Raw genomic sequence first — 72,089 nt, forward strand, 5'->3', positions numbered from 1 at the left:
ATCATCTATGCAATTCAAACCACCGTCAAGCAGTCTGGGGGGGGGGGGGGGGTTATAAAATTTCTAAAAACTCATCTGCATACTTTTAATGTGGCTTTGTTGAGTGTACGTTAGTCTTGTTTTCATTTCGTCCTCATCCTGCGTTAAAAATGTATGAAAATTGTTATGAAAATACTCCCTGTCTGTGTAAATGAGACACAACGTGATTAAACTGTTGTGTAGGAGAACTTTTACAGGGGAGGGGAAAAGAGCAACAAAGAACTCCCGTGTGAGTTGCTCGCAGAACGTTTAGTTGATTTGGAGCTTTTATGGAACCCATTAAAAGAACAACGGGTCAATCATTTATCATAAATGGGCTTTGAAAGTTGTGGGGTATTTTTTCAAGTGTACACACATTTTTAGATGTGTTTTCGTTAAATTGATGTGCAACAGGGACTGAACTGCGCTGGAATATTTCATCATTGAAATTAAAAATACTCCTGTTTATAAATCAGGCTTCCATGTAATCCTGGATGGTTCTCGCTGTGACCTCATATTTTCAGGAGCAAGCTGTGACAGGGTAGACTTGTATCATCCCCTTCATGTTAATTTGTACTGACTGGGTGTGACAATATACAGTTTTGACCCTCATCTGCACCCTCTCCACCACCACTGCCACCGTCTCCCATCAACCCTGACGTGTAATTCCAACACAGGCCATTTCTAATAAACTGTGGGTGGTTTGCCTTTCAGTGACATAGATGGAGTCTAACAACCTTTTCCCAATCCATCAACTGTATCTGGACAACACATTTCCTCTATGTCCCAAAATAAAGCCTGTATAACCCCGATATAGTCGCAGGCATTGTGTGTTAGTGGTCATTAGGAACCAGAGTCTGTGTAAAGGGAGAATGGAGCAGTGCAACTCAATCCTGCAGGACAACTTGTTTGAATCCCAGTTATCAAATGAGGTCTAATCAAATTTTATGGATATAGACTGAAAATCACCCTAAAAGGACTCTACATTCGTTACAAGGTACGACTGAAGTCTTCTTTCCTTCAACTCTCGGTTTAAGAAAAATGATCCAAAAACCTTTTGAACAGGGAAAAAGAAGAGATTCTGGGGTCCCTCTCCCAGGACAGACAGACAGACGTGCAATAGATGCTGCTTACTGGGCAGCATGACATAGTTATTATCTATACATTTATTGAAGCGTAAATTATACATAGTGTGCAGTGGAGCCAGATGTTAATCTTCAGATGCCACTGAGGTCCCCCGAACATTCCACCAACGAGACAAAGCTTATAGGCAAAGAAACGTACCAGGGGGTTGAAATGGATTCTGTGTTTTTCTTTAAAAAAAAAAAATCTCAAGATAAGCATGCAGTCTTTCATACAACATGAGAGATTGTTAGAGTGAAAAACACGAGTTACATCCCGTCTCTGCTTTCCAGAGGTCCATTAATGCCCTTGAGACTTCACCCACTCAGAGCAGCTGTCAATTCCCTTTTCACTGAATCAAATGACTGACAAATCATGTGCCTAAAGCATCTTTAGGACATATTTAGTAGGCGTGCGCTTTAATGTGTTGATTAGCGAGGGCTAAGACAGCTAACAAAGAGGGAGCAGGATTTTTAACCTCTGCTGCTCCCAGCCACTTGGGGGGCAATTAGGATATTTTGGCATCTCATTTAGCGAGCTCCTGGTATCCAACTTTATACATGCTTTTGTGCCAAAGCCATTACTTTAGCACCATTGTAGCTGTGGTCATTTGCTCGACATAATTAAAAACTGTCATTTTGAAGAAGCGCGCTTTCAGTCGTATTCCTTTATTTACGTCCTTTAATGTCCTCGTCTCCTTTTTTAAGCTCCTGCTTTTGCATCTGTATTGACTGTGATATACCCTTGCAAGTCAATTGTTGTTCCTGACACCATTTAAAGATCAAGCATAGATCTTTGAACGGACGGCAAACACTGCAGGCGCTTGATTCTCTCTCTGTGTTTAATCCGTGCTAATATGCGGCATGCATGTAAGATTCATGTGACTACCTGAATATTGAAAGGACTCCCACTCTTCTGTGATTCTCTGTATGCAAAGCCTGGTAGGAATGTAAGATTCATGTGAATATTTGAATATTGAAAGAACTCTTATTCTCTTAACGAATGTTGCGCTTCCTGAAGACTGAAGTGCGTTGTCAGCCTTGTCCATCGTGATGGCTGAAAGGGGTCCGACATCAAGTGATGGTAAAAGCTGTCAAAAGTCAGTGGGTTTACATGCACGGTTGCAGTAGCGCTATAGCTACAGTCAAGCTAATCCAGGACATCAGCTTGGAGATCCCTTTTTTTTGTTACCGATAGATTTAGTTGGGAAACCGAAGGACCACTAGAACATATAATGTGGTTATTGTTTGTAGGACTAACAAACATGAAATCTGATCTGGGCTCCGTGTTGCTCAGAAGCTGGTTTGCGTTGTATTCATTTTGTTACTCTGATTCAGCTCAGATTTGAAGCTATTCAGCACCTTTTTATCCCTCAACCTGACGACCTGCCTCCTTCTGCTGCACAACCAAACCTTAAAATGCATTTTCGCGCTTGGTTAAAGCCAAGTCCATTCTGTACGCTTGTTGTGGAATCAGCAAATACACTTTGCCTTCATCATTACTCCCTCCCTGATTTTACCTTTTTTTCTTAATATCCTAGCTGTTCACAACCCTTGCCCCTGATGAGGTTGTGAGCTGCTTATCTGACATATTTTTGTAAAGGCTGCAGCAAAAATGACCTTGTAGTTTACATCAAACCTTCAAGTCGTAGAACGATGAGATAAACCTTGACATCTTCAGAATACAACCTCACTCCGCACAACAAGGGTCGACAGAACGACGCTCATGCATGTTTCAAATAAATGTTTTAATGGAATCTGCTCTAGCTCCATATATTAAACATGAATTCTCAGCTTGTTTGGGGAAACATTTGGCTGTGTCGAACCAGAGAGGAGAAAGAACAAAAGTCATTTTTGAAACTATCAGCATTTCTTATTCATTTGGAATAATGCACAAAAAGTACAAGCATAAACAGGTACCACAAGGTGCCCAAGCTTACACAGGAGAAACTGGTCTTGGTCCCAAATTGGCTTAATTGTGATTCCCAGCTGTGATTCAAATAAGTATCACAGCTTACACGTGAATTTGTGAGATGTTTGTGTTCGTGTTGTGTGGGCAGTTTCATTTATTCTTCAGTAAATCTCATTCATTGTCTCCCTGGAGTTGAGTACTTCATTGCTTATGTATGAGGGAAGATATTTGCAGTATTATTACATGTTTTATCACAAAATTGAACTTTAATTTCAATTTCCTCTGCTGTGTTGTTGTCAGGTTTTGTTCCATAAGGCCACATAATATGTAACTGTAGACCCCTACCCCACCCCGGCCCCCCCGCCTCCCAGAATGGCCAATGTCATTTTGTTGATTTGTACCTGTGTTGTTAGCTAAGCTAAATTCTTCCAAACAAACACAAAATATTCAAGGAGCCTTTGAAATCCTTTATATATCTTGTTAGCTGCAATGTGTGTTGAGTTAACAAATATGTCTCGGTGTGTGTGTGTGTGTGTGTGTGTGTGTGTGTGTGTGTGTGTGTGTACGCTGTGTAAACATAGGGAGCATATACTGTAAACTGCACTGAATATGCATGTTTTCCTTGATGCGTGGACAGAGTGCAGCCTAAGTGACTGAGCTTGTGTGTAGGTGGAAAGAAGCTTGTCAGATTGCATACATGCTTGTTAATCAAAGTGTGAGCCAGTTGTGGACAGCCCTCCATTTCACATTGGGAACAGTTGCATAATTTATATCCTGTATCCTGTCTTTCTTGCCCACTGTAACTATTTCTTTTCTCATATGAGTCAAAGTACTGCATTTTCTTCAGCTCATCTTATTTAGTGGTTTGCATAATTGGATTTTTGTTTGTCAGGTTAATGAGCCATAGCGCTCAGCTAACAAAGTCCCCTTTAGCCTTGCTGTGGTAACTCAAGAGTCTACGGTGCATGGCCCTAAGTGTTTTAATTATCTAAATCTTAGGTAACAATGAAATGCAAATCAGATTATTGCTAGACAAGCATCTAATACATTGCAATGCTGGCTTGTAAGTGGCAATACAAAGAATTAGCAAACAGGTTTTAATTTTTGTAAATAACTAGATTCTTGCAGAAAATCTGACGTGAATTCAAACCTGCAAAACCCTAAATTCAAGTGAAATATGTAGACAGAAGAATCGATACTTCAAAAAGTAAAACAGGAAGAGGGAGCTCAGTTTAAGATGAAGTCTATGGGACTTTGGGTGAATGTACTTTGCAATCTGAAGCTGTTTAATCATAAAGTCATGTCACAATGAAGTGTCCAACAATAAAGGTTTAATTAATTTATTCATTCATTCACAAATGTGTGAAAATGATTGAAAAAATAGTGAAGAATCAAAACCTGCAAGCCAAAGGGAGATAGGAGGTGAGGAGATGAAGAGTAGAACATTCTCTTTGTAGGATGAAGGAATGTAAGGAGAGGGTAACAAAAAAAATGTCAGAGGGAGGATTAAAGGAAAGAAGGAGGGGCAAAAAGGATGGAGGGAAGGAAGGAAGGCAGCAGAGGGAGGATATGTGGAAGGGAGGATTGAAGGAAGGAAAGACGAGGAACATAAAAAGGTTTCATTAAAAAGCTGTCGCTAGCCTGCAGTGCTAATTTTAATATATGAGGTATGTTTAAAACCTCCGTTTTTGTATACTGTCTAAATAAGTATGTAAATGAGAAAGAATGAGTCTCCAAGCACATTTGAAATGGCGTAAACCATTAAAAACCAAAACTTTAAAAAATGTTTTTAAAAAGTGAGGAAGAGTCTAGTTAGTATAAACAGGACTCTGATTTATTGTGATGATATATAAAATAGGCTCATACTCCTGTCACAGGGGACATTTAGTTCAAAATTGTAATTGAGTGAGGTGACAGTGACCTTGACCTTTGACCTTGGCCATTCAAATCTTTTCAGTTCATCCTTGAGCTCCAGTATAGTTCAAATCTGAATACATTCCCTCAAGGTATTTCTCAAATATCATGAAAGATGCCCTTGACCTTTGACCTCCAAAATCTTTTCAGCTCATCCCAAAGTTTCGGTGGATGTGAAAAAACTTCAAGGTCATGTTCAAAATGTTTCCATGCTCCGGACAACACAGGGAGAAAGTGGACTGGGTGCTAGCCGACCATTGCTGCGGTTTGTTGAACGTCTGTTTTCATTAGACATCATGATAGGACTTTGAGTTAGTGAACGAAATGTTACAAAAACGGACAAAACACTGCAATAAAAACTGCGGTATGATATTTTAAAGTCTGAAGCAGTCAGCCGCCAACATGTTCACTGAGGTTGGTAAAAATGCTGCTGAAATGGATTGATGGCTTTCTACAGCTGGCTGAGTAATGATGTACGTATGTTGAGCAGACAGGTCCGTCGCTCTCTTGTGCCATTAATTTTGTGTCATCAGACAAGCTTTTCCTGCGCTGACTGAAAAATTCGAGAAGTGACAGTCCCCGTCTCATGAGGTTAAGTGGATCCTGACCTTTTGGTTTCGCTGCTCAAGACAACCTAACATTATCTGAAGTCATCCCTTCTCTCCGCGCTAATCCAGACTGACAGAACCACTTCTAGCTCCCTCTCAAGTCGTAAGCATATCATTTCTGGCCTTTTAGCTTTTATTTGGTGGCTCACAATTCCAGAGTTAATGTTCGTCACGCACAACCTGACTGGAACCCAAAATGTGTGAACTTTAGTCAAACAATCTCAGCTGGTTATACTTCACAACCTTGGGATTTTTCATGGCTATTTTATTTATTTTTCATTTGCTACAATTTTCACTGGAGCTAAAATTGAATTAGAATTCATTCACTTAAGTGATTCCCAAAGGCATAAATCAATCGCTGGTGAGCCAATCATGGTAATTCTTTATCCTGGATAATTAGGTTCTATTTGTCCATCACTGTGACCTCTTTATAAATTCTGAGAAGCCATGTCAAGAGAGTAATGTGGCCTATTTAACCAGAATTTGCCATATTCAGAGACTAATTAATTTGAAACTGTGAAGGTCACATTCGTTGTTCCCTTCTTTTAAATTAGATTATTTACTTAATGATGTAGGAGGAATATTAAGAGGTAATTGGTGAATTGTGTCATGTTTTTCTCATTTATATTTTCTATATGGAGAAGATATGACTGGACAAAAGAACTACACTAATTCAACTTACATTTGACATGAATGCAATTTAGGGAGGGATTTTTTAATCTCGATGTACATTGTGCAATGCCAAAGAAGCATTGCTTGATTGAGTGATTGGTTGATTGATTGACATCTATAATGATACTCTGCTGGATTGTTGGCCAGCAACTCTATAGGAATGCAAACATAACAATTACACATAATCATTAAGTGGCATTCAGCCTGATCCAGCCCGTGTCTTGTCTGAACCATAGCGTTTGTAGGTTCAAGTGATTAGATAAGATAAACCTTTATTCGTCCCTCAGTGGGGAAATTGGCACTGTTACAGCAGCAGAAACAGAGAAGTAGCAGCAGGAAAGTACAGGGGCAATAAATAGCAGAAACTATAATAAACTACAATAAAACTATAATACACTATAATACACAATTAAAATAAATGAATAAAATCAGTTTTTTGAAATGAAATATTTTCTCGTGTGCACCAGGCGTTAGGGATGAAACGTGTCAGCACAGTTGAAATAAATTAATCTATATCTTTACAATGCAGCCTCTTGTGTTGCCCAGCCCAACCCGACCTCTTCAGTTTGGAATCAATTTCTCGAGAACCATGTTTCCCAAACTGAAGTGTGCACAGTTACTCCTTGGGGCTGTATCCACTCAAAATCCTCCATTGAAAATAAATCAGTTTTATGTATTTACCACCTGCATTCTGCAGAGACCTGACCTGAAAAGCACCACATAGGCAGAGTAGGCGCCAAGCGAAGGTCTTCTGGGGGTGCCCAAGCAGGATGTCCATTTCCTCCCTCAAGGCCTTTTAGCGTCAAACATGTTGCCCGACTTGCTGAAATATGGGTTGAATTGAAACACCCAGGGAACAACAGAAACCGTCAGTGGACAAAGTACATCAGCCAAAGCCTGAACTTTTCAAAGTATCTGCTCTGGGGGTTCCAGTACCATGTCTGACGGTGCTAGAATGAATGTTAGCGGTACTAGCATAGCCACTGGTGATGCTAGCTTGCACCGTCCCTGGAGTAGTGTGATATGGCATTGCTTTTAAGTTAAGAAATATACATTCTTTTATGATTTTTTGTATTTCATCTTTTTACAAAACATTATCAGGCTTACTTCTTTATCTGCTGTACCCTTTTACCTTTTGTTATTTCTAATCAGATATATTGCAAGGTTTGATGGGATTTTCCCAAACCTTTCACACACAATTTCTTACCTTGTCTACGTCTAAGAAGTTGCTGAAGGGATTGTCTGAATTAAAATAATTTGACATTTTGGATGCTTTTCATTCCTGATATCAAATTTCAGTAAACATAAATATGCACTAATCCTGCTGAAGTATCTGAATGTTTGGAACTCTGATATCATACAAACAGGCTTCCGTGTTTTTAGCATTCAAAAGTGTGCAAGAAGCAGTGTCTTGATCACCAACATAGAACACGGTATCCATCAGTTTTACAAGACAGATGATAAAGCGTAATATTACAAATTTATGTATTTATTTAACTGTATCTTATCAAATTACATTACACCAAATAAGCTTAATTATTCCTTACTTTGAATATTTTTTTAAATTTTATGATCAAATATAGCCTTCCGGTGTGTTAGAGGTGTCCATTTCAACCACTGCCACTGATTCAATGCATTGTTCAATGATACATTTTATATAGGCAATGATTTGGTGTTTTATGAGAATACAAAGCAATGCAAGACTGTTAACACTTTATTCTGGCATTAAGAGGATATGGTATTCATTCATATGCGTACTCTAGTCATGGTTATGGTGTTAGAATTTTGCTGTGGTGAATTTGATGGATATGGAGGAAAACTTCGATGCTGCCCTTTATGCTTAAGCTGCAGGTTGTTGACCCCGCAAATTTGTTTTGGATTTGAAATGCGCATTCATACGCAGTGAATTTTATGCATTTCACTTGCAGCTTTTTACTAACAAAAGCTGTCTCAAACGTTCATATCTTCCACATTAAGCCAAGCAAGTTTCAACGCATCATTGAACATTACGCCTTAACCAGCGATTACAAATGAATTATCGTCATCCCAATTAGCGATGACGATCCTTCAGCTTGTAATTTCAACCTGCGAATCAGGAAAAAAAAAAAGTCAACAGCAGATTGACTAAATGTTAAAAAATTTGAGCGTTAATGAGTGGGGGGGGGGGGGGGGGCGTTGGCATGGCTCAGAGGTAGAGTGGCTGTCTAGCAACCGAAGGGTTTCTGGTTCAATCCTCACTTCCCCCGTGACCATGTCAATGTATCCTTGAGCAAGATACTGAGCCCCTAATTGCTCCTGATGGACCTGCAATGGACTGCCGACCCGTCCAAGGTGAACTCCTCCTCTCACCTGAAGGTAGCTGGGATAGACTCCACCCCCCCCCGCAACCCTTAACAGATAAGCAGTATAGAAAATGGATGGATGAAAAAGGTGGATGCATCTCTTTCCTGCAAATACAAACCAATAATCAATCAAAAATTGATTTCTCTCTGGCAACAATATCAGTCCATGTTACTTAAGTATATTAGAATTTTTTTGGGGGGGATAGGATTTGTTTGTTGCTATGGCAGTGGGTGTTACTTATTATTCAGAGTTGGAGGAGAAACACTGTTTCCATTTCAGTCTGTGTAATGATGAGACGAGCCACACTGGGGAATAGCTTGAATAAATGTCAAACACTTGACAATCCTCCCTACCTTAAACAGGCATATATTATAACAAAGTCACTGCCTTCACACACGCACGCACACACACACACACACACACGCACACACGCTCACACACGCTCACACACACACCACTATTAAGTATAATTGCATATATGGAGACACGTTTACTGAATCTCTAGAGTTTGTTGTCTAAGTACTTTACTGTACCACAAAAAACATATGGGAGCAGCAGCATTAGCAGCATACAGTATGACACAGAGACGGACATAATACATTTCATGGCTTTTCATTTCCACTGGGTAACATCCAGTCTCTCTGAGTTGGCTCTTTCCTTTCACCAGTCCTTGTTTGTCGTAAATCTTTACAGGAAATAACATTAATGTCCCTGTTACATGATTTCAGACCCCCTTTCTTTATCTTTTTTTAGTTGAATTCTATAGTTCTAAAGGGGTATGTTTGGGTTGTTTTTTTTAGCATGCATGTATAAAGTCTTCATGATGGATACTGATGATGTCTGATTAGTGGCACAGAGCTGTCTGATGTAAAAAAAAAAACAACATTTAACATATTACATTTATTATGTGTTCACGAGATGGAACATCTAAGAATACAGTATTTTCATCATTATTATTATCTTTTTATTTGTCTTTTGCTGTTTTTTTTTTCCCCAGAGAGTTCCGTTTTAATCCACTGTGAGGTTTTCAGGAGAACCGTCTGAATTTGATGAGTTTTTGGAACGCCTGTTTGAACTCATCATTGAATGCGGTGTAGATAACAGGGTTGATGAGAGAGTTCAGGTATCCCAGCCAGGTGAAGACGTCAAAAAGAACTGGATCAAACCAACAATCTTTACAAATGGCCATGACAAGCGTGCCGACAAAGAACGGGAGCCAGCAGATTATAAATGCCCCCAGGATGATGCCCAGTGTCTTGGTGGCTTTCCTTTCCCTTGCAGCACACAGGCGTTTCCTCTCCAGCACGCTGTCTGCCAGCTTCACTTTAACACTATTCATGAATAGAGGTGAACCTCCCCCTCCTCCTCCACCTCCCGCATTCCCTGTGCCAGAGTGTAGGTGTGCTTCCTGGTTGGAGGCAGAATTAAGAGAACAGAGAGAGGAGCCTGCAGAGGTCTGGATGAGCTGCGCTGTGGTGAAACGTTTCCCAGACGACGACGGCATCTTAAAGATGCGGGAGCGAGCAGCAACATAGATCCGTCCGTAGAGGATGATGAGAAGCACTGTGGGAACATAGAAGGCGCCGAAGGTGGAGTAGAGAGTATAAGAGATCTGATCGGTATTCACCATGCACTCTGTCAGCTCCTCGTGGGCTTTGGCCTGCCGCCAGAAAAGTGGAGGCATGGAAATCGATATAGAGATCACCCACACCACTCCGATCATGATCCCTGCCCGCCGCATGGTGCGACGTTTTGAGTACTCCAGCGCGTCAGTGATGGCCCAGTAGCGGTCTAAAGCAATCACACATAGGTGCAAGATGGAAGCTGTGCAGAAAGTGATATCAGACGACAGCCAGATGTCACAAACAATCTGCCCTAGGGACCAGGTCTTGCTTACTGTGTACACTATACTAATGGGCATGACTAAAATTGACACCAGGAGGTCTGTGACTGCAAGTGAGCCAATCAGGAAGTTGGCAGGAGTATGCAGCTTTCTGGTTAGAAAGATGGTGGCGATGACAAACGCGTTTGATAGCACAGTAGCCAGGGTAACGATGCCTAGCAGTACAGATAGAGAAACCTGGAAGCCCAGTAGGGTGGCTTCGCTCCATAGAGGAGTTGTAGTGGTGTCAGGAATCTCTGTGATGTTGCCTGTGAAGTAGTCCAGGGTGCTATTATCCAGTTCCATCTTGCTTCTGCTCCTTTTAAGCCTCCTTTGTACAAATTTAGACTCGTCTAATCACTTGTACACAGATCATCAGTTCACACATGGCACTGAGGAAAGCTGCACTATGGTATGGCACTGTTGGTTTTGGATGTAGAAAATCCAGAATGTTGTCTTTCAGACCTCTTTCAGCAGCTCGGATAAGATTTTGCATCATTTCCGTCTCTTGAATTTTGCTGTGGGTTCATATCAACCGTTAACAAACATCTACTTCCATTATTTCAGTTCACAGCTAACCGTCTTGTAATTGAAGCCCAGTAATTAGTCAATTCCAGTTTTCTAATATTGATTCACCTCACAGGTTTAGCTGCAGGAGAGAGGAATTTCATTCGTATTCAACTGTTGTCAGACAGGCACTTTGTTTGTCTCTTCCCACCGCCCTTATCTCATCTCCAACCAGCAGCCACCCCGGCAACAACTCCTCCAGACCGAGCCTTCCTATCTATCAAATGCTTTAATGGGCCCCTCCTTTTCAATAAAGTCGAGCTTGGAGCTGCATGTAGGGAGATGATGACGACAGATACGCAGGTTCTCTTCTTGTTGGTCTGATATTTATTCTGAGGTCTGCATGACACCTTCAAAATTGAGGTTATAACTTGGTCTTTTGTCTTTGATGATAATGGAAAGCCAGATCATTACAGTTACATGATCCACATCAAAGCCAAAGACCCAGAAAACTTTTGCTCTTGATAAATTGTCAGTTTCCATCTACTTTTTGGTTGTTTCAGATGATACTTTGTCAGTCAGTGAAATGAGCAGGCAAAGCAGTCATGGATCCCCGTGTTAAATGCTTGTTTTCTGCTTCACAGCTCCATCACTCAGATAAACATTCAGTTGTCCAGTCCAAATGTCGATATCCACTTCAAGCCCAGGGAATCAGATCTTCTTGTAGCCCCCTCTGCAAGTAAGACAAACAAGGGAAAGAAAGAAAAGGTCAGGAAAATTAGTCTGAATCAACGTAACCATGATCCTCAAGCCCATTACATGTGCAGGCAAACAAACCACTTGAGCTCACTTACTGGAAGAGCGTGTATAATATTTCTGACAGAACTAGAAAAAAAAAAGGACCACAATGTAAAAGCCCCCGATTGAAAAAACAAAACTTTACCACAAGCTATAATTCATTCCTATGCTCCATGGTATAGAACAAGATAGGTGTCAACGTTACACAGCTATAAACGTACTTTGCACTCAAACACATGAACATTTTACTTATCTGCTGTTTGCATAAATGTAAAACATTTCATTCTGGTGACTGGGTTGACCACCTACATGCAGTGAATTTGCATGAGGAACCTTAAATTCAACTTTGACTGTTGCATGACGCATTACGAATTGAACTCAACTCCCTCACACCATCTGCCGTTGTGCTGTCGTTTATTGTAAGATTGTCAAAATGAAGATATTCACTTCACCTGGATATTGTTACCAGTGTGCTGAGCCAGTCACACTAAATGAAACTAATTTCATAAGAGTTCTGTTATGAGGTATAATCTTGAAATAAGAGCAAACGCTGACATTCTTTCAGATGAACGTGGTTAAAATTTCTATTTCTGGGTAATTTCTCACTGTCATTTCATTTAAAAAAAAAAAGTTCTAAGGACTAGGATTGATTTTTGGAATTGTGACAGACAAATCAATGAAGCTGTACTTGCTATCGACTTACTGTTCATAACCTCAAGGTAGGAGTTACAGAATATTACCAGAGAACATCAAGTTGACTTTTCAAGTATGATAAAAGAGACCAGAGCTTTTTGTGGATGAAGATTTCCAATGAGTGTTAAATCACCACAGAAAGCCTTCCCTCATCCACCTTTCATTTTTATATTAGGTTTGCTTTGATTCACAGTATTTACATAGAAATTAAGTTATGTGATCTGTTAAAGGTACTATTTGTAATAAATAAAAAAAAAAAACATATTTCACACTCCAAACCAACACCAAGCAGCGTATAACCAGGAAGTCAAGAACAACGGTGGTGCCACAGTGGAGATGTTAACAGATAGAATTGATGTCTCTATTGAAGCTGTTTTGAAGAGACAAAGAATAATGTATTTCTTCAAGGGGAGAGATGTCTTTGGAGTTCTCCCTCCCAGATTTGTGGAAAGATTAATACAAGATCAATAAAACTCCTCTGAGAGATTTGTATTCTCACTGTGCTTTCACCCCCGCTGAAGAAGAACTTTAAATACAAACCATGTGACTGTTCTATGGTTACAAATCTGCACCTAGCCTTATGTGTGTGTGGATCATTTTGAGGTTCGCTGCGGGCTTGAATGTCTGTGATGGTCAAAGATGAGATGTAAAGTCCTGCGAGTGGAATATAGTTCATGACATAATAGCACAGTGACGGCAAATGCTTTGATTGGTTACTGAAGTTCCTGTCTCATAAAACAGCTCCAATGGGAGCCTGGTCAGACTGAATTACGAAGTGAAACGAAGTGAGTGTCAAGCAAGGAAATCCAATTTAATCCAACAAATGTCAACATCAAATTCATTGACTATACATGAGAGTTTCCTGGGTGAGAGATATAAACTGAATGCTTACAGCCAGGTTACTCAGGTGTGCCGGTGCAGCTCCATACTCAAGCAATCACTGGTCGAAAATGGAAGTCGTACTCTTTCATCTGGAGTTGTTTTAAAGAGAGGAACTCCACACAGCTAAAAACAGGCTCTAAATTTTGATGAACATAAACTGCAGGGGTTTGTTACAAATCCAGCTGCTTATCTCTCTCTAATGCTTTTCACTAGTTGCATGAACACAACTCGCCCTCAACTTTCTTTTTTGTAAATGAGACCCATTCTAGAGCATGAAACACACATCAGCTGTCAAACTCAGCAGGGCTGATCAGATCCGCATCATCCACCACGTGATTTATTAGTGGTATGTAGTTGCACGTTCAACATTCAGTGTTACCAATTTTTTCCAGACAATTATAAAAATACTGTAATATTCTAAACAGATTTAATGAATCATGCTCCCATCTGTAATCAATGAACTGGACACACCAGATCGACACAAGCTTGTACAGTAAGTGGTGCACAGCAAATACAAAGAGGATATCTGCTCTCCAAACCTAAAAATAGGCCTGTCTATTTTAACAAGGTGTGCAAGGCTCTACCTGAGAAATGAGAAACAGGTCATTGTTTAGTACCTATGAAATGGCATTTTAAAATGAAAATTTCCTTTGATAATAGCATACACTTGACTCTTGACAATACAATTGAGACTTAATGACTGGAAATCCAAAAAGTGAATTCAAAAAGAGAAGTATGATCAGACCTTATTGAGTTAAAATAACACTGCGATGTAAAACAGCCTAATGAGCAGAGAGCTTACTTTTCACAGCTCCCAATTAATTTTAAGGCTCAACCATCCAATTTTATTACAGGAACTAAGGTCCATAGAGCCTGAATACAACTGGATCCCAACAAATCTGCAGACCTGACAAGCTTAATCCTCAGTTTGGCAAGATAGCAGCAGACTATAGGAGAGTCAGGCTCACATTTTTAACCTTAACTCCCAACAGAGTCCAACAACTTAATCTTACTGATTTAAAAGGACCACAGAGTTCCTTTATATCTAAATTAAATGTTCTTTTTTTTTTTAAACGTAGCTTTCTTGTAAATGAGCACACCACATGTGTTCAGTGCATATGCTCATATATGTGGGTGTGTTTATTTATGTTTTTGTACCCTTGGTTGTTTCTGAGCTGTTTTGTTAATGTTTATTTGTGTTTTGATGTTTTTAATACGAAGCACTGGACTGCTTTTAAATATGCTAATTACTATGCTACTATGCAAATAATATGCAAAATGGTTTGATTTGTAGGGAAAAAAATCCCTCAGTTGTAACTAATAACAACAAGCCTGAATCAAAATGATGTGTTGGTGAACAATTTTAACAATATGCAGTCAATTCCAACACAAGAATCAAAAACAATGAATTGACCATTGATTTAAAGAGGCAAATGACATTATTGAGGGACTGCTAAGAATGTCGCATGGCTCTTTTTGTCCATTTGTCTCTACAGATACAATATTGATTTGTCTGAGTATGTTTGAAGATTATTGCAGTTTAAACACAACGAGTCCAATTTGCTGGATGCTCCTCCTCCAAAAAGGTGTACCCAAGGGCTCCATACTAGCACCACTGCTGTTCTCCATGTGTGTTGCAAATCACTGATAATTAGTCAAATGCTGTCATGTATTGCCTTTAGCTGTACAAACTGTTTTGTCTTTGATGTTCCTCAGTTCTATTTAACTCAAAGTCAGACAAATTGAGAAAATTATTTTCAAAATATCATCCTAATATCTCAGCAGCTCAGTTGGTATCAACTGAATTCATGTCATATAAGTATTTGGGTCTTGAGAGAAAATGTCACACTTGCGTGGGTGACAACGGTAATGGGAATGGTAATGGTTTGTATTGCTTGTGTTCGTTGTAACAATCTTCATCTTGCTTCTTGACAAGGTCACTCTTGAACCTGAGACATACAGCACAATGGGTCTGTCGGGTATAACAAAGAAGGTTCTGTTGCAGCAAAAAAATAAGTGTAGTATTGTTCATGAATTCAGCTTTTTAATTGGATAGGGGTAGAATGCACTGTTGTTCTCTGAAAGAAGTTGCAGCTGTCTTATTTGGAAAGAAATGTCATTGTGAATATTTTGGTCTTGAATGCACAGTAGATTCCAAGAACAAAACATCACAAACAGTGGATGGGCGAAGGAGCGTTATACAGCATGACTACCTTACAGTCAAACTCCATCGCATTGGTGGAGAAGAGAGTGATCAGCATGCTGAGTGTCTGGTAATATTGCTCCGTCTGAGTATTGTAATATCACATCCGCCCCATGGTGAAATAAGGGAGATTGTGTTGGACAGCTTCTCATTATTCATTCACTTGCCTCTGTTCTGAACAGCTCCACTGTCATATACATGGAATTTTCCAATTCCACTTACAGTTGCATGGTTGATAAATGGCAGAACAGCTTATCTGTTTACACATCAAACAAGTCAAGGACAAGGCTTATCTCCTCAGGGTCTGGTTTGCAGTACAATGAGATAATGAGGTCCATAATGAAGGGATGAGAGGAAAAGCTTTTCAATCAAGAACACGGCCCTGCTTAAATTGTACCGTATGTCGTTTGTATGAGACATAGACGTTCCTCCATCTTTGAAAATGAAGATCTAGTGAAATGAGGCAGGGCTTAACCTGATGAAGTAAAATCTGCCATCAGCTTAAACAAGAGGAAAATATGAAAAGAAGAGGAGGAAATGAAGGAAAGTAAGCTCTCTGTATTAATCAATTTTTGCTGTGGGTCTAATGATGTAAAGAGCTGGAGCAGTGCCACGTTGGACCAAGTTGCAATATGTCCCATTCACTTCAAATCCAGTTCATTCCTTACAGGTTTGGACAAAGTCCAACCAGATGCTGCAGCATGTGCAGTAATCTGTTGTTCTGGGTGAAACAGATTTACCCTCTGAACCCAGCAGGCCTGCAAACACTGCATGGCCCCGCTGGAGATAGGCTAATTGATTTAGCTCAGAGGAGGTAGAGCCATCGCTGCCTCCCCTGTCAGTGAACGTCTGGTGTTTACTCAAGCATGCTCTAAATGGGTATGTGTGTGTGTTGGTGGAGAATATACATCAATGGAGATAGAGGTTGGGGACTGAAAATGGGGTAAATGGATGAGTGTTCGGATAAAGGAATAGTCAGGGGATCTATTAAACTACTGCAGCATTACAGAGTAGATTCTTTAACCGTTATGTAATTGCAGTTTCAAATTACAAAGTCTTCTGGATAAAAGAAGATGATTTCTAGAAGCAAAAACATTCAAGTTTCAACGACCGTATTGTTCTGAATATGAGACAACCCTGACTGAATGATGACCCCCCTTTTTTCACATGTATTTCCAAGAAAAAAAACATTGTCTTATGTCTGGAACAACAGCATATTTCGCATGAACTCTCACAAGGAATTAGATATTTATAAATGACGTGTCCAGCAATTTATTGCTAACAGCTATATCCTGTAGAGCCAGGATCTACTATTTGATCCAGATTCCAAAGAGAAGTTGATCACTTAAAAAAAAAAAAACATTTCTCATTTTCCCACTAAATTTTGATCAAAATCAGTCCACTAGTTTCTGAGCCGCCCTGCAAGCAAACGGACACTAATCACACCTACGAGGTATTCAAGAGTGTACAGTAACATCATAACAACAATAATCATTCTCATGGTCCAAGAAGGTGTAGCTCTGACTCATTAAGTATGAGGGGTATTATGGGTAAGAATCACAGAGTAACTAACAATTATACCATGCCTATGCACATGTTGCTGTTATGATGCATCATTTCTGCCACGATCAATATACAGTATCTTGTAAGACAATTCATGCTACGTTAGGATATTTGTATATCCGTGAAAGAAAAAAAGCGTAAACGTAATAACAACTCTTTCGTGAAAATATTGATATTTTCGAACAGCAAGTCGAGTCTTAAATGGAACTGCCACTGTATGCTTCATCGTGGTATCATTTGCCCCATCTATCGAACATGCGCTGCTACTATTCCAATACTAAACAATGTCAATGTTTGAATCATTAACTTCACAACTTGTCTGTCAAACTACAGCTAAAAGAGCACAATCAAATCAGACGAAAGGGACTGAACTCTACACTCGCAATGATTTCATTCACCAATGTCTGTATGGCAATGCACAATGATGGAAACGTATTTCATGAATAGCTGGCATGTGTGAATTGCATAGTGACACGCCAGCTTCCAGGTAAAAGCCGGTGGTATGACATTGTTGGTGAAAGACTCCAGGGTTTATCATATCCCTGCTGTTTGCAGGTGCCTGGGAGCGTGGAGAGTAGGTGTTCCTCTCTGGATGTGTGGGCTTGAGCGCACGTGCATGAGCATGCACATTTAAAAGTACACATGCATACACCATCTGCACCACCCTCCAACCATCCACCTACACACACACACACACACACACACACACACACACACACACACACGCAGCATGGAAAAAGGGGCTTCACAAGTTCATTTTGAATTATGGGGACTGACTCTGTAGAATAAAGTGATAGGGTTCCGTTTAAACCTCTGGGTACAAACCTCAGGACTCATTACAGAGGCTGAGAAGGATAATCTCTTCTTCTCTGTAAGCCGATTGGAAAGGGAACAGATTGTTTTGACGAGGGGACTATTTAGTCTCTTAGCAGGAAAAAAAAAAAAATCGCATTTTTCTGTTAATGACAGGAACCAAAATTCAGACCTCCAAAACATCATGAGAATTAACAAAGGGTTGAAATTCAGTCTATTTTCCTATATCGCTCTCTGCTTAAAATAATCTTCAACAACACATGAAAGCCTCATGCTGCAGAGACAACCTTAGCACTGATGTTTTACACCACTCCACAGTACTACACTCCCTACTACATGAACATGACCCTTGGAAAGTGGAACAGGTCCAGTGCAGATCTAGGACACCTGAGAGGTCCTTCAGAAAGAGCGGGCCCTGTGGATGAGCTGATGCAGCGATTATCTGTCACAGTCAGTTGCGTGCAGATATATGTGTAAAGGTGAGAGGAGACAAAACAGACAGCGCACACGGGGATCTGGTTTAAATCTGGTCCACTCATATTTCTTGGGATTAGATGATGAACAATGTGTCAAAAGAACATACAAAGGATAAATATTTAGGTAGCACCTCCAGAGAATTGTTACTCTGCGCGGGGTCACAGAAGCTAACACAACTCCACTTTGAAATAGAATTTTTTTTATATCTATATATCTATATACGTATATCTGTGAAAGTGTCACTTTCTGCATGACGTAATCAAACCACCGCCTATGAAAACGATTCAAATGCAAATCCTGAATGCTTGACAAAAATTCTTCCAGTTATTGCTTCAGAGACTATATATCATTTAACCAAGTCCAATCTTGGCTGTCTGTTTTTTGGAAACCCATTGGAACGGAGGCAGCACTCGATAGCTGCTGCTCTCTTGCCAACTGAGATTTTTCTTACAAAGAGTGAAGATTCATGAGTTCTGTTGGATAGCGATCGCTGATACTGCTCTAAAGGCTCAGCTGCTACTCAAAGCACACCATGACAAGCCAGACTCCAAGAATGGAAAATACAGATACAGAGAGGCAAAAATGAGTTTGATATGAGGAAAATCTTCAGGATATATATTTAGTCGGAGTGGGCCTCCCCTGAGATCAAACTGGCACCCCGACCTCTTCCTCCAGACTCTTGTATAGGATGATCAGATTAAATTATTGGCTCCCATACACAGTCATTTATTTGTTCAATGATCTGATAGATTTTGACTTTTTAAAAGTTGGAAAAACAGTTTAATTCCCCCAAACATTCCTGCATCATGTCCTTTGTTAACTGACAATCTTTAATCTCCATTCACTGAAACTCCCCTGAAACCGTCTGGCATGTTCAGTTAGAGGTTTTAAAGAAAACAACTTCAATATCACCAAAATGGCAAACACAATTCTGTGTAAATGCCCGAATTGTGTCGAGTACACACGCTCACAAATGCAGTCTGTTTCTGATCGAATTCCACCTGGTACTGAAACACAATAACCAGAAATATTACCTGGATAAAGAAACATATACGTGCGAGGGGAAATGTGTTGCGATCGGTCTGCGATCTGATCTGCCTGACTACATCTGCACCCATTGTGTTTGGATCACTGATGTAAACACAATCACGCTGGCAACCACACTAACACAATGTCATCATTCCCCTCATCTTTGCCAAATCTCATCTCCCCTCCCTAATTTGAAGCAAATTCACTGTTGTTTAAAAAAAATTAAGCTGCCTTTTTATTAGCTCTCAAAAGGGAAATAGCAAATATGACCCCTCCCAATGGTGAAAAACCAGAACCGGGTATTTATTTTTCAAGCTTGCACCTGCTGTTTTGACACTTACCCTACAGCTGATTTGCTGCCATATCAGACTAAGGTTACACTCTGCAGTACAGAGATCCAGTTTTATTGAGGAATAACGCAAAACAAAATACCAGGCATAAACAAAAAAGAAAGATTTGATCATTTATCTGAGTGTATTTGGATAAAGATTGCATTTTACTAGCAGGTATAAATGGAAGTTCTATTTTTCTCCACACTAGTCTGATCTCCATCCCCAAGGATGAATATTATATAACTTTATATAACATGAATAGATAATCCTTACAAAAATAAAATTCCAGAAAAAGCAGTCATATTGACAGTTACGTGCATAAGTAACTCTGGATGAGGACAGTGGGGGGCGAAGGGGGTTGATGAACCGAATTTGAAGCGTGTGGGTGAGGAAACATTTCTGCTCAACGTCATATCAACATATGATGACAATCAAGAGGGCTTTAATCTGTATATTCTAGGCTTGAGTGTGTGGTTGAGTGATAAAAGTGAAGGGGCTGTGATTCAGTAGAGGTTGAGGAACAATGACACATCCAGGAAACAACAGTGGATGTTTGACAAGAGAGGACAACATGAAAGCCTGGTAGATGAGAAGTTTCCCCCTGTTGACAGAAGCGGATGATACAAAGATGGTTAAATAAAGATAGCGCACGACTAAAAATATCAAGCTGCAGGCATTGAGTCCAAAAGGACAGAATTAAGAAGACGAAATCAACGCAGCAGAAGAAATATTATCAATATAGTAATGATAAGGTCAAACGAGGGTTCGACGTTCTTGCATCCTCTCTCTGGTACGATACTGACCTCCCAGTTTCATGACTCTTTCAGAGTTAAAGATGATGCAATCAACTGTATATTCAGTTAAAGGTGCCCGGCAGCTCTCATCACACTTATTCACCTCCTCCAAGTCCAAGGCCACTATTATTTTTCCCCTCCAGCTTATTACAGCTGTACCACTTTGTAGCTCTGAAACGATAGTGAGTCACTGTAGCTTCCAGTTTGCCCTCAGTTCAACATGAAAGGAACCAAATGCCACAGCCACTTGGAGAGAGGTCACGTTTTTTTAGGTGAGAATGTAACCATTTAGTTTCGCAGAGTGTGATCTTGTTGGAAAGTTGACGATGTTTGACAACTGATCCACTCTGGCTCGAATGTCACTGTAGAAATTTGCTATCTCGATGATGCCGTAGTGGTTTGATCATGTTGATCTGGTTTTCTCGTTTGTAATATTGATATAGAAAATACCTTTCTCTGCTGTTGTTGTTTTGTATAGGGGCTGCAGCAGATGCAGCTTTGCCCCGGTAAATGCAGCTGCAGACATCAGACATGGAGATGGTGACGCTGAAACTTGGTGGACAAGATTTTCAAATTATATATTTTTTTTCTTTTTTTTTTTTAATGTGCAAGACAAAACTCACAACTTCTTTTTTGTTCTTGTCCTTGGAAAGCACACACCAGATGAGTCATGATGCAGGACCGCACACTTGGCATTATTCTTAAGCAATTTGCTGGTGATTCCAGAGACTTGATGTCCTGGGATTTCAGACATAAACAAACGCAGAGGCAGACTGTCATCATCAGCGGCATGTGCGTTGCTGTTTTGCACCAAAGAAAACAATCCACAGAGAAAACACATGATAAAATAGAGTAAACATGGCTTACTTAGGGGTGGCATGGCTCGGAGGCAGAGTGGCTGTCTAGCAACTGAGGGGTCGCTGGTTCGATCCTCACTTCCTCTGGCGACCATGTCCAAGTATCCTTGAGCAAGATACTGAACCCCTAATTGCACCTGATGGCCCTGCAACGGACTGGGAACCCGTCCAGGGTGAACCCACCTCTCACCCAATGTCAGCTAGGATAGGCTACATGCACTAAACCCCAAAGCTCTGCATCTCCACTGGCTCCACATCAAGTTTCAGCAGACATTTGAATTCTTCACCGACTCTACAAATGTCTTCACAATCAGGCTCCCCTCTTTCAGTGAGTGACCGATGATGATGTTTATAGTGTTGAGGAGCCACATCTGTCGTAACTGGTTTAACATACTTTGGACAAGTAACAGGATTTAATTGAAGTTTTACATCACAAGAAAAAACTTCATCAGTGGTTAAAGTCAGGCCTTTTTTTTCAAATGATGAAAAAAGCAAAAACTGTGTTTGAGTGAAATATCCTTTTTCTGTGTAACTTTGATATTCAAGTTGCTCTGAGTCCCTGGAGGTCAACGACTTGATGGTGCTCCTGGTAGTTTCTGACGTGTATCTTATATTTGGTCATAGGTCTTGTGAGGCTTACAACTCTGTTTCTCCAAACCAATGCAGTGCCGTGGTCAGTAAGCATATTCCACACCAGCGTGGGGTGACTACTGCCTTCATATGCTGTCAGAATCCGGATGGGTTGATGTCAGGTCACAGGATGCGTGCCCAGTGTGTGAACTGAATGATTGCCCCCCCCCCAGTAAGGTTGGACCCTGTGTGAAGGATCTTAAAAATGGACTGTTATGTTGAGTGTACACAGAGTGAGGCTTCCTGATTATATCTCTCATACAAATGTAACTATTTAACTATGAGTCATAGAGCAGGAAAACACGGGAGTAATTATGCATTCATTTCACACCACACACACGCACGCACGCACACACACAGTGAAGAGCATGCAATAAGCAATAGGGGCATAGAGAAACCAGACAGTATTTAAAAGTATAGGCTTTGAAGCAGCTCTTTTTTTTTTGTCTGGCTGCTCTGTTTTATTAACTGAACTTCACATTTGAACCAACTGTGATTTGCCAGGGTCTCTCTGTTTCTTTGTTTTGTTTGTCTTTTTCAAGTTAAACCTCTGACACTTCTTGCTTATTCAAAAAAGTAACTTCTCTTGAAACTGTTTTCTTATACATCTGGGTGGGAAAAGAAAAGGACCCCAAAGAGCTGGTTGGTGAGCACTACATGGAGATGTGTATTGATTTTGTTGTCAATTAAGCAGGGTGGACCCATATAGCATTGCAGAGGTTCTGGGAAAAATTGTTTGTGAGACCATTTGTGAGTAAAAAAAAGAAAAGCATCTCGAGTCTGATTTAAAAAAAACAACATACAAACCATATTATCTGTCAATTAACACTGTGATATTTGTAGGAGAGGAGGGCTTAATGTTTGAGTCTTTCTCCAGAAACGATACCGGAGCCTTTCTAATCTCAGCAATGTGTTCTTCCCAAACGACAAGAGCCAGACTCCATGCTGCTCTGTCACAAATATCTAAATCAGGTGTAAAATCTTTCCTAATCAGGGAAAAACACAGGTGCACACATTTTAACTTTGCTTCATCCAAACAGTTCTGCATCCTCACTATATCTTCATTTGACATCCAGCATTTTCTTTTCTTGCTACTAAGCTGAAAACAAAAACAAAAATCCCATTTCTGTACATTTGCAATTGTTTCACTAACTGGCTCCCTAATTGCCATGTGATTTAAACATTATCCCTTGTTTACATCTGTTTGACTTTTTGGGGGGGATAGAAATAGAACTATTGCGCTTAGAAATGCCATCTTTTGTAATAACATTCATTAATTCATAATCCACTTATCTTATAAAGGGGGTCACTGGAGCCCATACCAACTGACAATGCCATTTTTCATTGACTACAAAGTTTATATTGCAAAAAATGAAACCCGCTGGCTGATACATCACAGCATCAAGTATTGTTTCTGGCGACCTGTTTCTCCGTCTGGGTCTCAAAACGTGTGTTCATTCTCTCATATATATTTCATACCTCATACATGGACCAAAAATAAATAAAGCCTGCTTCTGCTTTTACTGATATATAAACACATTAAGAATAAAACATGACACATATCGGTGAAAGGCAAATCAGAAAATCATCTCCATTAGATGATGATTTGTGTTTCAAATAATTCCTCTAGTCCTGACTTCCTGAAGCTCTGACTGCAGATAGACTAGGACGAGCAGAATTTGTGTTCGTTGGTTGTATTCCAGTAATATCCGAGCAGTAACCAGACCAGAGTGGACAAAGAGTACTGGAACTAGGAGAGCAAACTGCAGATGAGCCTACATTTGCATCTTAGTGATACAGCGATAGAAGGTTGTGACCTGTTCTTGCTCTTCACCGACGCTGAGCGTTTTCCAGCTCTGCTGCATTTCCCCCCCTCCACTCAGCGAGACTGCTAACTCCCTCAGCTGGCTTCAAGTAATGGAAAGAGGCATTTTTCAACAAGTAGCCAATCTTGAAACATTGACCGCTAATGGCTTGAGTGGCAGAGCAACTGCTGTGAGAGTAGAGAGCAGGGTTTGTATGAAGTCTGATACGACCCTCTATGTCATTTTCACTGTAAGAGCCAAATTGTAAGGGTCTGTAAGTGCGACTTTTTATCTGGAGGGCCCGATCGGAGGATTTGGCTCTTAATATATGGGAAGCCTGACCGTAGATTAGTGAGATAGAGGGAAATGACAATAGGAGATTTGAGAGTGTGAGATAAGAAGAGGGAGGGGAATAAAAAGAGTGATGAAAGAAAAAGAGGAAAAAAAAAACAAAGACCAGAAAGAAGCCCAAAAGAGTCAGGAAAATAACTGACCGAAATTAAAGGAAGAGACAAAAAGCTCAAAGTCCCCAAAAGGTGAACAACAACCTGAATAAAAACACAATATTTCCCACAGTGCAACGGGGCTACTCTCAGATGAAACGGCGGGTTAGAAAATGGTGGCAAGAGGAGAGGAACCCTGCAGAGGCACATTATTATGTGAGACAAGAGCTGATTTCTCACACTGAGTCCAATCCCTTGTGTGTTAATCCTGACAGTAAATCCAATGGGATTATCTGCAATACAGTCTCAATTCTGGATTGCTTTAATTCCAGTGTAAAGGGTGACAAGAGGATTTAGAATAACATGAAAAAGTGCCTTGGATGGTTGAATCAGCATGAGTTCTTATATATACTGGATAATAAGGACCGTGTGTTTACAGGAATTTACAACCTTCTGCACTTAAAAACCTTATAAACCCACATTTGTGTGTTTTCCAACGAATGCTTCAAATTAAATTTAAGGGAGTTAAAGTGACAATTTTTAAAAAAAAAATTTTTGTCGGAAGTGGTCAAGTGTTGGGAGTTTCCTGTTGGCTGCAGCAAGACAAATCTCTCCTCCCAGGCAGCAGCGCAGGTCCAGAACGACAGCGAAGCACCACTGGGAGGGAATTTTTGTCTCGACATGGTGTAAATTTTAGTTGATGGCAAGTTTGCGCATCTCATTGGAAGCGCGCGCAACGAAAGCAACAGTGAGAGGATGTGAAGGCAAGGAGCTCTTCATCGATAACAGTAAACGGTGTAAAGTCTGGGGATGATCATCTTTTAGAGCCGTTAATAATCAGCCAGGCTCAGAAACACTTCCTCGATAGAGACGACTGGTCACAACTTTCCCTTGATTAATCTCTTGGTATTTATTGCGTCTGCAGTGTTCTTAATTGTTTTATGAACTAAATTTTAAAAAAAACGACCTTTTTATCGAGGTGAAAAATGAATGCATACGGAGGTGTCAGATGGACTCTGCTGAGCACCATCAGAGAAAGCGCTGATGATGGATTCACGCTGATAGAAATCCAGTGACAATATTCAGAACAGGTCTTTTATTACTGGGTACTTCATGGGTGACTTTCATACTGTTGATTCAAACCAAAAACACGCAAAACCTACATTTATATTGTGGATGCGTTATGAAGCAGAGATTCAGATGGAACCTCATGAGTCTTTGTACCTCAATGTCTCTGATCATCTGTGGCCAAGTCTTGCGGTCAAAATCAGCTGTTTCTCTTCAAATCGTGTGAATCGCAGAAACTCTGTTAAATCTCAAATTGATAGATTACAATAGATTACAGCGTCCTGCAGTCTAACACCTGCAAAGAGACGGCTGCTGCTCAGCAAAACTAGATGACCTGTAAGAATGGTTTGATGACTGTTATGAAATTCAATTTCATGCATAAAATATTTTAGTTGAGTTTTTTTTCTCTCCCCCTGCATCATCTTGAAAAGCATCCTGTATCAGCAATGCTCCAATCTTTTTGTCTTCGCGGCTCAGTCGGGGGCATCTCAGTCTATGACTCAGTGCTCCTGAATGTTCTAGAAGCTTTCAGGTCTCTGATGATTGGTGGATATGCGATGGTTATTTCTTCCATTTCCTCTTGCAGGACCGTTCAGTTTCAGCCTCTGCTGAACTCCAGGTATGTTTACTTGATCTCAGCATGGTGTCGTCTACTTGCCTTCAGCGTTTATTTTTACCGCTGTGACAAATTAACACGTTGGTTTCAGTTGCAATCACAGTGTGAATGTGACCTGCTGTCACATGTCTGATAGAGTCTGACGGAGGTAACAGTTTAGTTACAGTATGAGTAGTTCGCCAATTTTAATCAAACTTAGAGGAGGAGTGAGGTATGGGTCACGGAAAAAAACATTAACTTTGGGGCAAGATTAGATATAACGCCACCTGGTGGATATGAGTTGTTTTTTTTTCACTTCGATGTTCTTTTCTGATAGTGAACCACATCCATCTTGAATCTTTGTCAGGAACACTCTGAGAGCTTACTGCATTTTATGGTGTGTTCAGGTTAAACTGATAACCCAGCCGGAAATCTCTCCCCTCTGAGGTCAGAATTCCTTTTCAGGAATCTGGGAGCTACTGGTCGAACACCTGAGACCACAAATCAAAATGGCTTCTTGCCATTAACGCTTTGAAAGTATACAGTTTTTAGCACCATTATGTGTAATTTTGTATGCTAAGTCGTGCATAAGGCACCATTGATATTTTACTTTAATTGATGTTGCTATGACATTTTTGTGTTTAAACTACCACGACGCGTGTTGCTTCGTGGCTGAGACGTAAGCAACATGCGGGTTTTTTTTCCTCGCCTCACCTTCTCTACTTGAACGCTGTTAAATTTGGTGTGACGCCGTTCCCAGTTCTGACCTCCCGTTTCCGAGGTAAATCAAACACAGCAGAAGCCGATGTCACAGCGCCACCTAGCGGTTACAGGAAGTAAGCCTGATGTAACAAACATTTGAGTTACATCAAAACGACATTGTGCGGTCTTCACACGATGCACAGCAACGATATAATGGAGCGAGGGTGTTTTCTCTAGCGTCACCAAGTGGACGCAGGAAGACATGTTTTCACCATTAGTTTGCTCCTTCATCAATTATCAATCCGGATATAATCAGGTTTCGCCTCCCTCTCACCCTGCTGAAAGTTGGGCCAGGCGGTGTTGCCAGCTCTCTGTTGTCAGCATCCATCTCATCTTCCTGGTTATATTATTCTTGTACGTATTGACTTGCATGTCCCTGTCTCTGAAACAGTCATCAAATGTTTACAGCTCCTTCTGATACTTCAAAGAATACAAAGACATATTCAGTGTGTTACAGCTGAATGGTACATTCTTCATGGACGCTGCCGCACCATCTGCTCAGCTGTGATGCTGCTACTCAACCAACTCATGTGCACAACACTATAAACAGTCTGCAGGGCAAACAAATGCAATCTAAAACAATCACCTCAAGTGTTTTACTGTGTTTGCAGTCTGGTTTCGATGCCTTTTAACGAAAGACGGTTCACAGAGAGTGGTGACAAATGCTAAAATTGTGGATTGAAGCTTAATACATCTGCTTCTTGTCGCCTCAGTTTCAGCAGACACATTCGACTCCTGTCGTGCATGGCCAGACCGCAGACAAACATACAGTACATTACACAGCGAGTGCATTTCATACCAAAGACACTGCCTGTGAATTACAATGATGTTCACTTGAAACCTCTAAATTAACCAGAAAGAAGAGGAGCTGTTCCTCCATGCACATACAGAGCACTCTCAAAACCATAAGGCATTAATTGCCTGTTCCTACATTAATTATTAACCCAGACTTTTATACTTTTGTTTAATGAGCTACCAATGAATCTTCTTTGTGATCCTCAGATGTTGGAAGAACAGTCCCCCATATGAAAATGACAAATTCATCAATATCCTAAGCCAGAAACCAACATTTCTATGCTTTTTTTCCCTCCTTTTCTTTCTTTTATTTTAAAGTGGAAATAGCAGGATGTGAAAAGGAATTCCGCTCATTCCAATGGGTTTGTTGATTTAGTGTGCACCTCTAAGGGAGAGTGTGAGGATGAGGAGAGAGAAGTGTCAGCGCGAGAGTGAGAGAAGTAACTCCACACGATCGAAACGGAGGGACATTGTGTGCTTGAAAATACTTTTCATCAGAGCACTGTGATGTATCTCTCACATCAGTGAGCTCCTTGAAGCAAAAAATGCATCACTCTCCCCGCAAAAAGAGGGGTGGTGGTGGTGGTGGTGGTGGTGGTGGTGGGAGTGGAAGTGGTGCTGCTGGGGGAGGGGGGGGGGGGGGGGGGGTTCAAAGACTTGAAAGCACCAAAGATAGGTTTTATGGTGGGGTTTTTTTTCCCCCCTTCGCTTGAAACTGACTGAGGTGGATCTGCATCTTCACCAGCAGCTTCAGAGATCTTTTTAATAGCGATTTAAATATTATAATCTTCCTACAATCCAGAAGGTCTGTAAAAGAAGGCCGGCGAGGATGTGATCAGAGGCAGAAAACATATTTGCATAAATCCAAAATCCTCATAAAAGATTTGAAGTTTTTATAGTCTCCCACATACTACATCATCCTTGAGCTGAACATTTCCTGCTCTGCATTATTGATTTAGCAGCATACGCCATAACTCTACCAGGTGAGATGTGAACACTTCCTACAGGGATTTAAGCCTTATGAGCAATTTAAATTAAGTTTATAAACCTGCAACAACAGCCACACAACTCTAACAAGAAAGAAGGTGCTCCAGATTTCTTGTTAATTTTTAATAAAAAAAAAATCAACATTAAAAAGACAAGGTCTCCCCTAATTAAAGATGTTGTAGCTTTGAAACATGATCGAAATCCATCTTTTAAATCCGGCATCCTCCAGCTGTTTACGCACCCTGCTAAACTGTTTTGGCACACTGGGGCTTGATGCAGTTGTTGTGTCTCACGCCTTAACACGCTTAAACCCATTTGGTTCTCTTCTTCTTTCCCCCACATGGATATCGTGTGTGTCACTTGATGATGGTCTTATTATAGCCTATTTTTATTCCATCCTCATCTCCCGCGGTGCCTCTAAAACAGACCCATCGGGACTTAAACGGTGCCGGTAATCACTTACGGTTCCCTTTCTGCGTCTTCTGAGTCCGATGTTTTTCCAGGATGCTTTAAGCAGCATCGTATTTTTGAACGCCAAACATGGCTCTCGCTCTCTCTCTCTCTCACTCTCTCTTTTTTTTTTTGTAATTTCTGCAAACATAAATGATATATTGCAGATGTGACGTCTAATTTATTGCCATCTGCGCTCTCAGAACCATGCGTAATGGTAACAGAAACGCAAAGAATGTGGTCAGATGTTATTCAGAGAGGAAAAATATCGTAACACTTACCATGATTGGTCTTCATCTGGTGAATTTCTCTCTGGTTTTTCTGTTTGGTAAAAGCAGCGGAGCACAGAAGCGATCAGGGGATTCCCAGAGGTGTCCTTCATTTACGCACGTCCAGAACCATTACAGACTGCACTGAGAGGCTCCAAGCGAACCTCGTCTGTATCTGTGCCGATGTGGTTTCACATCACATTTAAAAGTACAAACTCAGCTTAGTCCCACAGACAGCGCGTTTTCACAGGTCGCACAAACTTTACAGTATCTGGCTGAGAGACAGCAGTCGCTAGAAGAAGCTTTGTTCTCCTGAATTTCAATCACCAGAATGTCTGAAAAGTGTAAAAAGTGCACCGTCGGAGCTCCAGTTGAAGCGTGGAGGCGCATTGCGTTGTGGGTTGTATTCTGCAACATTTCAGCCCCCCCGGGGAGAGACATGGGGGCTTCCCGTGCTGATGCGATCCGGTCTGCTCTGGGAGATTGGAAAAACGTCAACAAGTTGCATTCAAATCCGCCTTTTTTGGGGAGGTTTCTGACAGCTGCATGGCAGTTTCAGTGTATTCCCCCCCCCAATACACTGAAAGTGAATCCAACTACTGCAGTATGTTGGACATATGAGACCTGCTCCTTCCCACCAGCTGCAGTCATGGAAGTATGGATTTTTTTTTTCCACAGCTGATCCTACATCTCCAGCAGAGGTTATTAGATCATAAACTTTGTTTGCGAAAGGTATAGCTCTCTTTGAATAGATAAATTAAAAGTTTTTTTTCTCTTGGCAGGATCATGCTATATCCTACACACACACACACACACACACACACACACACACACACACACACGCACACGCACACACACACACACTTTCCTCCTCACCAACCATCCTGAGTGAAGGTTTGAGTGTAATTGGATGGGTTGGGTTCATCATAATGTCATTACTTCTGAAGCATCTATTCATGAGCGTGTCCATCCAATATGCAGGTTGTTGATATTGTAATACTGACGTATCCTACATTGGATTTTCATAGCTCATGGTAAAAATATGGGAATTAGTTACAGTGGCAATAATGATCACAGCTTAGCAGCAATTTCTGTTCGAGATTCTTTAAAATGATTGATCCATTTGGGTTTATTTCTTATAAACACATTCCCAAACACCCTTTTTTCCAGCGTAAGAGAAGATTTTACTCTTCCGGGAGCAATGTAAGTTAAATAGTTCCTAAACCAACAATAACTCGGACTTCTCTCAAGTTGTTGGGGCAAGTTGAGTTGATAAACGTTAGGTCAGAGTAATTTGCAAACAACTGTAATGTCTTTTCTGCCTCCCTCTTGACTTGTGCAGCATTTAATTATGACAGCACTTTGCAATGCTTTTGCTTCCAGAAGTTGAGATATTATCTGCAAAGAGTTTCAATTTAGATTTAATGATTCCAGATAATAACGATACTATAGTGCTGAGAAGTGCGATATTAAGTTGCGTCCTCGTAAATTGCTGTAAATGTTCACTTATCGCTGTGAAAGTTTGCCACGTGATGTCACAACCGGTCGACCCGTAGAGGACGTGCCGTAACACCGTTTCAGGATATAAACATTTATCCTGTACATGCGTGGCCGCTTAAGATGAGGTGCGTGTTTTGAAATAGCAGGAGAATCTTTGCAAAACTGCCAGAGAGAAGCTCCTGTTTGTCCTGACCCAACTGCCGTCTTGAATATAGGGTGAATGTTGTCCGCAGAGAGAAGTTGTTGTCTTCCTTGGGTTATCGCTCATCCAAGGTAAAGTAATGTCATGTAAGGTTCTACAACCTTTGTCCATCAACGTGTCATTCGATTTCATTGTGCTTGTGTCGCTAGGTTGTGCACGCAGTTTCTGGAAGACAAAAACATCTCATCTCTGGTGGCTCCCTCTTCACCGATCCTGTCCCTTATTGATCAACTGTCAACTGGTCTGGACCGCTGGGAACATCAGCATGTTCCTGTCTCTAAGAATATCTATAAACTCTGCACAGCATTTGTGGAGGATAAGAAAGAATCTACAAGCCTCAGTCAATATTCTCATGCACTCTCTGAAGGAGTTTGACTTCATTATGAAACACCGAAAAACATGTGGAAATCCTGGAGACTTTTTTTTTTTGGTAAAAGTTTGCATTTTGTTGATGCCATGGATTTTTCTCTCAAATTTTGTATGTGTGTGTGTGTGTGTATATACACACACACACACACACACACACACACACACACACACACACATACATACATGCTCCATGCTAATTCATAGGAAGTGATCTTGTTAGTCCATTAAATACTTGGCTGCTCTTTCCTCTCCTTTTTTCCATATATTTTTATCTTTAATTGAATCGATAGCAGCTCCTTGAACACTAATTAGAAGGCTCTTCGAGTACAGAAAATGTTAATGGAGAAATAGAGCACAACAAACACTCGTGGAAGCGCACGTGTATTCACACTGATGTTTAAGAGGATATATAAACTGCTGAGTTACATTTAAAAGTTGTCTACGTGCGCGGAGGAAACGGCGGGAATGAAATCGAGGGAGGGTTTTATGTTGAGTCTGTTGAAAGGAATTACCGAAGCGAGTCTGAGATTTTCTGGCAGTGGCAGGATTTTTGAAGAGATAGCTTTGAAAATCTGGTCGAAGAACAGGCCACGCTAGTGCTATAAATGAGCCATAGCCGTGCCAGATACGTCCTAAATATGCTGCTTGTTTTGATTGTCAGTAAAGTATACTTAAACTTAAATGAACTCATCCAGAGAGATTAAGGTGAAGAAAAACTAGTAACCTTGTACCTTGAGTTAAGATTTCCTCTTCTTTTTTCTACTGCTTCCAACGTCAACCATGAATTTCAGCACTTATTATTGTTTGGACCCATACGTGATCATGTGGCTTTTGAAATTCATATCCACACACTAGAATATAAGCCTTAAAAGTCTCCCCTTCCCCTGCCAGATGTTACTGTGGCCTCCTGAACCGACAGAACCTAATGTTCCCGTCCAGCTAGCGCCGTGAGGGACAGGGAGACTCTGGCGTATCTTTATTAGATAGCATGAGATCAGTGGTAGACGGAGCAGGATGCACATTAGAGATTCCAGGAAGAAGGAACTGGATATCTTTATTGCCTCCTCAGTTTAAACACTTAAAATATTAAACTTACATCTCCTGTCTGTTTGCTAAGCAGAGAACAACTGCATGATTATATTATCACACCCAGAAGACAAAAACATGTCCATCAAGGCAAGCTAGTTCATGTAAGGAGGGAAGAAACGTTCCGTACAAGTTTTTGACAACATGTTCAATTTTTATGACTTTTTATTCAACTTAAGGGTGAAAGTTCTATAATACTGTCCCCATCTGAACCCTGCAGTTCGTATAAAAAGGAGCAACATCTGCTGTAAAGAAAGGAAAATGACGTGGGTTTTGTATGTCTGCTTCACCAATGAGGCAAACGCAGACATTATACATGAGAACTTCAAAGAGTTGGTTATTAGAGAGTCATGCGTAAAGATAATTCAACATGTTACCCATTATATTTGTATGCTATGATTAAAAGTGTTCTTGTATTAATAATGAGCTGAGTTCTCGAAGTCAAGTCAAAGACGCGTGCACGACGGGAATACCGGCACAGAAAGTCAGAGTTGCGAGGCCGGTGGGTTGTTTTTTTTCTTTCTGTGCAATTTGGTGACAAATAATGCATAAAATAACACCATCCTCATCTTTTGAGCATGAACTTGTAAGCTTGAAGCACATATTTGTGACAAACTGTAGAAACACACTGCTTTTGTTAAAAGTCATGACAAAAAAAAAACATGCCCCATTCAGCAGGCTGATACTGATAGCAAGGCGTCACTCGCCTTTTCCTCACAGAGAGTCTGAAGGGGCTCATTCGCTTGCAGGAAGCAGGTCCCTCTAGATTCTTTACAGAATGCTAACATCACCATGTGTCTCTTCAAAGAAAAGACTTTTTTCTCCCACATGAGATAACTTTTCAAATCTTGTCACTAATGAGTCTGAATAGATTCAAGATGAAAAAAAATGGGAATATCTCCATTGCTCCAAGGCTGGCGGCAGATTCCGGAGCAAGTTAAGTCCTGCAATAATGTAATTAAACGTTTATTTCACAGAGACGGTGATGCGAGAAACACCTTTTCATGCTGTGCATCCCTGCGCGCTGCATTTTTTTTTTTTATCACGGCATTTATTTATGTTACCTCGAGGCAGCAGCGATATTTGTCAGTGTAGAGCGGCCGCTGATGGTGTAACCGTCAAAGGTGCTGAACCTAAGGGAAGACACATATCTTGTTGTCATTTTAAAAATGAAAGGTTAACAAAAGTGGTTTGAATGTTCAATTATGAGAAATGTTTGTCCAAGTGCAAAAAACAAACAAACAAACAAGCAAACAAGCAAAAACATTATGCTTTTATTCCTGAAAGAGTCACAGTGACAGATCATCATAGCTGTGTTATCGGGTGATATCCCAAAACTGAGGTCATGGACATTATCCCGTGGGAGAAGGGAGGTTCAAACTTGTGATCACTCTGTTACCGGACAGACACTCTACCTCCTAGCCATGCTCAGGAACACACCTCATGATCCAGAAAGTGCAATACAGTGTACAACCAATAATGCGCACCAGCTGAGAAGTGTTTTAAAAAAACTCCAGACATCTTGGTTTTGATTTTTTTTTTTTTTTTAGTGTTTAAAGCCCCCCTGACTCTGTGAAAGAATGCAAAGCACAGACTGTCACAAATGAAACAAGAAATTGTTTTTGTTTATTTTTCCTTTTCATCCCTCAAGCTAACAGAAGATGAAATTCCTGACAATCACGTTACATCACATTCAGTGTATTGAATGACTTAACTTTGGTGATGATGGGTTAAGGACGCTGGGAATGATTGACAGCAGGGAAGGTCAAGAATGACATTCTGTCATCAGTGGATAATAAATAATTCTGAAATGATGAAACATTAAGTTAGATTTATAAGTAGACATGAGAATGTACCAGAATTATGCGTAAAAATATTTTTGTCCGGGAAATAGTTTGTTGGTTTCAATAAATGAAAGTTTCAAAAGAAAAGGAGCAGCGTGTTTCTACTGAATGCTCAAGAGGGAACCCACATCCGAATATAACAAAAACACACTGAACATGAACACACACGAGCGCTGCAGCTCTTATTCTGCTGTCAGAGTCCTGAAAAGCAGAAGAGTGTGATTCAGTCACTTCCTGCTATTGATCCAGTTAAGTGACGAGCAAACCCAAAATGCTGCTCTCTTAAAGGAAAAGCTCTCTCTCCTTTTTTTAAACGGAAAGAAAGTATGACTTGATGGCAAAGTGGTGACACAATGTCAGCTTTGAACATGGCGTTTCGCGTCGTTGCTCTCACCCATACGAAGTCATCAAATCAACGTGGATGAAATCATGCCAGGTAGATTTTATTCCCCACGCAAACGATCAATGCACATTGTCAACATGAATGAATTTCGGCCAGCGGGTCTCAGTTTCAAATCCTGATGCAACAGGAGTTAAGCGAACAATCTCTCGGTGTCGTTTCATGGCGTCATACCTCTTTGTGCACTGGCCTTTGTCTTCCGCTCCTTTTCCAGCTGTGGCCTTGAGGGTTGTTGTGATATTGATGGTAATGAGAACCCTTGATACATTCCTACATGAACATAAAATATTAACTCCCAGCACGGTGTCAAGAACCCTTGATATATGCCTGCCTGCATATAAAATATTAACTCACAGCATGGTGTCAGACAACATGTTCTCAAGGCAAAAATGACCTCAAAACTATCGAAGAGATGGTTTTTATTTTTATGTTGTCAGCATTCGTTTTCCTCATGTAGATAAAATGAATTAGATTGCATTAGACCCCCCCCCCCGCCCCCCATATTGAACTGTACTGTACTGTACCACTTTCCCCAACAAAATGAACCGTCTCAAGAATCCCTGGTCCTTTCTCCAAGTAGAAACACAATGGGCTGAGTCAAGACATTTCTATAAAATTCCTGCAGCAAGAGAACCAGCGCTGGGAATAAAAATTAAAAAAATTATTATGTCTCCCCCTCTGGAAGAATTTTGTCTCTTGGTTTAAGAAAATGGACTGATTGCAACTATGTATGAGGCAAAGTTTTAGCGCTGTCCTCAATAAAACCTGCACACATCCCCCCTGCTATTATGGTAGTTTAATTGGGAGGGCAGTTTAAGCAGTGTTAACTCTTCACTGGCATGCATGATGTTATGAATATAACATTTATTCCTCTTTAAAAAACCCCCAGGTTGCTTCATAATGAGCAGTGAGCATCCACTTCCCTTTCAGGCGATGACAAGAACACTCGTCTGTGTATGAGAGCTGAGTGAGACCCACACACACGCACACACACACGCACACGCACACACAGAGCTGAAGGGGCAGGAATGATTTGGACAAAAATGTTGGATAAACAAGGTGCTCAATCCATACTTGGATGTGGTGGTTCTCTCTAGATATCTGCAGCAGAATATTTAGGCTTGAAATACAATACAGCTCACACACACACATGCCATATCCTGTTTGTCTCCACATCCATCCATGAAAAGTCATGCAATATTATTCTTATACAACCTGTGGGGACAAGAAGCGAGACCTTCTGGACATCTGCAGCTGTTTTTCTGGCTGATATATTTCTCCCATCCTATAACCAAGTGGTTTTTGTTACTGAACCTAACCAAATATAAACAGGATTGTCAAAGCGATCCTAAAAATTTCATTTTGCACAAAAAATAAAAAGGAACATCCAGCTTTTTGTATGATGTTCTCACCGTAGGCCTTTGCGCGAATGTACTGATCACTATTATTTGTCCCATTACTCATTACAGGACAATGAAATTGTTTTTATTTTATGAGAAAACCTTCCACAACGACCTCATTAGAAAGGCACATCATTTTAAATACATCTCTGTTGAGTGTCAGGGCCAAATGTTGAAATGTGACTTACATGCAAACAATGTTCCGAACGAGCCAACAAAAAGAGATTTTATTGAAGGGTTTTCATTGGAAATATGACACCACAAAATATTTTAACCACAAGCTGTCAGGTCCATCGGATGAGCTGTGGAGACATTCGGACTTTGAACTGATTCCACGAGAGCCTAAAAGAACTGAAATGTTTGTCGTGCATTTTATTTCCGATTGTTAGATTTTTGTGTTTCCTCAATGAAGTCAAAGAAATGTAGCCTGAGTGAAATGCTAGGTTCGTAATTAAGTGTTGAATCATCCATTAGTACATTTCCTGCACTCATTCATTAATCATTCAATTTAAAACCCTGCTATATCTCGGAATTGATTATTTTTCCCTCTCCTCGCAGAGAACTGCGTACACTCACGTACACACAGGACCAGCATGGACATGTGAAACTGAACACCCGCCTATATATCGGCGGTTGATAATTAGTCAAAGTAAAAGCCTAACAGTCCATCATAGATCGTTTCACTTATTTGCCTGATTAGGACTCCTCTCAGGACACTGGATGATTGATCGTTCTCTTGCTCTCTGGTTGCAGCTGGAAGGCGAGATAACGCCCACTTTTATCATCTACGTTGCTGTGTTGAGAAGAGTTAATTCTCAAGATAGCGCTGCAGGTTCACCCCTAAATCAATTCAATGGCAAATGAATAATTATGATCTCTTGTACTCCATTAAATCACATTCAACAGAAACTCTCAGGGTTGAAATTGTCCTCCATTATACAGTCGATGGAGTGTCCTACAATGATAAGAGGTCATATACCGACCAGCCCTACTATTACAGCAGTGTGGAATATTTGCTGGGAGACACTGAACCAGTGGTTTTGATCACCTGAAACTAAAAATTATTGTGGTTTTGTTGGATTTAGAAGCCTTTGGTTGCATGCATGAATTGCCACAATAAAAACTTTCACATTTTTGCTACTATAGCCCTGGTATATCCATTTATTTGTCATACTTGTGTACAGTTTTTATGCAGCGCCCTCCCTGAACGTCACGGTCGACCACAACAACAGACATCCCCGAGGGTACACAGAGGACTAACAACGGTTTAAACCATATTCCCTATTATTGTGCGCAATGAGAGATCAGTGGACCAGGGATTCATCAGAGAAACTTCCCAGAGTGAGAAGTAATGTGAAGATACTAAGGAGGACCGCCCGATGCTACATCTGCAGCCTTTTAGATGATTCGTGCACACAAGAATAAATATGAGAGCAGAAGGAGGATGTTGTTTCATTAACAACAGATGGTGCCACCCTGGTCACATTACCATGAAGGAGAAATTCTGTAGTACCAATGCGGAAATGTTTAGTGTTGAGCTGTACTACTACCCACGAGATGTTCACACGCCACTCTGTGTGTGTGTGTGTGTGTGTGTGTGTGTTGTCATCCATTCCTTCAACTTGAGACTCTACAGCCCGACGTTTTTCTTCGTGATCTTCAGGGACCCCAGTCACACAATTATTTCTCTTTGCTTGTGTTTGAGCAATCGTAGGCTGGCCAGGTCATTTTAATGTGTGCATCAAAGAAAGATTTCTTTTTAATTTTCTGATTTGTTCTTGCTAATGATTTTGAGGTGGGAGAACTTTTGTCAAATGCAGGATGGTGTGACAGACCATGCTGCAGGCCACTGCAGGTTAAGAAAGAGAAGAGTGATGGGGGCAATGTGCAACATCACCACTAGATGTCACTGTAGGCAATACACTTCCATTAAACATGGGCTGGAACCATGATTATTCGGCGCATCGTCACCATGTCATCACTGTAGCTGTCTAAAGACTTAACGAATCATATTTTCATATAAATTAACAACCTTTACATTCACACGATTGATAATTGGGTTCACACAATGATCACTGAGCTTACTGCAGCCATGGAAATTTCCCCACAATCCCCACCAGAAGTCATTTAAGGATATCGCGACATCCCTGCATACTGGAGGACGCATACTCCGTAGAGCTAGTTCCCGTTTGCTCTCTGCAAACTCAAATACAGATAAATAAATTAGCTGTGCAGTTCATAAATACTCCCCAAATGTTACTGCCATGATACTCACCAAATTCAGATTAGCGCAGGAATTTCGTGACCCTCGGAACAATTCATCATCTATTTAACGGAAAAAAAGTGGAGCAGCCTCGCAGAATAGACATGCTACAGCATAGCTTTACATGAGAAGTGTGCAAATAACACCTTACATCCTATTTGATGCATCTATTCCCTTTTTTCCAAAATTTGGTTCCATTTCATCATTCTATGAATTAGTCGTTTTTACTGAGCTGTAAGCATGCATGAACATAGAAAATTACAAAATAGCTTGAGTAGACACTCCTCTGCTGCTGCAGAAGTTATAGGCTCAGGGGCTGCCTTTTTATTATTATTTTCCCAAAATACTAAAAATTAACCAGCATGATCCCTGATGCCCTTAAGAGTTCTATCCCAATGAATGTAATTATTAGTGGACGGAGGCAAACTATACAGTAAATGGAGTTGGGGCTTTCTGTGACCGCAGGCGCGCGTTGTGGAATAAGTTTCAAATAGCAAGGCATTAATGAGTTTTCTTTCACCAAATGGATTATGAATAACTTTAACAGCCTTCCATTACTTACTAAACCCTTATTAAGTATAGACTTGGGTGAGGGACGGTGAAAGATTATTTCTTTTAATTCGATTTTATTTGGCCTCTGCACCTAAGGGAACGACTGCAAGTCCCCCACGTCCTTGACACTTCCAGCTAGTGTGAATGAAGTTGCTATTATTGATATTCTACCAACAACAACAACAACAACAACAACAACAACATTCTTTGCACACATTAAAAAGATGCTGAAGTTCTGTCAAAACTTTTCTTTTAGTTATACATTTCTCTTAAATCCCAGTAGGATTCTCTCCCCCTCAATTCGCCCCGGGATAATGTTTCCACATGACTAACCTGTCCGATGCAGTTAACGCTAGCGTGTCCACTCAGTCACGTATGTTCACCTGTGCCAGCAAACACTGCACTTAAGTAATAAGGCAAATGTGGCTCCTCTGTGCTCCTTACAGTTGTGTTTTGTAGTGGAAATGATGGAATCAGTATCAGCTCATTAATCCTTAAGCCAGCTGCTACTGAAAGCTCTGGGAAAGTGTCTCTTCTTCACCCGAGGCCTGTCAGTTCAAATCCCACCAAGCAGAGCGACCTTTAAATGCTGACTAGATAAGGGAATGGACATCAGCGCAAGCAGGAGTTCTAGTTAAGATCCATCCTGGTGGAATATGGTGCAGGGCTGAGCAGAAAACCCAAGCGTCAATTAGCGCTAATGACAGATTCTACATGAAAAACCTGCTCAAGCTTCAACTCCAGTTCAAGATACAAGAATTAAACATTAATTTGAACAATTATGCCTAAATTGTTTGGAGTACTAACATCAGGAACAATATATACTTATTTATAGAAAAGAAAACCTGTAGCAAATCAATTAAAAATAGATCAAAAGGAAGCTTCGGACATTATTCAAGTTGGACTGCTTAACATTTTCTGAGAGAGAATCATCAAAATTCTACTGCACATCTGTGAGTCCACTCCAAGCTTAGCTCCAAAAGACTTGAACCAGTAGGAGCCTTGTAGACTAGTGCGGGATTACAGACTACAGGCTCAAGATAAACGCTAAACCGTGCTGCTTTTAGCCGGTCCATGATTTCAATCTGGAACAAAATGTCCGATGAGACTAGAATCACTTCTGAGCAACTTTAATCTCAACTCAAGGTTTACCATTTTAAAACCAATTTAAAGGCTTTTTCCTGACTACGTGTCTGTGTTTCTGTTGATTTTATACAAATGATTTTAAAGCACTTCATAAATGGCCCAGTAGCCTCAGAAAAGTTCAATTTTACCCTAGTGTCCAATTTTGAGTTTCAAACTCAGTTTCTATCATTCAGATCTCAGTTCTGCTGACAAAGTTTTCTCTATTGTACCTGTAGATAAATTAACTAATGTTTCCTCCCCCCCCCCTCTTTTGATGAAAAGTAAAAATTACTTACAACATACTGTCTATTTCATTCTTGAAACCCTGTTTTTTTAATTCCGAAGCCACCCGACTGACATAAAAAAAAACAAAGAATTACCTTTTTGTTTCTTCCATCCAAATCGTGTCCAAAAATGGCATCACCATCATCATCAGGCGTCTCAGGGTTAGCGGATGTACCTTGTTTTAAACAAAATACTTATCTGAGAACACACAATGTGTCAGCCATTACTGACACATTTCATTAAATGTTCAAACTCTCAAAGGGAATCATCACCAGAAGCGAAGCTCAGGACCTGGACATTTTTCGCAGATGACTCCCTTTCATAAATACGACACAGATTGTTTAAGATCACAAGCTTTTGGAGACAGCAATCATCTATTTTGACATAACACATGATTTTAAAAAGGGAAACGGACAGTGGCTTGAAAGGGAGACTATAACTGGATAACTATGAACTTTACATTGTTATGTGTGGTTGCGGGTTGAGTTGTGTCACCCTGGTGTTTTCTTCTCTGGTTCCCGGTGCGCGTTTGTGTAAGCCGAGGCCTAGCAGCTGTTCATTATGTAGCACTGTGCTGAGCTGTGTGTACCGGACATTTACAGAAGCAATCTGCTCTCAGTAAACAATCTGCCGTTGGTGTTTTGTGCTTCTCCAAACATAGAAATGAGCCGGAATTAGTTGCTCTTCAGATTGGGGTTCCATCCTTTCAGACATTTGGGTTAGACAGATGAATTTGGAGAACGTCTGGGGGGTGCAGAGCTGTTGTGCCAATATAAAGCAGTGATTAGGCTCTGTGAGACCCAGGGCTGGGTAAACGGGACGTACTTCAAACCCATCCAGTTTCCAAAGCTGCACTGTCATTCATTTAACAAACTGCAGTATTTAAAAAAAATAAATTAGTTGGCATTAAATTTTTTTATTTTCATTTGGTAAAACTGCTTTTGGTGGAGAAATGCCAACGTGCTAAAACATAAAACTTAAGGGGTGAAACAGAAGTTAATTTTAACCACCTTTTTGGTTCAGTTGGTTTATATTTTCATCTCCAAGTGAGTGTGAAATGTTCAAGAAATGAATTTGTAACAATTTTCATTTTGTTAAAACTGTTTTAACTAGTATCCCAAAAAAGGGTCACTATTAAAATCAAGGTATTGGTACCTGTATCGGTTCAGCCCCTATGAGACCACCGGAAAGTTTTAGTTGACGTTTCCTTCTGTTAAGCCCCCCTTCCCCCCAAAAGAGACAGGAGTCACTTTTATGGCAAATCCACGAAAGAAAACACTGAAGGTCACAGAAAAATAATGTTTCAAAAAAACTGGGCTCCCTGGGTATTAAAATGTGGTTGAGAGAATGCATTTCACAGCCCCCGACTAATTCTATCAAAATGACAAAGACAAAAAATATGGCTCAAAACAAAAGAGAACCGGAGTTAGGAATCGCTGTGAAGATCAGAGTGATAAGGGCCAGGAGGCTGGTGGAAAACAGTTTAGAATCAAAGGGAAAACCCACTTTGACCACTAGTTGAACTCAGTCACGCAAACAGAGGGTCAGATGGTCTACTGGTGGTGTTGACTCTCCTGACGAGGGAAAGCAACCTCCTTATGTGACCTCTCAGCCAGGCTGAGGGAGGGAGACCATCACAGGTGCAGCCGGTAGCTCCTGATGAGCCAGGAGGAGGGAAACCTGTCGCCTGGACTTGACAGCGTCTCTGTTCTCAAATTAGCTCAACACAGTTTCTGATTGTTCTAATTGCTGATTGGATTTGAACTACAAAACAAATTGAATTCAAACTGATAATAAAAAACTAAATTAAATGAAAATGAATGTAAATCTATATAAAACGTTCCTTGTATATACGTACGTATATATGATATAAAAAAATCTATAGGTCTGCGTAACATTATAAATTGACAGCAGTGTTTCATACCTCAACATTCTCTGTTGTCAACTATAACTTGTTTTTATCTTTCAGTTCTCACCTATCTAACATATACTGCTGAACTGAATCCCACCATGTTTGTTTTCGTAACTGCAGGAAGAGGACAGAGGAAAGCAGATCTATAATCAACGGCCACCTGGCGAGCAAGTCCATGTATGACAGCTTTTAATGGGCAACCTTGCTTGCCTCTGTAAATTATTCTCTGTTCACCACACTTGAAGTGTTTCACCACTTACAGGAAAGCCTATATCTCTCCTGGGACCCTCCCACCGCCAAAATGTCTGATTAACTGGGGAAAAGTGCTGCTTATCCTTTTACTCACAGCATGAGATGATATAAGAAGGCAAACAAAAGAAAAACTGTTGTTTCAATATAATGTGGCAGATTTTATTGACTTTAATTCAAGCTTTGAATCAATGAAAGGAATTTAAATCAGGTCCATCACAACAATTTCCTGTTAAACCTGTCAAACCTGCTGGCACATTGAGAAACTGTTAAAAGTGGCTACAAGTAATGCTCATTTAAATCTATACTCACTGAGTAAAAGGAGTGTATTTATTGTGGAAAACTGGACCACCTGCATTTAGATTTGTTCCAGAGAATCCAAGCTTTCCCCATGCAAACTGTGCATGAGTCAAAACGTTAGTTCGCTGAATGATTTACAGCAGACTGTCGCGATTTCACTGGAAAAAGAGGAGTCATCTCCTGTAGCGTCTAAAACGAAGATTCGGATTGAAGATTTAGATTTTGATTTAATATTTAGATTTAGACTCAACATTTAGGTTAAACATTTAACATTAAGATTCAGAATAAAATTTAGACTTAGCTTTAACATTTAGATTGAGATTTACCTTTTGTATTTAACATTTAGATTTGGACTTAACGTTTAGATTTTGATTTAACACATGGATTAAACATTTACATTCAGTATTTAGATTTAGACCCAACATTTAAATTTAACATTTGTATTTAACGTTAAAATTTAGATTTAAAATTTGTATTTAACACTTAAAATTCAGATTTAACATTGACATTTCCAGTTAAGATTTACTTTTAGCATTTAGATTACATTTAACTCTTAACATGTAGATTTAAATGTATTATTTGATTTTTTTCTCACATATTTTCAAGAATGTTTGTCTCAAATGTGTTGAAAATTAGCTAAATGCGAAGAAAATTAACTAAATATTGAAAATATAACTAGCAATGTCGTCAAGTTTTTGTTGTTTTTTTTAATTCAGCACCCCATCATAACACGGTTAAGTTTACAGCACTACTTTTAATATTATTCACTTAAATTAGGCCTACAGGGTGAACAACTTGTTCTGCTTACCTTCCAGCCTTCTCCATGGTAGCTTTAGCTCAGGTGCTCTCGGCAGCCTGTGCTAATGTCAGCAAAAAGAGACAGGCCAAATTAAAAAGTCTCCCTCCTGTTTTCTCTGGCAGACCCAACTTTCTACCTCTAATTTAGCATGAGCTCAAATCAATGCAATGAATTGTTTTTCCCTTCTTCCCTTGGTGATTCTGGCATGCTTGTTGAATCTGTGAGAAGACCCAGCACACCCTCCCGCTGCAGCGTTTTAATTGTGGCTGTAATATCCAGTGCAGCAGGTGTGTTTGTTCTTCTATGACTCACGATGTGGGAACATCGTGTTTACAATGTCCTTGTGGGGACTTGCCTCTCCTCTGGGAACGAAAGGAACAAAGAAAACAAGTCCTCATAACATAAATCGTCCCTTTTTTTAGACACTGCACAGTGTCAGTAGGAAGTCATTTTATCTTCTCAAGGGTTACAATGTCAGTAGGAAGTCATTTTATCTTTTCAAGGGTTTCAATGTCGGTAGGAAGTCATTTTATCTTTTCAAGGGTTTCAATGTCGGTAGGAAGTCATTTTATCTTCTCAAGGGTTTCAATGTCAGTAGGAAGTCATTTTATCTTCTCAAGGGTTTCACTAAGGTTCTGATCACCACTGCTCCCGGTGCAAAACTTTTACGCTTACCAAATCTGACCTTAACAATAAAAAAAATCATTTTTGCAAAACAATTGAATGTTTTTTTGAAAGTAAATCATGATTCCATTCAATCATATTTTCAATTTATATATAAACCAACCAGAGCAGAAATACTGAAATTCCACATTAATGCTGAGTTGGAAAATGTTGTAGTGAAAATTGTACGGGGTAGTGAACACACCATGATGTGCTTGAAGTATGTGACCAGTGTATTCATCACGCCTCCACCACAAGAGGTGAAAAATAGCACAGACTAAAACATCCTCTTTTGGAGGACCTATAGACTTCCAAAGTATTATATGAAAAAAAGTAGGATTATACTTTGTTTTTTTTAATCATTCGAGCTTTGTCAAACTTTTGATTACGTCATCTTCTTTCATACCACCAGCTTTTTATCTTCATCCCTGACTCCAAACATTCACGTTGCCCCTGTGGAGGGAGAAAATGCGTTCAAATGAATCTGATTCAGCAGAGTTTTTTGGTAATTGCGGTTCAATATTTGGTACCTAGAGATGGAAAATTGGCAAAAGAGAGGGGGCAAGACAATTACTCCACTGGGAACTCGCTTTACAACCTTTCCCAAAGACATTCCATATAGCAATTGTGTGTGACAGAAGTAACTGCACTAGCAATACAAAAATAGATTTTTGGGAGAGAAGTTGTCAAGCTTGCTCATTAGCTCACCTGGGTGAATCTGTGGATCACTGAGGGTGGGTGCTTTTGGAAAAACTGTCAGGCAGTGTACGCAACACTTGCGAACAGTGAAGAAAGAGAAAAGCAGGGCCATGTTGTTGACCACAGTATACTGGATTTAAATATTAACATGGCTCTCGGGTGTTCCCATCCCAGGCAGACAGTAAATACTCATGGGATCATGGCAATACCTTTGAAGCTGCTAACGGTTGCTGGAAAACAGGCTAAAAAATATATTTTCCTCCCTATGCATCCAACCGTCTCAAGTCATGAAGAAACACTCCTGGATGATTAGGTTACCCACTTAAACAAGAACAAGTTAAATGGAAATTGATTTCAAATGAAGCAAATTGTCACACAAACATTGTCCACGGATGTACATCAGTGTCATAGATTGCTGCAAACTCCAAAAAGAAAAAGTCCTTGGAAAAGGGACACTAAATCCCTACAACTACTAAATGTAAATCTGACCTTTTAAACCAAGTAATGACTGTCCAAAACATCCCGATATACCCTCACTCGCAATGTCGGCTGGTACACTGGGTCCTCACACAGATAGCACACACTTACCCACACTCACACACACTGAAGAAGTACACGCATCACTACTCCGGCTCGCAGCACGTAACCATCTGTCACGGCCAGTTTGACTCAGAGCCAGAGCTTTGGATCCAATTTAAAGAAAGTGTCACATGACTTGAGCTGTTAATTGTGAAATCAATTTTTGAGATGATCGGTACCTCGTCCAGTTTTCCCATTAAATATCTGCAAAGTTAAATTACAGATCTGTCTGGACATTACTGGTGTGGAACACCTTTCCCACTCCTGTTTTTCCTACTCATCAGACTCTCTGAGTCTGAGAGAGGAGGCAGCCATAATAAAACTAAAGTGGGAGATTTTTAGATTAATAGGTCGTGTGTGTGTGTGTGTGTGTGTGTGTGTGTGTGTGTGTGTGTGTGTGTGCGTGTGTGTGTGCGCGCGTGCATGTGTATGTCCACGCACGCGCATGCAAGCGAGACAGAGTTGCAAGAATGGAAGTTCATTGAAGTACACCACTGAATGAAACTCTCATCATTTTTGATTAAAGCCACACATTTAGATAAGACAGAGAACTCCTCAATTATTTTTCAATGTGATTATAATCTCATAATAGTACCAGTTCTGTATATGGATGAATAATCTCTGGAATAGGAATATACATGGGGGGGGGGGGGGGGGGACCAAACATGCACACAGGACAGAACCACATTTGATATATAATCCTTTCAAATGTCCAATTCTATGTAAAAACAGAAATGTGAGATATTGAGTTGAAAATTCTCAAGCTCACCCAAAAGATGGAAGCTGAAGAGGTGAAACTCTGGTGCTTTTTAATAACAGCGCCGCCTCCATTTTGGACCAAATACGTCAATAGAAACAGCACAGAACAACAACTAAGATGACCAGGAAGAAAGCGGAGTCCCAAACACATATTTACCCATTTGACTTGGAAGTGTAAGTCAGAAATGGCAATGAGCCCTGTGCTGATGTTGTGAAGGGACAACCAGTCAGCAACACTGTTGTTCCTGAGGTTTGATTATGGTCCAAACTCTCTGGTTTTGTTCCTCCCTTTCCTCGCAAGCAGCAATCTGGCCACCTCATTAAACTTTATACCCCCCAAGCAGAGCCGATGGGGGACAATAAGCTGTTGTAGGACACAAGACGGTAAAGGCTGAGTCCAAGTTCACTGCTCTTCAGTCAGAGACGACCACAGGAATCTTTGGAATATAGGATCTGAGGACAGCTGTGGCGCTTGATCCAGTCCTCCTTGCACAACTATGACTTTAGGCTGATATCAAGGAGCAAGATTAACAAGTTTGTGAGGTAACTTCTGTTTTTCAGGTGGATGGCAACTGGCAATAGACCTAAAGATCAATAAGAAAACCGCCAACCGATCCTACCTTTTATTTTGGAATATGACGTCCCAACATGAGGTCCACGTTCCTTAGTTTTTGATAACTTTTGACATTCTCTAACATCCAGCTTGACTCCCATTTGTCATCTTTTTTCAAAGCGGTTTTCAAACATGGATAATGTAAAATATGTAATGTGGTGATCTCATAGCCGTCTCCCATCAAATATATTTCATCCATCCATTTTCTTCTGCTTATCCTGTTAAGGGTCGCGGGGGGCTGGACCCTATCCCAGCGGCTTTTGGGCAGTCCAGGACACAGGACCAACACATACAGACAGACAACCATTCACACTCACAGTCACACCTACGGTCAATTTAGAGTATCAATCAGCCTCGTCCCCTCTTGATGTCTTTGGACTGTGGGAGGAAGCTGGAGTACCAGAGAGAACCCACACAGGAACAGGGAGAACATGGAGACTCCACACAGGAAGATCCTGTGCTGGAGCTGGGACTCGAACCCAGAACCTTCTTGCTGTGAGGCGACAGTGCTGACCACTGCACCACCGTGCCACCCTTCAAATATATTTCACAATATCAAATGAGTTCATAGGCTAAAATGAACCTGCAAAGTTGTTACAACATTTTTCAAATTCTGTCAAAATCAGAAATCTGGTTTTGTCATCTGATCAGCTCAGCTGCTGAGATTGCATGACTTCATAAATGTTCTTAGCTCAGATAGTGTTCAGTTTTAGGTTGGTTTTCTGCATCTTATATTAAAATTTTAAAATATCCCGAAAGACTCTCACCACAAAATCTAAAGTCAAATAGAGGGAGTTAAAAAAAAAAAAAAACCTATCAATGTGAATTTGTAAATACCGTGTACTGTAATTCCCTGGTAATGTGGTATTGGCTCAGCATGCAGCTAACGGCAGGGATGGGCGAATAAATCAGCATACACTTCCAGAGTCTATTTAATCTGATCTTACAATCAGAACAGAGAGAAAAGGGGAGAAAAAAATATGAAATGGATTGATAGAGCGAGAGAAGAAGCAGCAAACAGCTCATTTTTCACCAGGGAGCTGTGTGCTTCAGATGCTGCATAAAAGCAGTGAAATGGCAGGGGAAGAGATTTAGAATAAAGAGAAATGATTAGAGTTATAGACACAAAGAAGCGCAGTTTAAACTGCAATGATTTTGTACACCTTAGTTTTGCTCAAGGATGCGTTTACTGTTGTCCAACTGACAAATGAACCAAATGTTTCAATTTGTTTTGAATGTAAGTCCAAAAATGTAAATAAAGAACTCTATTAAACAATATTTTTATTGTTATTATTATCATTATGATTATTATGGGACATTGCTGTTGAAAATTGCAATAACGTAAAAAAAAACTGAGCGTCGTAAATGCCATAGGATTGTAAGTGAATGAACTTTCCTACAAAATTCCTTCAACTTCCAATTTTTTCAAACACTGTATACATTTTTCTTTTTGCAATGTAATTATTTAACCAATAACAATAAACAAGCTTGTCTCGTGCCCGTTGCTTTGGTGTGATTGCTGCTTTCGTCCAAACCAATAAGGGAACTAAACTAACTGGGTTGTGAAAGAGATCTCTTTTATGTCTCGAGACATAAAACCTTTCCATTGTACTTGTAACACTTGAGGTTATTTAAGCAAGGAATTGTCTACATTCAAGCAAAGAGCAAAAAAATATTTGCTGAAGTGCTGCTTCATCCTGCAGCTGACGTACAAACCAACCATATCGGGTCAAATCTCTTCTGATCATTGTGCTGATCAGCACGTGGTTTTGTGCGTTGGCTAACTCTTGATCAGCGCCTGCTGTATGGTAGGTGAAAAGTGCAAACAATGTCCCAATAGAGCAGAAGTGAGCAAATAATATATCACAGGAAGGTATATGAAAGGAAACAAACTGTTCTTTTTTCTTTTATTGCACCGGGCTACGATGTTGACTCTCAGACCACTGGGAATGTCCTGAGCCGGGTACCCCGGGGCTGTTCGACTGCTGCCATAGCTGTGAAAAAGTTGCAACACCTGGTGTAAGATTCCCTTTTTAAGTCAGCAAATAAAAGTAGAAGCGTTAGTGTCCTGAAATACAGCAGTTTTTGACACATTTTCATTTTCAACATTTAGTATTCAGATGCTCCAAAACATGTGGGACGAGTAATTGGTAATTATTGTAAGATTTTTACTCTTTTACAGCAGCAAGAGAAACATTCACCCCATATGCTCAACAAAATAGTCCCAGTCAGTGTTTCTATAGCGACAGAGGAAGGTTCAAGATGTGCGAAGAGGTCCCGCTTCTTCAAGTCATCCAGCAGCCAGTAGACTGATGGATTAAGTGATTTGAGAGGTGGCCTAACCAGTCGATAGGTGAGCTCAAGCTTTGACTAGGAACTGACACCGTCGCTCCTGGCTAGCGGAAGTCTGAGCCATGAATCCCACGGTAGCCTTCGCCAATCATTAACTAGTACACGAGCAATGGACGTTACAAGACTATTCGGTTTTATAGTTCTGAACAGGAAGAATCAGATTGGATTTAAGTTGTATGTATTTCAAGTGTCCTTCCCATATGTCACCAGTTACCACACAGGTTCTCAATAACTTGAGAGGTGTCAAAATGCTTGTGAAAAAAATGATAAATAACATTTTTATACTTAAAACTGTTTATTCCATTCTACTGCTGGAACAATTACAATATTTGTTTTGACACAGATTTTATTGAGTAAAAAGATGTTTGCACTTGAAAATAAATTCAGTAAATAATTCTCAAATGAAGGCCTGGATGACTTGTGGCACTGCTGTTTTGTTTTTACGTATTCATAGGCTCAGTTACGTGGATCATGTATTTCCCTCCATTATTCTGGGATGCTTACTTGTTAATTGGTACAGTGCACTTATTTGACCACGTTGTCCTCAAAAATTAGGTTTAGTTTTATGTAAATGTGGTGTTTTGACCTTAAACTCCAAAAAAGTAACCTGAAACTTGTGGGAATACGTTTGGAATGAAGTTCGCTAAATGGGTGGAGGACTGAAAAGCTGATAAACAGTCAAACCAGATGGGGTCGTGTGTGACGTGAGAAGACAACAAATGCATGACTGACATGGAGCCAACACAAAGGCTAAATAAAGCACTTGAGAAAAAAAATTCTATTCTGTTTTGTGGGCAATAAAGTGGGAACCAAGGTCACAACCAGATTATTAAAGGGGGGTTGCAACTCACACAGGTTGAGATCCACTAGACCAGGGGTGGGCGACCATGTGCCATGGAGGGCCGTGTGTATGCAGGTTTTCCTTCCAACCAAACACTTTAACAGGTGATTCCACTGATTAACACTCTTCTGTGGCTGAAGGTGTGTTAATCAGTGGAATCACCTGTTAAAAAGTGTTTGGTTGGAAGGAAAACCTGCATACACACGGCCCTCCATGGCACATGATTGCCCACCCCTGCACTAGACAAACAGGCCCAGGATCAGTGAAAAGGTCAAGGCTCTCATCCCTTCATGTTCTTACTAGTGATATTCATGTCCATTGTGGGTTTTTCCCCCCTTTACAAACCTTTGCGCTGTTTCTGATATTGTTTAGATTAAAACAAGAAAAGTTGCATTCTTACTCCTCTGTCTCTCTTCACTTCAGTCGACTCTCTCTCTCTCTTCACCTGCACTCGGAGGCTCAGCGAAGTGCGTTGCCGTGTCACATCCCATCAGCGAGCCGACCCAGTCATGTGCATCACATCGTAGATCGACATGTTTCCTGACGGGCTGCCAGGCAGTTTTCAAGGTTAGACGCAGAATCATAGCACTGTGACAGCTAAATGCATTCGGTTTTAACCAGTAAATTCCCACTGTGAGCAGACTGATGGAGGTAATAAAACTTAATTTGTGCCACATGAAACAGATTACTGGTTTGGCATCTTGAACAGCAGGTTATTTCAGTCAGTTGTATTTTCAGCAAATTGCAATATTAGCATGCTGGGATGCCTTTAGAATTTGGTTTTGAATCCCTGAGAGGAGGGTATGACATCAAGAGTTATTTGGTTTGCAGCCCAGATCCATAATTCCTGGAACAAAAGCCCTCCGCCCTCCTCAGAGATATTTCAGTTTATTTATTTGTATTTTAGCTGAATCGGTATTTGATAAAGTGGAATAATGACACAGGGAGTAGCTCAGGACTGTTGACTCTGAGCTTCATGCTCCCAAAGGAAATATGCATAGATTTGATCTTGAATTTCAGGTTTTTCTGGCATCTATCAGTTGAATGGTGCAGGAATTTGCCCTTAAACCCCAAAGTAATTTAGCATTGTGTAACATCTGGTTCCGTCTCCTCAAAGTCAGTGTGAGTTTTGAATTGGTTTTTAGGTGAAATGCCTTAAATAAGGTCGGTGGTTCACAGTAGCTTATATTTTATTCTATAAGAGAGAGAAAAAAAAAAAACAACCTGCCGACCAATCATGAGGTTGTGAAATCACAAGTACCTGTGCACTAGCTTGCTGAGTAGAAAGGTACTCAAAGTTGTGTTTAGCTCTGCAGGTTTTAGGCCGCAAACAAAATGTGACTATACAGTAGTCCAAACAGGTTCATTTAGCCTGACTGGTATTAAACATTTCAAAGTTCTTGTACATTGAATTATAACTTTTGCAAATTGATGTGATGAAATTTGAACCTGACCGCAGTGCTAGAAGAAAGGTCACCATGAATGAGAAGGCAGTTGTCGAAAAATGCAACAAAAAAACCCCCAAAAAATGCCAACATCGTGCTGACGTTACAGGAACTCTCGCAGGATCAGCAGAATGACTCATCTCCTGATGAATATGAATAGCAACATTTCTTGTGTAAATTATGAGATATTCCGGATTGACATTTCCATCCAAATGCTGCTAGCATGACTTAAAAAAAAAAAACTGCAGAGATGACATTTGAATCAGCGTAAATGTAGAGCAGATTTTCACGAGGCCGACATATATTCCTACCTGTGTCGCTCTCTGAGCGGCTCCTCTTCCTCCTCTTCATTCATATCCCCAACACATTTCTAACCTTCTGTTCTCACCCTTTTCCTGCGTCTCTCGATGTTTCCAGTTAAAAGTGAGAGTGGTTGTGGGAGGCAGAATCCTCCACCAGGTAGGAGCGCATTCGCTCCCCGAGCCTGATCACTAACTCATTCGGATCAAAGGTCATCCACTCAGGGCCCATTTATAACAGTGACACCTCTGCTTGTCGGCAGCAGCTTGTCAGGCCGGCAGACGAGGCTGCCGACGGTTTGACGTCTGTCAGAGCCAAGCAGTTTCAGCCTCTCACCTAACCTTCCATCTATCTCTGTCACTCTGTTGAAGAATATGTTTGTTTACTGTAAAAATCATACACAGCACACTTCCTTGCCCGCTGGCTGTAAATCTGCACATGCAGTAATATATTGCGCATTTTAAAAACCACAGAAGAAATGCGGCTCGAAAATTCTCCAGTGTGCTTCCAGATGGAGCTCATGTTAGTGTGCACTCCCAGAACCTTTCAACGAATGAAAATTAAGATGTGAGATTCAAGACATGATCACTAAAAACCCAATGTTATGCACAGAAACTTCGGCACATCAGGAGGAGGCCAGAGGGGAAAAATCTGACCAGCTTCAGGAATTATGTAGATTTTAATATTATTTTAGAATGCACTTATCCCTAAGGCAAATGTTCAGGTTTTGTATTATAGATTTAATCAGAGCAACTCAACTCAGTTGGCATGGTAAAAAGCTGACATTTTACATTTATGCAAATATTTTTGGCTTTATAAATATCAAAACAATGCTTTCCTTCAAATAGGGCACAACGTTCACTGACGAAGGATGAGCTGACTCACTTTGTCACAAAACCTCTTGAGCGTAAAGTTCTTTAAGTGATGTGACGCCGTGAAGAAGCCAGTCAGAGATCTTTAAAATGCTTTTTCTTACATTAAACTAAAAATATTAGCACTAACCTTGCAGGATTTTGAAATTAAACCACCCGCGATAAGTATAGGCCACAGGCAGATGGCTCCATCCGTCTGTCCCATTCGTGCTAATGCAATATCTCAATTTTTCTTAAGTTTTCTTCAAATTTGCAACAAGTGTCCAGTGGGACTCAAGAACTGAATCACTTAAAAGGTCAAAGATCAGAAACACATCGGGGAGGCATACAACCATGACGCGGTATATCTAGTCATGTATTTGAATAACAGTGCTGAAATTTTAGTCAGGTGACAGGCTTGTGTGACCCGTCGACCACTTATTTGTTGCCACTTCTATGAGACTCCCTCAACTCTCACAGGCTGAGGGATGCAGACTCTTTTCCAGAGGCATCAAACCTAAAAAGCAGCTAGGAAGCAGTGGGAATGAAACAGGAAATATTTCAGGTTAATAAAGTGTTTTGTTGGGTGTTTTGTTGTCTAACCTCAAATTCGCACCTCAAGTTAAAGTCATATGACTCATATTTGAGTCAAATTGGAAGAAAAATCTTTTTGTTTTCATTTTGTGTTACGTTTCATGTGCCAGCTTTTTTCTAATAATTCAAATCTTTATAAAAGTTTCTTAAAGTGGAAAAAAACCCTCTCTTTTATCTACTTTCATCTCCTCTCTTTTTGAATGACTGTCTCCTCAGGAAAAGGGCAGTGAAGTCAACATAGATGTTTCCCCCAGAGTCGGGAAAGGCGAGGGAGGTTGGTTGTACCGCTGGCAGGCTGCAGTAGAAGAGAGATAAAGCTGACGGGAAGTTGACTGGGCACCGCCGCTGTGACTGAAGGTAGCGAGGACGGCTTCCTCCCCCTCTGTGACAGGAGATGTGAGGGAGCTCGATGTCACTGCTGGCACTTCAGTATGAGGCTCGTGTCTCTGACCAAAATGTCCTCAACATCATCAGTTGAGAGTGACAACGCCTCAGAGGTGACAGCAAGTCACGGTGGGATAAAGAAACCAGATACGTTACTACACGTTTTAATCTTGCGCACAGATTTATAGTCGAGCTCACTCAAACTCAGCAGCTTTTTGCGCAATCAATCGTAAGCAGGAGGGAACTTCGAAGGTGAGACAAACTACACAAAACAATACAAAATGGCTGAGTGTGCATCTTATTGCGTTCGAGCAGCTGAACTACGTTACTACCGGTGTCTCACTGAGCCTAAATTGATGCCCCGCCGGGCCTAAGCATCTGGGAAATTATTTAACAAGATGGTTTGTAAACTTTAATGTGTTACACAGGCAATAAAACTCCTTCAAGGAGTAAGTCAGAGCATCACAGCGATGTTCTAGCCGTGCCGTGTGTGTTGGGCAGCGGTTCTTCACTCTTTACTAATGTTGCTGTTTTCTAGGGTTAGAAAAAGCTTTTAAGTAGCAAAATTCCTTTATTCTTCTCCTGTGATGTCACAGTAGCGCTCAGATGAACTCTCACGCGTTATTAGGCTGCAATCTGAATCAGTGCATACATCAGCTGAGGTGGAAATAAAGAGTTTTTTAGTTAATGAATGGTAAAACAACTTCTTGTGTTTAGCTTTCTACCAGCTGATTTAAGTGAAGGGAGTTTTCATTTAGACTGACAAAACTTTGCTTAAAGCGATACTTCACCCCAGAAGTGTAATTTACCTTTCAATGACTCACCATTTAGAAGATCCACCCCCCCACACACACACACACACACACACCCAGCTCTTGCATAAATACTTGATGACTCCAGATTTCAGAAAACGCCAGCCACATATTTTTAGCTTGAAGCTAATGGAGGCTGACGACTTAACAACTTCAAAAGTGTCCAAAACATCCGTATAAAAACTCTTAATAGCATTGTCTAGTATAAACACAGTACAATCCTCGTCTTCTTTATTCAGCCGTATGTTCAACAAACCCAGAAACACTTCGATTTGAGCTAAGAGACAAACTCAAACATTTGTGCGTCTGTAACGATAATGAACATTCGCTTGAACTCATTCCAGATGCCATTAAAACTCTCATCAAACCTTTCATATCGAGACAGTTCTCTTGTCCCTCCCTTTTTTTTCTCTCTGATCGAGTTTTCGGTAACCCTGATCAGTGATCAATACGACTTCAGCTCAGTACCTGCTGAGTGTCGCTGAGAGAAATATCAAAATCAAACCACAATGGAGAGTCAAGATTATGATCACTCCTCCCTTGTAGTGTGATTATACAGATTATGTGGCTTTAACTCTGCTGGATTGTGTGTGTGTGTGTGTGTGTGTGTGTGATTGGAAAGTATTTGTAACAGTTCGCAGGGAACATACAGCCTGTGCTTTAGTTACTCTGCTTTGACTGTTTTAAGCGAGCGACCCGTGGGGCTCTTTGAGCGATGATGGAAGGAAAGTGCAGAAATCATTATCATTAATTGAACATTACCAGGTTGAGTGAGCAGCAGTGACTAAGACTGTAATAATGATCAAAGTGAGGTCTGGGAAACTACTGCAAGTGGTGTCCACATAGGGAACCTATGAGTTCAACAGTTTATTGAGTGACCGTTCAGCAAACTGTCTCCTAATGAGCTTTTTCAGTTGCTTTCAGCTCTCCATGAACCACCGTCAAAATCGCGTGTGTGAGTGTTTTCTTAATTATTTCATTTTATTTAATTGAGTTGTCAAGCTTTCAACCGGCGGGGGGAAAAAAATATACTCGTACGTTTGTAGTTAAGCTTTTCAAACTGAAAGTGTTATCTTAATCACTACGCAATTTATGGAAATCTAAATTGTGATGTGAACAAGCCAGCCCATAACAGCTTAGTAAAAGCCCCTTCTGAAACGCTAACATCCGAGGCTTGCAAAATAATATCGCTTGGAGAGTCTTTATAAACTTGAGCGTCCACTGATCTGACATCATCTCAACACATTATTTCAGGCATTAACTCTAAAATGCTTTTATTCTAAAATTGGGTGCGGTTTTAATTTGTACTGTTGTATTTCGATTTTAATTTTAATCTAATGTGGTAATTCTGGTGAGCTGGGTATAAGATTTTGAAATCAGAAATATTGGAATTCAACACAACAATCAACACAAATTTTTAACAATGCACTACATGACATTTTCTTGTCATTATCAACGATATCTTCAGTATGACGACACCCATATCTGACACTGACTTGTCTCTTTTTAGGGGAAAACCTGAGATGGCATCTATGGACAGTGGATGTCAAACCCCTTTTTCCCCACGTTTCATTTAAATTCACATTTTCTTCCTCGACGAAATGAAATATGCAGCAGAGATTAAGTACCATCGGCTGTTATTTTACAGTCATGTGTCCGGCCATCCCATGCACACAAGTCAGATATCCTACCTTTCAATTTCGTTTGGTATAATCCAACTCTTGAGGGAAATATCTGGGCCTTAAGTACGTAGCTTTAGTAGCGCAGTGTACCATCGTCTTCCCTCTTCTAACTTTGTTGCTGATGCAGGGCTGCTACTGTCTCTTCCTCTGTGCTTTTTTTTTTTCTTTTTCTCCTCCAACAGAAAATCTCAGCTGTCATCAGCACGCTTGATCAGTGGAATCAGGCGCATCGAGGTTAATTTGAGGTATGTCGTCCTCGGTTACCTCTGCCCGCAGAGACTGCACCGTGGTCATAAATCAATCAGGGCCTATGTGACTTCAGCAACTTCACGACACTCCTGGAAATCGCATTACCAACCGCAGAGAAGATGAAGCATTATTAAATGATACTTTATAAAGATAACAAAGTAATTCTGCAAATTTATAAAACGGCTGCTGGCAAACCTCCTTGAATGAATTAGGATACAAACCAGAAGGCTATAAAGTGGCAAAATGTGAAAAACACTAACACAGAGTGTGGGAGTGTATTTGTTTTCTCTTTATTCTTTATTGAATTAAGACCGAAGCTGTTTGGAAAGTAGAAATAATTGAGTCCATTGAGCCACTGATGTCATTTGTCTTGATGGAGCAGAGGTCACCAAGCATTTCCAACTCATTATCAGCAATCATCTGTCAAGAAACGAGAGATCTACCCACTCAGAGTCACTGACATATTTCCACTGAAAGGATTTCACATTTTTCACTCATAAAGGGAAAGTTTATGAGGACTTGTGTAACAAGCTCCATTAAGAAAACAAACACTTCAAAAGTTGTTAGTTTTGTCATCTTTAAGAAAGTTGCAACAAAGCTACCAAGCGGCATCTTGAGCTCATTACTTCGGTATCACTTTGATCCGTTTATTGATATCACATTCCCACAAAATCTAAATTGTAAGCATGACACAACAGCGTATACCGTAATATTCCAACAGGACTTCCACCGCAGGTTAACGATACGGTTATTTTGGTGATGGCTGAACCAGCAGCAACCATCTAGGAGTTACTCAAGATCGACTTCAATTGTATCAATGTTCAACCAGTCGATTACAACTGACATGTTGGTGAACACTGTGAGCCTGGTATCAAAGCACCGCTTCCACTCACAGGCCCATGTGACGTCTCAAAAACCTACTGCGGGTGTCACTGTGCACCCTCACGCTTCATCAGCTCACCCCGTGTTGCAACATCATTAAAAGAATCGCTCAGCATGTGAGATCATAATAAGATATTTTGGAATTTCCCAGCAGACTGTAGATATTACAAGCACATTTCAGTCTGTATTGGTCAAAAACGGATATATGAAGTAGTATCATTAGACTGAATTACACTTAAGACGATAAGCCATATATCTACTGCTGCTACATTATCATAAAATAAATTTGCTTTACTGTAGAGATTAATGATCCAAACGGATGCTGAGTCATTAATCCCTCACAGCTGAAGCATTGCTCTGAGAGGTTCGACATGGCAGCACGTCTTCCTCACTTGTGTGCGCGTATAAATGATGGTTGAACTGTGGAGCCACACGAACACCACAGTTTGATACAGGGGTTAGCGCGCGGACAAATATCGTCATCATCACCGGATTATTCGAGTTTTTGAAAATCCAACCTTCTGCTCACCCATCGGGAGTCACAATAGATCAAATAACATCTTAGCCTCTTAATAAAATGGACATCAGACGTGAGTGAGACCGTCCAGCTTCATGCATGTGTGACCTCGCAATACATGTGGGACCTCAAGGTCATCCTTCACCGCCGATGTTGCGTTATTTACCCTTTCTCACCAGTAACGTCAATCTTCTTCATGCATGAATGCTCTGATTTCTTCGTACCTACGTTCCTCCATAACGACTAGAATCAGATAATCCTGGGTGCTGTGCATGAACCTGATTCTGACTAATCTTATTTTATCTAAATTGGACGTTTGCAGGAAGTTTTCTGCTTAACACAAGGAAACCAGTAAACTCATGCAAGCACGTCCGAATTACGTCCCTTGTACAAAGTAATTAAACAAAAGAAGACGAAAATGTTAGCAGGGGAAAGGTCTCCTAAGGGTTTTAAGAACAAAGGCTTATTGCCTGTCGTTATTATGTCTCGAATTCTAGGTTCTTATGTACCATTTAAAGTGACCTGATTATTGGGAATATCTGCAATATCCCACAGGAAATGGCAACCCAGTCTCATGTGGACACTTGGTCAGGATGACTTGGTGTCACTTTTCAGCTGCCTTTTAGGTTTAGTTGGATAAACCTGAATAGATCTCTCTCCGTCTGATCCCTGTTCCTCTAATCCCATCCATGGGATTGTACATGGGTCACCCTTTTCCGTGTATTTGGCCTCTCAGCCACAATGTGTCCTTCCCCGATTTGCTTTACTCACACATCAACTCTCACTGAAGAGCGGGAGGAGCAGGGAATCAGAAAAAGACACAGGTGGGCAAAGTTTCAAAGTAAAATAGGTGATAACAAAAACTTCATAATGGTCAAATAGATAAGAACAGAACAATATTGACCTGACAGCTGCTGCCCTCCGGTTATCGGACAGCCAATCTGACTGTCCCAAAATGACTACGAGGAGCAATGAGGTACTACCAAGAGTGGTGATCTCCTTCATCCCTCCGATTCTCTGGAGGGTAACATTCATTGCCCACATTGCTGGTGATGTCCTTAGCCAGCACATCGAAGCTGCTATCCTTTATTTAAAAAAGAAAAAAAGCCAAACGAAGAAAGAGAATATTTTAGTTACATTGAATAGTCAAGTTGTAAAAAAAATGCCTTTTTTCATGATGTGAAAAAAAGAGAGATGATCAACTTCCTCCCATACGCTTAAGCCTGGTTTGAATTTGGAGCTCCAACATGTTCCTTTTTTTTCCTTCTTTGTGGAACGCGGGTGGGAAAAGCATATCTATTATTAATCTTTGGAGGGTTGAGAAGGCACAGACACTACATGAATTAAACAACATGTTGCTTGAGTTCCCCAGCTCTTGACCGTTGCTGCCTAAAGGCTCAGTCAACATGTGGGTGCCAGATTTCTGCCAGGCTCATTTACCTTCCAAACACTGTTAATGGTCAACGACAGGAAGAATTACTGTCACCTTCGAAATATTCTGCATGACTGTCACCGATCCATAGTCCGTTCACATGTTCATTGAAACGGAATGAAGGCAGGTTCTGTGCAAATCTGCCTGACTTCAAACAGATCCTGTCAGTTTTTATAACATGAGCTGGTTAGATGAAGACTCTTCTGTGCAGCTTGTAGGATTTCAGTTATATGTAACAGGTGTTGTTGTTGTTTTTTTCTTTAATTTAACTTCTCCAAGATTATAGTATCAACTTTTGATGTGCATAAAATGGTAATGACTTGATTTACATATTTTTTTTGTGTTGGAAGGCAATCAACTGTGTGAAATGAAGCCCAGTCAAGAGTAACAATTATTTGAGATATATATCATCCCAGTGAAAGAGCAAATGTGGCATCTTGATGGTAACCATTTCAGCATGAATATTGAAGCAATCTCTCTCTCTCCAACTCTGTAATGATCCACTGAATGGTGACCTCTTCTCCTTTTATAAGAAAGCTTTCTTAGAAAGACTGATAAAGGAAAAAGCTTTTGAAACCACTTTGAATTGAATATTCTGCTCTTTATTCCACGATGCACAACTTCGCTAGAGTTAGATATAATTGCTTGTAGATCTAAACCAAGGTCCACCAAGGTTAATGTTATATTACTTGAATGTTTTTTTTTTTATGAAAATTAACATCAGGACCATTTGTATTTATTGACATCTCCGAGTTGGAAAATAGAGAGGCAGCAATGTCCTCATTTACTGGGTAGACTGGTCCCATCGCTCACTCCAGCTCATTACACAAAGTAATGAAACAATGTATCTCAAAGGGTTGAAATATTAGTAGGACTGATAGAAATGTCAATCAAGTGTTTGATAAACACCACAGACAGCAGAGAAGCTGTCTGGATGGACCCACTGCCGTTAGAGGTTGCCATGGTGACGCTAACTGCTTAAAAAAACACCTTTCAGACTGTATTTTTTTGAGTAACAGGAACCTCTGCTGAAGAAGTAAATTATTTGTGTTCGTTGTCAAACATGTGAGGGCAGAGCAAATTTTAAAACTGTCCCAATTTCAAACCTGAAACACCTGGCGTCCACAGAGCAGTTGGGGGTTCATCCGGACACTTGGAGGGTCATGGAGCATGTTTTTCTTCCTCAGCTGCACAGATATCATATTTTAACTTTGAATTATTAAATTCTGCTACATATCTGTTCATGCAGAATCCCTATAGTGATATTATCGTCATCATCCACAAAGTATCATGATTGTAATGTATCATACGCGCTTCATGATTCCACCTTTTTTTTTATTCTGAAACTCTTCTCTGATGAGCTGAAATCAGACGGTGCTAATGAATCGGTCACACGTAATTTCAACTACAAATGAGTATTAGTACGTTTCAGTTGCTACATTCCACCCCGGCAACCACGACATGGCGCCTGTAAACAGCATGTGGCATTTAAACACAACATCTGTGTGTTCCTGATGATCAGTAAAAAGTGTTGTAATGGTGGCTGCAGTGGAAGGGGAGTGCAGCGGTGAACTAGGAAGCTGTCCTCGTCTCTTCCTCCTGACAGGCCTGGGGCTTGGGGATGTCAGGGGAAGAGAGCGAGCTGCCTCATTTCCACTTCCACTTTGTATCAGAACATGATGTCTGGAGAGTTGGGAAAGAAAGGAACAAATGGCCCCTACACCCATTTCCATAAATTCGTACATTGTAGCTTCATCCCAGTTTAAATGCCTATATTTGACAGCAACTGAGGTGAAGAAGTTATTGGTGAATAGAGGGCAATCTGCACCAAGTATTTTTAATTTTCTCATGCATTGAGTATGAGTCAGGAACTGCAGAAATGCGGCGGTGCATATGTTCACTCGCTCTACCTGCACTCCTCCACATACTTCACGCATATATAGCTTTGCCTATTTCCAGAGTGGTACTGTTCTTGCTCCATTTTATGTCAGTGTAACATGTTCATACATTCATGACCAGACTTTTATGCGGTGTCGTGATCGCAAAGCAGACTCAGACTCAGAGATGGCTTATGCCGCACTCTTTCCTGGATGTATCCAGTACAGACGTACAAGGCTCGCTGTGAGATGAGGTTGAGTCAGCTCCCCCAGAACATCTGAGTCCCCCTCCCCCGTAAAGAGTTGTACTAGCAATGTCGGACACTACCAGGAATACCTACTTGGAACATCCTGCACAAATGTGACCTTTCATACTGTATAGTCTAAACACAGCTATGTATCTAGACAATGCTGGCGCCTTGTCAGTTTTACTATGAGTAAAATTAAGTAAGTCAAGTATTCAAACACCAAAATTACAATTAGAAAAGAATTATGAGAGGCACCACAGGTTCACTCCCAAACCCAGGTCAAGTACAGGGATGAGGCCTAAGGAACTTAAAACAGAGGACACCTGATAAAATTCCTTATCAACACCTCTAAAAGCACAGCGCAATCCACATCTGGTCCGAACTGAAAATCCCCTCTCAGTTTGTCACAAGGTGGTTAACTGCTCCTCCGCTTCCTTTAACGTCTTGGACGGCTTCTCTTTTCTTCTCCTGCACAATACTGAAGACCGCTCAAGGCTGCAGAGATGGAGTGGAGTGCAGAACCGCTGCATTTAACCTCAAATGGCACAAATCCACATTTCCAGCTGCTGTGGCAGCAGTCACTGACCAGAGGCTCCTACTGTATAAAGCTCTGCCCAAAGGAGTTTCTGCTCATGTTCCAACCCATCAGAACTGGGACCTGTTTTGTGATGGTGACTCATAAATCTTTAGGGAAACTGGAGCTGATTCTCTTTGCAAATATATTCTTGCTAGACAGAGGCTGAGATGTTGTTTATACCCATCCCAGTGTCCTGAGGAAAATCTACAAAAATATTCATTTCTGAACTTTGTCTCAAAACACTCTCTCAGTTATAAAGGTGCTACTGCGAGGAGATAATGTTATCCTCCCCAAACTAGCGACCGTCTGCACTTGTTTTGTAATATCGCTCCTTCCTCAAGAGGCCACATGGCTCCACTGTAATCTCCCCGGAATGATAGTGTATCACTGTAGCACAAAGAAGCGGTGGCCATTCCTGAGGACTCTTACAGCAAGCTCATAATTACGGGATGTGGATTTTGTTCACTCAGCAGAAAAAAAAAAAGCTGTGAGCTCCAGTAACTTTAACTTGTCCTGGTAGGACGAAAAAGTGGATGTTGAGCCAAAGGAAAAGTGTTCAGGTGCAGAAACTCTCCTTATTTGGACATGGAAATGAGCCTTTGTTCTGATCTGAGATGCAGGTACTCCATGTTATTTCTAATAGCAATGGAGGCAAATAAAACCTTAAAATGTTTTTGTTGACACCAAATTCAAACGTACTGAGACTAAAGTTATACAGATCATCTTATAAACTGACACTTTCCTCCGCCAGGGTGCTCTCAAGGCATTTCAAAATGTTGTACCATCAAAGTTGGGGGGAGTTTGTAAGTAAAAAACATCCCTAGCTGCTTCGTTTTATTTCCCTTTTGCCACTAACCTGCCGCAGTCAGCACCTCATGATTGCTGACCTTCTCATGAGAACCTAGCAATAAACATTCAGACAGAGAGCCTTTTGGTGATCGATCGAGGATCTGTGTTTTTGAGGGAGGGTGTTTTTGCATTTTCTTTTTCCCTGTCAGGAAACAGTTGATTGCGTTTCTCCAGTCTGTCTTTAATCTCCAAACGATGAAATGGAAGAAGTGGAAAGCGTATTTATCTGCTTACTAAGACTCTGGAGGCAATCCGTCAACTTAATCCCCACCAACCTTTGTGTCTGGGTGCTTCTATTCACTACGTCTGTCACTGCTGAAGTGTGTGAGGCCACCCATGGTGCTCTCCATCTCTCTTCACGGCTCTCTGGCTTTCTCTCCCTGTAACATCGGTGGGGTAGCGATGATGAGAATTACAACATGAGGTTACGGCGTCTATTAACTGGGTTTGACAGACCAGAGGTGGTGCTGGGAAGATCATTACACAACTTTACCAAAAAAGAAAAAAGAAAGAAAAAAAGGCGGGATGGTGTTAATGAAATCCCAGGAAAAGACTTTAAAAATCTCAAAGGTTAATAACAAAATCTTAAATTGTAAATGGTGTTGTCAAGATGTGAAACCCCATGTGGACCAGAAGTAGACCACTGAGGCATGAAAGTGAGTTGAAAGCTCATTCAGCTTTCAGTCTTATCCTTATTCTATAGTGACTACATCCACGCTAATAAGTTTTTATTTGTTAAAACAAGTTTTTTAAACTAATCTCTGTCCACACAAGTGTTTGAAATCTCATCATAACACACCTGAAAACACATGACCGTTCCTGTACCCCAGACATCTGCGTTCCAGCGTAAACCAGAAGTCTATTCTGTGTTCCAGAAAATTCTTTGGGAAAAAGCAGCCCGACCAGAGATTTCTGCAATAGATGAGGTGCAGCTGTAAGACAATCAAGATGGTGGTTGTTGCCGAGCAATGATCTCGCTGTGGTGATGGAACGTGAGGTGAGAACAAAAGGAATGAAATCTAAGCCAACACGGCGTATCGTGTGTTTGGTAGAAAGTGAAGATGACAAGATTCTTCTCTTCAGGCTCAACTTGCACTTGCAAGGATTCGCTTTTTTCTGGAGTTTCTCTGGAACAAGAGCTCAAACAGTCTGCTGTTCAGGAAGTCGATGTTAGCATGTTTGTAGGTCTACGTGTTTTGAAATTAAAGCTTACTCGCGCTGATGTAGCATTAGGACTCATCAAACTTTTAAAACAAAAAATCTTCCCGTGGAGCAAACGAGCTAATCCAAGAAAATGGAAACAACGGAGTTTTTGCAACACTGTTCAATCTAGAAACTGCTGACCACGAATTACGTTTACAGGACAAACGTCTGCTACTGATTGGGTGAAGTGAAGCAAAACCAAAGAATCCCTGAACTGGCAAATCAGCATTATTATCATCATGGTAAAGAAATCCTGACCAGTGCTCAATTGGCAATCCAATTCAGTCGCTCAGGTACTTTTTCATGTTGATGTAGAAAATCCCCGGCTCATTCACGTTTCTGTGTCTCTCCTACTTGCTGGTATCAGCAGTGAGGTCAGTGGCAGTGTGCATGTGCAGCTCAGACAACAAGAACATTGCAACGAAATGGAAATTGTTGATAATCGATGTATTTCAGCTACAAAGAAATGTAATTGAGCATGGCCGCATCATTGGCAGCGGCCACCTTTCAATGGTCTAAAGCTGTGATTGTGGAAAATTGCCAAGCTTGTAGCAGCAACTGATGCATGTCCATGTTTCCACGTGATCATTAATTAAAAACCCAGTCATCAACATGCATGAGGTATGCAAACTATGGTTTTTCAGTTTTGCTAATGCAGTGCCATGCATTTTTAATAACGTTACATGTTCATTTTAAATATGTTGCATAAAACACTGGTCCTGAGTGCCACAGAAGCATCCGAAATTCATAAAATTGTATCCGTAGTTAAATTGATTAAACAACTTCATTTGCAAAACTGGTGCTTTTTTTGGAGCTTTCAGTCATAGAAAAAAATGCTATTAAAAAACAACAACAACAATCTGTTCGGGTGAATTGTGATTCACAGAGATATTTTAAAAGCTCAACCAAATAAAAGCAAATGGATGGATAATGAATATACTTGTTGGTTATTAACCAGCTTCAGAGGCCAGGTTACCAGAAGACTGCTTTGCTTCACACATTATCAGCTAATGTATGTATCTGCAAACATTCAAGTGAGAGTTAATTAAAAATCCCATGCTCTATAGGCTGTAGGTACAGCACAGCATTCATTCCCATAAGACTCTCCATCCCACTGAGTCACTGTGGTTAACCTGAGTTGGAGTAAAACCGCCACTCAGCTGGGAAATGCAAATGTTTTTAATCCCAACATTAATGCTCCTCCATTAATGCTCGCGGATGTTTTTTTGTTTTTTCACTGAACACTGCTGACATTTGATGACGGCATGTTCTTCAAATGATTTTCTAAATCACGGTCTATTATCTCCTGAGAATGTGTTTGCAGCAACCGTGGCAGGCATGCAGTTCTGTTCTGTTTATTTACGCACTAATACCTTATTACTGTGCAGCGTGTGAGGATTTGTTTATTATTGATAGCATATTTTTACTCCTTTGAGGGTATTAAATTATGCACCAGGAACATATTATAAATTGGCTTCATATGCATGAACCCGTACTGTCGAACTTGTAAATAAATGCCAGGTTGCATCAGCATCATAAATGCAACTGAATCTTTTAAAATCAGTCAGCTTCATGAAGGTTGCTGTTGCTTCCTGCTGTTCGCGCGGTTCTCTTCCTGTTCAACGCTCTTCCTGTTTTTTTAAACGATGCAGAGCGTAATGGCTGTCTTGTGTTTTCACTCAGAAAACAGAACACGCTCACACAGCTTCGGCTTTGTGTGTTCAGCTTTACATCTTCATCGTTTTGCACTTCTTTAGTCATTTTTTTCAGTCATTTATTTTAGAGAATCTGTCATTTATCTTCCTTTTTTAACAGTTACAGCCAATGGCGTCAGATAAATCTTTTAACTCCTCTCGAGGAATAATTCACCCCGTCACACGTGAGATTTATAGGATCTCCAGTGAAAACTGAAGGTTTGCACCTTTGAACGATAGCTGCAATGTTGTGCTCATTGCTGTAGAATGATAAGTTGATGCAAATGATCCCCTGCATGTCAATCCTTGTAAAAGATTCCATGTTTATTTTAAAAACCGTAAAACAGGAAACAAGTGGAGCATTTGGTTGTTGTTGTTGTTCAAATAGGTTAAATCTGCAAGTTCTTGCGTCTTTACTTTTTATTTGTAGGTATTTATGTGTGTATTTTAACTAAGTGCCACCATACGTATTTACATGATCCCTCAACTGGAAGTTACCAGTCAATTCCGAGCTCAAATTGTTAAATTCAGAGTTGAGAGCGTGAACATGTTCTGCCCTGCGTACCATGGAACCCCCAAACCACTAATACACTCCATCCGTCATTACAAAATAGTGAGGAGCAATAATTGTCATTTATAAAGTGTACATATTTGGAGTATATCTTGCAACACGCTAATTCCAGAGTGAAAAAACCTCCAGTAAAAACTTGTGCAGGAATTACAAATTCACCCTAGTGAATGTATGTCTAGTAAAAATCCATCATAGGAAACTGCACTTGAACTCTTACTAGAAGAACAGGAGTGCAAAGCCACACCCATTTGTCCAACTGATGATGTGACAATTTGAAAGGTCCCACTGAGATATGAAGTCAGACTGCTGGAGTCTAGAGTGCTAACCATTACACCATGGAACCCCCATATCTAATAAAGCATTTAATGTCATATGTCGAACGAGTTGTCTTATTTCAAATGTCATTGAGGTATTTCATGTCCGGAAAGGAATGATCTATGAGAACAATAAGCAGGAATTACGTCATGTGATGGCTGCTCTGGTGATGAAGTTATTGTCCAAATGCCTCTCGCTGTTAAACTCCTGTCTCCAGGATCAACCAAAGCAATTTGGAACACAACTCTTAACAACAGTATCAATCCTGATGAACTAATCATCATGCTATGCTATGCTAAAAATGACTGCATGCGCTAAAAGCTACATCCACCATGGAGTGTCGTAACTTCCTGCTGTCTGCTCGGAGGAAGCATTCGACACAGAAGCCATGAATTTACAGGAAGACATATTCCACAACTACAACAGATGAACATGTGATATACATGCAAGAGGAGGGCTTCTTTGGCTTTATAGCAGAGAATTTTCTATTATTAAGATAGGAGTAGAGATAAACCTCTTCACACAAACTCCTTTCAAAGTCGGCATGTACTGCAGGTGCAGTTGCTGCTCTTGGAACATTGGGTCAGTTTCAACAACTTGACCTTCTGTGTGTTCAGGTCACAGTGCCAGTCAATCAACTCAGGCAAATTCAAAGCATCCATTCTCAACTTCGAGGAGGCAATTAACATATCATTAAGGAAATGCTGTGTTTACAGCAGAGAGATAAATGTTAATTTTACATCTATGATGGAACATTAACTCTGATCATTGGCATGAAAATCAAACACTCTCCACCGCCTCCTCAACCCTGCTTGCTGCTCGATGAGCACACTGAGTCCTGCATCGGCGTGAACATTGACATTAAACTTAAACCATTAGTGTGGATATAATTCGTGAAATGTCTGACTGTGGTCATGCATGTTGGCGGTAGAAGAAAATCAATAGACTGAATAGACACCGCCTCCATCATTTCACTTCGTAAACTGTATTCCTAAGACCAGGCAGCACCGTAATCACGATGATCTCCTGATCGATTACCAAAACATAATATACGTTTGGTCGTGAAGCAGCTGCAAACTGTATTGATCTGCAAATCAACACTCGGTGAATTGAATGAACCATTTTATGAACTTGACTGGTGAAATAAATTAGGCCTCTGTTGAAGATTCTGTTACGTTTGCAGGATTGTTGGAGGACTCTGCATGCATACATGTCAGGGGTTACAGAGGTCGATGTTCAAACACACACACACACATATATATAAATCATTACAGATTTGAATCTCTGAAGCTTGTAAATAAAAGCATGTTGAATATTATTGCTCATCATTTACAGAGAAAAGCAAAGAAAAAGTAATTACATTCTCTCATCTACTTTTTACACAGCAGATGATGAAATGGTTCATGAGACGAGTTATTTGCCTGCTACCTCACCAGGAGAACAAGACGAATAATGATGAAAGAGTCGCGGAAGCCTGCCGGTCTGTGGGTCAGCACAAAGCCAGCTGAGGAGATGAGAGGACAAGCAGACTTTAGTGTAAAAATAGATACATCTATGTCGTGCAAGTAGAGCACGTATCCCCGAATGTGAGTTCCCGTTGGTGATACTGTGTCAATTTCAGTTTGTGTTCATGTAGTTTGTGTTCACGTGGTGTCTATTGTCACATCTTTTCATAGAAAGGGTCATTTCATTTTGTTTTCCCTTTTGTACCTTGAATGATTCTGATTTTGGAGTGAGGGCGGCGTGGTGGTGCAGTGGTTAGCACTGCCGCCTCACAGTAAGAAGGTTCCAGGTTAGAGCCCCGGCTTCTTGTCTTTCTGTGTGGAGTTTGTGCCAGTGTGGGTTCGCTCGCGGTGCTGTGACTGTGAGTGTGAATGGTTGTCTGTCTCTATGTGTTGGTCCTGTGATGGACTGGTGACCTGTCCAGGGGGAACCTTGCCTCTCACCCAAAGGCTGCTGGGATAGGCTCTACCCCCCGACCCTTAACGGGATGAGTGGTAGAAAAAGGATGGAAATGGATGGATCTTGGAGTGTTGAGGGGATTTTTGCTTTTGTCTTTTGGGTTTCTTTGTATTGACAGCTTAAGTGTCTTAACATGGAAAACTGAGTGACAGACATCTCACTGCCTGTTTCGCTCTTGTGCTGGAGCTCTTTGGCTGGAACATTTTCATCATTGCTTTCTGAGTGATCTATGCACCTGAGTGTAAATTAGTTTACCTGATAGGTCGAATGAGGGCAGCACCAAGTTTTATTATTCATCTGCAGCTATCATCAGTGGTTTGTTGTCTAGTGTCTGTAATCAAATAACGTTAAAGTTGATAACCCCTCAGGTTACCCCCTTCGAGTTACAAAGAAAAACATTTCAGGTACAGCCTTGCCAGGAGTGCAAATTACTTTTAGATCTACTTTTTATGAATGCAGCAAAATCTTCTCCGAGCAGCTGCAATATTTTCGATCGCAATTGTGTACCTGACAATCGGTTTAATTTCATGCAAAACTAAACAGACGTGCCACACTGACGTGGAGCTGTGGTGTTGAATAGATGAGCCAGGCATCATTACCAGCACTTTGCATGCATCATTAGTTTGGTGTCACCGTGTTGGTTCTCCAAACTTACAAATGCTTCTCTCTGATTCAACAGCACAGGTAAATTACAGCAAATGAATAACCACTTAACTGTGATTTTGTGACATAATGGTCCTGAAAGTATTTTGCTAACATGCAAATTACACACACACACGCACACACACAGAGTCCACAGACTGAGGAGAGTCAAATATTTCTACATACACAAAACACAAGTCGTCAAAAGTTGTGCTTTGGCCCTCAAGAATTGTCACATTTACTTTTAACTTCGAACCACTTGAGGGACATCTCAAATAACTGTCCCAGTTAAGAAATATTCGGAACTTTAACAAATATGATAACTTAAGTTCAGAATATTTCTAAAATGGGACAGTTAAGAAATTTTCTGAAATTTCATGAGTTCTCAGTGCTTAAGAAGACTAAAATTTGAAACTTTAAGAAGCTAAATAATCGTGCACAATATTGACATGAACCCAAATTTATAAAATCCTTCGATCAGTCAAGAATCTTGTGAACTGAACATCTTAACACAAAGAGAACAAAAATGAAACAAAAGCTTTTTTTTGTAATTTTTGTACATTCTTTATTTAGCAGTTAAGAAACAGATGTAACATAATAAAAAGATACACATATGGATTGTATTTTACAAAGCTTGACTGATCTCTTTTTAAAGTTTAAAAGTTTAAAACTGGGTCTATGGAGTCGCTGGGCTCCCTCTGCCGGGACGGTTCTTGGAGTCTCGGAGAACCACGTCTTCATCACTCTTTGTCTTTATTTCACATGGTTTTGACTTTTCCATTTTACCTCATGATTTTCCTCTGCCTTTTAGATAAAATTATTCTCTTTGTGTTCAGGGAATCTCTGCTGGTTTTCCTGCTTTCCCTGCTCCACGCTCCCTTTAGATTACTCCTCATCTGACTTTTGCCCTGGACTCAGTTGACATTAGAGCAGAAAGGATAACTGTTAACTCAACATGAAACAATTCATAGGTCAGTTCTCTGCTGTGGGCCTGATGCAGCAGCAAAGCACAGTCGTGATTTGCCAGAAGTTTCTAAAAATTCTTGCGAAAAAGTTTTTGTTTTCATCTTTAATCAGTGTGATGTTGTCTTCATCTGACGACCAGTGGTTTTCATCTTCATAGTAAGGTGTTGTGTCTCCATACACTTGGTTGTCTGCAGCGGAGTGTTGTTTGCTGACATCAGAACCAAGTGCATCACGTCCTGTCCTATCCTCTGCCCTGCAGACATCCATCATGTGATGAACAGTGGTGGAGCTGATGTGGGTGTATTTGGTCAAGTGGGTCAATTTTAAATATGGATGCTGGAGAGCTTGATGGGAGAGTCTTTGATCAGCCTCAATATGCAGAAGCCCCTTTAGGAGGTCCACAAGGACCCTCCTGTCCTCCAACTCTGCTGCCTCTCCTTTAGGGTGGATGTGGACCAGGGCATCCAGTGAGCAGAGTAAGTTAGAGTAGGCGTCCCTGTTCTTAGGCTTCACACCGCTGGCTGTGGCATATTCCTTGCGAGTCTTCAGCTTCCACATTCCTGTAGCAGTGTTCACCTTGTTGAGGAAGTGGTGTCGATATAGTCCCGCATTGAGGCAGGAATCGCCTCCTGAAGTCAATCAGTTTGACCCTGAGGGGCTGGTTGTGCTGATCGACCAGCATGACATTGTCTGGCTTAATATCTGTATGCAGGACACCCAGACCCTTCAGGGCGTCCAGGGCTACAAGCACCTGCTGTGCGATGGGCCAAATTTGGCAAAAGGACAGGGGGGCCAAATCTTGCTGTTGACAGAGATCATAAAAGTTTGTGTCCAGCATCTCAAAAGCCAGACAAATGTGTTCCCTACAACTGAACTTCTCGTAGAAATAGACGATATTTGCGTGGGTGGGGTCCAGATCACCAACCATCTGCAGCATCCTCATTTCCTTCTCCATGTCTTGCAGGTACTTAATGTTGTTTTTCAAAATTTTCTCCCCCACAGTCTGCATGTTTGCCAGATTTAGGCACCTGGCCACTTTCCCAAAGCAGCCCTTGCCAATGAACTCCAGGATGAGGGAGAATGTTGAGCTGCTGCAGAGGGTTTGTCCTGCCTAAATCTCTGTGGTGGAGAGAGAACATGTTCAATCAGCTGATACACATGAACACACTCTTCAATTTAATCTTCGTGTGTCACCATAAGATCACGCAGAGGTGACAATTGTGCTAAATATAAATTATTGATCTGTCAAGGCTGTATTCACATGTACCTTTGGATTTTAACAGGATTATGCAATAAACCTGGTTCAGGGGTCAAGTATGTGCCATGGAAGAACTCATTATATTTCACAAGGCAGATAACAAAAGCATTTTTCTCTTGTTAACGTTCAGAGACATTTAGCTGCCTGTATGTCCAGAAACTGATATAATGTCTGTTTAACTGGTCACAGTAACAAATAGGTCGAAGGTACTTGTCTTGGATAAATCTTCCTACTGCCATTCAGCAATGCTCTAAACAAGAAGACATTTGGCTCCATGGGCCTCAGACTCGGGGGAGGGCATGGCTCAGAGGTAGAGTGGACGCCTAGCAACCGAAGACTCACTTCCCCGTCTAGGTGACCGTGATGAAGTATCCTTGGTACAGAACCCCTAATTGCTCCTGATGACTCTGCAATGAACTGGTGACCCTTAACGGATAATTGGTATAGAAAATGGATGGATGGATGGAGCCTCAGACTCCAATGTTAGTGAGACCAGGGATTTTTAGGAGAACAACAAATAAATAATTAGAATTACAGAGTTCAGAATTTTCCTCTTTCTCAGGATATAAAAATGGTGGTGATGGAAATTACGATCTGTGAGTAATAAAGCTGAATTTTTTAAATTATTTAATTTTTTCACATTTCTAACATAAACAGTTGTCGACATTTCTGTCCATCTAACTTCTAATTTTGACTCTTTTCATTGTTTAAACTCATTGCTTCATTGTGTCTTACTCTGAGTAATTAACTAAGATCAATAAATAC

General features: G+C 40.6%; 1 protein-coding gene across 1 annotated transcript; it reads right to left on the bottom strand.

Annotated features, from left to right (window-relative positions):
* Positions 1 to 8,482: 8,482 nt before the first annotated feature.
* htr1d (5-hydroxytryptamine (serotonin) receptor 1D, G protein-coupled) lies at positions 8,483 to 29,833 on the bottom strand. The gene is made up of 2 exons (XM_086182123.1): positions 29,235 to 29,833; positions 8,483 to 11,710 (listed from the first exon to the last, which is right to left on the bottom strand). The coding sequence occupies exon 2, from the start codon at positions 10,774 to 10,776 to the stop codon at positions 9,616 to 9,618; it is 1,161 nt and encodes a 386-aa protein (XP_086038249.1). The 5' UTR covers positions 10,777 to 11,710; positions 29,235 to 29,833; the 3' UTR covers positions 8,483 to 9,615.
* Between the last annotated feature and the right edge of the window lie 42,256 nt (positions 29,834 to 72,089).

The sequence above is a fragment of the Aulostomus chinensis genome, chromosome 17 (assembly GCF_037954235.1).
Source record: "Aulostomus chinensis isolate RoL2024-O1b breed Wild chromosome 17, RoL_Achi_v1.0, whole genome shotgun sequence".
In the NCBI taxonomy this organism is placed as follows: Eukaryota; Metazoa; Chordata; class Actinopteri; order Syngnathiformes; family Aulostomidae; genus Aulostomus; species Aulostomus chinensis.

Coding starts and splice junctions, on each gene's coding strand:
- htr1d (XM_086182123.1), bottom strand. CDS start 10,776: ATGGAACTGGATAATAGCACCCTGGACTACTTCACAGGCAACATCACA.